This window comes from Boleophthalmus pectinirostris, unplaced genomic scaffold (assembly GCF_026225935.1).
Source record: "Boleophthalmus pectinirostris isolate CB_2022bp ecotype Guang Dong unplaced genomic scaffold, ASM2622593v1 HiC_scaffold_16, whole genome shotgun sequence".
NCBI lineage: Eukaryota > Metazoa > Chordata > Actinopteri > Gobiiformes > Gobiidae > Boleophthalmus > Boleophthalmus pectinirostris.
Window position 1 is genome coordinate 23,178,935 of NW_026571095.1, and position 70,894 is coordinate 23,249,828.

Below are 70,894 nucleotides of genomic sequence, written 5' to 3' on the forward strand. Positions count from 1 at the left end.
CATAGGACCTCATTTCCTAGTTAGTCAGAGTGTTGGAGACGTGTGGAGACACTTTTTAAAATATTCCATCCAGTCCTTGTATTTGCAGAGGTCGCTGGTGCTAGGCTAGTGCATGTCAATGGCCATAGTTAGCCTGCCAATAAAAACAGTCTTACCCACTCCACAAAACACCCGAGGCAAATCTATTATTACGCCAAACTGTCCATGTGAATGTGTTGATAGAATAATGTTTGAAATAAAACTAACCTTGCATCGCATGAATCGTTGCATGTTGAGGAACTGTTTTCTCATATATCAGTCCGCCCCTGCCAAGCTTTCTATCAGGAAGTACAACTTCCTGCTGCTCAGACATAAATCCTTCAAATGCAAGGTTGGTTTTACTTCTAAAATTATTCTATCAACACAGACATTCACATTGACAGTCTGGCATAATAACTGTTTTGCTTCGGGTGTTTTGTGGGGTGGGTAAGACTGTTTTTAGTGACAGGATAACTATGGCCATTGACATGCACTAGCCTAGCACCAGTGACCTCTGCAAATACAAGGACTGGATGGAATATTTAAAAAAGTGTCTTCACACATCTCCAACTCTCTAGCTCACTAGGAAATGAGGCCCTATGTCCAAAATTCCAAACTGTCCCTTTAAGATATACTTTCTTTTGTCCTCTGCATTTGACCCTTTTGACCCACTGACGTTGGGGAAACCTCCCAGGAGCAGTGCTGCACCCAGGTTGGCCAGGAGTACTCTGACTGGTGGATTTGATCTATGGTGCATGTTTCGGTTTAATGAGGTAAAGCAGAGTACCTGGAAACCCACCAGACATGTGGAGAAACATGCAAACTCTGCACAGAAAGACCCAGACAGCTTGGGAGTCGAACCCAGAACCTTCTTGCTATGACACGAGAGCGCAAGTCACCAGGTATATACATATTTGAACCAAAGGCAGTAAATGAGCAGCAATTAACTTTGTTTGCAATGTCCAGTGATTGTTTTGGCTTAATAGATGAAAGGGACAGAATTTTGGACATAGGACCTCATTTTCTAGTGAGCCAGAGTGTTGGAGAGGTGTGGAGACACTTTTTAAAATATTCCATCCAGTCCTTGTATTTGCAGAGGTCGCTGGTGCTAGGCTAGTGCATGTCAATGGCCATAGTTATCCTGCCACCAAAAACTGTAGCAGCAAGTTGTACTTTCCTAATAGAAAGCTTGGCAGCAGCGGACTGATGTATGAAAAAATAGTCCCTCAATATGTGATGATTTATGCGATGCAAGGTTAGTTTTATTTCAGACATTATTCTATCAACACAGACATTCACATCGACAGTGTGGTGTAATAATAGATTTTCTTCGGGTGTTTTGTGGAGTGGGTAAGACTGTTTTTAGTGGCAGGATAACTATGGCCATTGACACCATCCTTGCCCTAGCGACCTCTGCAAATACAAGGACTGGGTGGACTATTTAAAAAAGTGTCTCCACACGTCTCCAGCACTCTGAATAACTAGGAAATGAGGTCCTATGTCCAATATTCAGAACTGTCTTTTTAATTATAGTATTCTTACTTATACAGCAGCTTCAGTTGCAATATTGAACTTTCTTATCTTTTTTTAAAGGTACACTGTGTAACTTTTCTGCTGGAAGCAATGCTACTTGCTTGTCTCCATGGTGATGTTGTTCTTTGATTGGAATGTACCAGACTATGGAATTGCATTTATGAAGGCATTAAATGAAGACTTTACAGGGAACAAATGCTTGAATTCAGTGTCAAAAAGCTCACTGGACAGCTATTAGCAACATGGTACTCACAAATATACCATAAATTTGATCTATTATATATTAACTGCAGTTTTCCCCAAACACAAGAGAATAAATTGCTTACTTTCCGTGTAGTCTTCTGTATATTCAGCAGTGCATATAGGCTCTGTGCACGGCTGTTTTCCACTAAGCCTACATCTCACCACTTAGACCACATGTGAGAGCAGAGTGTCATTTGTTCACCGTCCTCTTGGTCAGGTGCAGCTCTTGGAGAGTTTGAAACAGTCTAGTGCGTGTTAGGAAAACTCTCCTGTAATAAAATAACATCTGAATGAATGGCTGGACACATTCACTAGTGTCTGGAGACCAACCTCCCACTCAGCTCTCCGCTATCTCCACTGGGACTGGAGCACATCAGGCCACGGCGATTCGACTGGCAGAAATACACGGCTGTTTTTGTGAAGAGGTGGATGAAATAGTACAATTTTGTGACTACTGTGCAGTGATATCATGCTACGAGGTTCTACACGTATGTCTATGGTTGAATGTTCAGCAGTTACCATGGGGACACCATGTAAACATTGCCAAATACGTTTTAGAATACTCATTGTATTGTGCTGAATAAGTAAAATTTGATTAATTAAATACCTTTTACTATTATACATGTATCATTTTGCTGCCTGACTTTGTACACTAATAAATGGATAATGGTTTATGTTTTACAGGCATCTAACTTAGACCAGATTTTCAAAATCAAAAACTGGAACACCCCTAGTTTGAGGTGAGGTTTTAATGAGTTGAGAGGAGAGACAGCAAGAGTAGGCCTTGATCATGTATCCCTTGTTGCTTGCCTGCAAAACTGGAATAAATTTTGGAAATGCAGCTCTGGTCAGGGACATTGATTTTGTTTTTTATTTCACTGCATAAACCACATATCCATAGTGCACAAAAGTGATTATTTGAGTTATGTTTAGTTCTGAGTTTGCTCACCGCTTTCATTTGTTACTTTTCTTTGACAAATAGTCACTACAGTTGCAAGTTACAATTGTTTTGAAATTCCCGTTCTTTAAATTAAGTATCTTTATGTAGAGTTGTCCACCTGCTTGTATCTCTTGGCCTTTGATGTTCCACAGTATGCCAATAATATTAGATAGCCACAGCAAAACTATTCTACATTTTAAAACAATGACAACCATCATGGGGTTTGGTGATTAAGTGCATTTTGTACTTGTGTCATTGGGCAAGACACTTCGCCGAGCCTGTAAATGAATATGGTGTGTGAATAATGCAAAGCAAGCATTCCTCGATCGTATCCATCAAGGTTGCCAACGTCATCTGTCACTTCACCACTAAGTTTTATCCCTTTAATCCCTCATAAGAGGACGTTGCGTAACTGAAACCAGACTGACGCATCCAAATAGATGTATTCTGTCATTTCTTTGAGCTGGATCCACATTTCACTGCTGTGTGCTGTGTGCTGGAGAGAACTTTACATTGAAAGGAGGCAGCAGACGGAGGTAGAGATGGTTGGAGTGTTTGCTCACGTTTCTCTGTGAAGACACCGCGACAGGATCTGAAACCGCCCTGTTATATCCACCACACAGCCTCACTGTGAAAGAGGGCTTTTCTATAGGGGAAAGGGAATTACCTGAAATTTCTCAAGCCCCTTTGGTAATCATTTATTTAAAAGGCCCATATTTTGTGATTTTGTGATCGATGTTATCATTTTCTTTCCCCATCAAAAACATGTGTTTTGAGTTGTGTTTTGTTTAATTTACACATGTTTAACACACAAACCCTGCATATCTAGGCTGAGTTCTTCTTCTCAAACTGAAAACACTCATGTCATGAGGTAATACGGGAAATGCTGCACTATGGTTTTTAAACTCCATGTCATGCGGATAATTTCAGTGCTGGAAATTCCAGTCTAAAGTGAACAAAAGTTAAAAGGTTGCTATTAACTGGAAAACTAACGTGTCATGATATCACAAGGTGGAACAGAGCATTTTGAGCTTTGGAAATGTAGACAGACTAATAATAAAGGATTATTCAAACATGTGCAAATGAAACAAACACAATTCCAGGTATTAAGACATGTATGTAACATATCTTAAAACTGTCAATTTTGCGTAATATTGAAGCTTTAATACAAATTCTATATCAAGACAATATATGGTGTAATATTGCCTGTGCTGCACTTACACCTTCTTGTCTACGTAGGGATAGATACATCTAGGAGGATGGAATATTTAATTCTGTCAACAGGTAGCGCGTTCTCACACTCCGAGTACCCCCTATAATATATACAATGTTATAACATTGTTCCCTCATGAAAAACTTGCCTCTCTCAGGCCCTATTCAAACACTCCTTATAGTTTGCAGTATGATCCTATCCAAATGAAAACAAAATCATACACTACAACTTCACAAACCTGGTGTGATGTGCAGTAGTTTCATAAGTCGGTTATAATGAGCTGTGAAGGGGGAGAAAATGAAACATATGAAACTTGTTTTTATGCCAAATTTAGCATTTTGAAACCAACAAAAGTTAACACGGTGATCTAAATTATATCCCCCTCTAAATCAGTTATATAATGATAGTCAGTTATTACAATGATATTTTCTTGTTTTAGTGATATTGACGTTCAGAATCCTCCAAAATATTCATAAGACAAAGAACATTTTAGTTTGACATACTATTATTTTAAAATCTGATACCCCCTCACCATAAACTGACTGGAGTATATTAAAAAAAGAGCAGGCTAATTAGTATTACAAGAGTACAAAGTATAACAATAATAAGACATTTATTATTGCAATGCAAATACAAAATCTTTACATTTAATGCACAATTTTTAGACAAATCTACACAATTCAACCATCTCATTCATATCTCCCATTCGCACACACATTCAATGTACATACTCCCCATTCTGAATACTCAAAGGCAAAAGTGGTAGAATTAATTGTACAATGTTACAACAAGCAAAGCAGCAAATTCAAGCCAAACACCAGAAGAGCCGAAATTATTAAAATGAAAGGAAATAAACAAACAATACAACAATGAACCAAGTCTGGATTGAATTAATGTCATTTTTTATGCAGCCAAAACTTGATTCTGTAGCAAAAATGTATAGCACCAAACGTAGCACCAAAAATCTCCTCTAGTAGTGGATAAAAGGTTTAACTCCTACAGAGGAAAAGAGAAATTATATTAAATGACTGGATAACATGAATATGAATCATTTTGTGTTTTCGGGCTCACCGTGCAATCCGGCAGTTTCGTGTCTGGGCGTAGGCCCCAGTGTACATGATCTCACACCTCACAATGTTGTTGGTGAAGTCGGACTCAAGGACATGGAAGTTTGGGTTGACAGTAATCTGGAAAATGTCATGAATGAGTCTTTCTGAACAGAACAAGTGGTCTTATGTGTAAATGAGTATAAATGAGAGAAAGTTACATGCACTTCTCACTGTGTTTTTACTGTTAAGTAGTTTTTGTAAGCGATCCAAAGTTATTCCTCACTTACTTTATGCATTCAGTGTTTTCTAAATATTCACTGTGATGAGTTTGTCTTTTCATAACTTTTAGAAACCAATTTGGAGTTAGTTGTAGACAGTATTTTGACATCAATAGCTGCTTATACAACATATCCGCACTGGGGTAAGAGACATTTTGCTCAAATACATGGGAAAATATGGGTACAGGACTTTTAATAGTGGGCATGACACATCAGACAATAGACACATTCATTTAGCCATCATCAATACTGTAAGCTAATATAGGTTTGAGTGATGAAGGATGTGTGTTTACCTTGAGCACATAATTTCCCGGAGGCACGTCGGTGATGTCGATCCACTGACAGTCAATGTTGGCAGCATAGATGTCATGGCACCCGGGGCTCAGGCCCTAAACACACAAACAGAGAAAGAGGGGCTCAGCTCCAGCGGAAACAGCGGCAGACTGTTGAACACTATTAAAGCCAGGATCACCAGACCAGACACATAACAAATAACTTCCTCTGGACAGGATGTGTTTCCTTACTGCTTTAAAGTCAGTTCGTGGGGTTAGTGATCAATGCTTTGTTAAGTAAAGAAAAATATTTTCATTTTGTGATATCAAGCCAAGAGAAATATTGCACAATATACTGTGTTTGCAGTAGTTTGAGTTGCCTACATAATCTATTGTGTATAATATTTGTCTGGGATTGACAGAAATGTAGAATGATTTTCAGTTGTTATATGCTGAATGATAACACTTTTAAACTCTCGACATAAATAAACATCACAAGTCAGACTTATAAAGAGAAGATAGACTTTGTTCAGCCTGTATAAAGAAGTGGGCTAAGAGAGAGTCAGAGGAGCTGGAAGCGCCTCCATGAACACTTTCTATTTGAAATGCAGTAACTAGTGGGTTAGCTATGTCCATTTAGATACAGTATATTGTTCAGCCAAGCCTTCTTTAGGTGTGTAAAATCCGCCCTCTTTACCTATCTATGTGACGTGTAGCTCCACCCTCTTTACCTGTGTGTGAATGGTGTAGCCCCAAGCTCTTTACCTGTGTATGTGACTTATAGCTCCACCCTCTTTACCTGTGTATGTGAGGTGCAGGCATATCTCCTCCTGAACCCGGGCTCACAGCTGGTGTCCTCCAAACAGAAGCTGGCCTTGTGCCCCTCTGCCACCTTCCTCCCCGTCACGGAGTCCAGCAGGTCGTAGTTACTGAAGGCCTCCATGCTGTGGTAGTGCCTTTGAGCAAGACAGAGATCGTCATGAGAGTGAATCATGTCAACATACAGACATTGCACTGCACTATAACATACATATACTTGTGCCTATTCATATCAAATTCTCCATTTATACATACTATTATACCAAGGATAAAATTATGTTATGTAATTTCATACATTACAAATTAGGCATACGCCAATCTTTAAAACTTCTCATTACACAACTTTACAAACTATACAGTATCTGGATTACCAAGAACCATCAGGATTAGACCAAAACTAAAAATCTGTATAACACTTGGTCTAAAACAAAAAATTGGTCTTAAAAGTGGCACTTTCTGTGGAGGGTTCATCACCTGCTTGTTTCAAATCCAGGTGCTCCCATTGCACAAAATACCTTCAAAAGCGTGCATGCTTACTATCAGTGGGGCTGTCTCTCCACAGATCTGAGCTAGAATTTGACCATACTGCAGAACATTCCAGGCAAAGCAATAAAATCTCTATGGGATATGAAGGTAGTGGAGATATGAAGGTAGTGGACCATCTACCAGACAAGTTACATAGTACACCTTTAACCAGTCACTAAACCAGGTGTAAACTGGGACAATTCCCAACTATTATGGAGAACGGAATGATACATGAAAATATTTGTCTAAATCAGGGGTCAGAATCAATTCTTATGTTAAGTGCACTTTGTAACTTTTCTGGTGGTTCTCAAGGGAGATGTTATTGCTTTGTCTGAAATGTTTCACAGTATGTCATTAAACCTTTCTATCTTCATGGGGACCAAACCAGTTCAAGTCACAGGCCAGATCTGTGGATAGGCAACCCCGCTCACAGTCAGAACCACTTTTTCTAGGTATTTTTGAGCAATAGCAGCACCTGTAAATGAATAAATGTAAGGTAGAGCTGTCATACAGTTATATATATCCATAGAAACAAGCAGGTGATGCACCCCCAACCAAAAAGTAATGCACTGCACGTTTAATACCAGCTCTTTTCGATGCTTTTCAAATACATGTTCTCTTTGCAGCTCCACAGACTCACTGGTGACAGTTGTGCCAGTCCCACTGAAAGCGCGGCTTCACGGGGAGGAAGTCTGCAGTGCCCTGGTTCCGGACCTTCTGAGGGAAACGCAGCAGGACCCTGAAGTCTATGTCCCGGACTGTGGAGCTATAGGCAGTTCTGAGGAGGAGCAGAGGAAAGTCAGAGCACAGAGAGAGGTTAAGGCTAAAAAAGCAATATCCAGGTAAGTTAAAATGACTTAACTTAAGAATATTTTACTTTATTTGAGTAGATTCAACTTGACATAAAATTATCTACCAATGGATTAAGTATATTTTCCTTAATTCAAGCAACATTAGATTTGGTTTCATATTCTAAGTGCAAAAAGTGAAGCAAGATGTATTTATGATATGATATATGATAAAACTTTCTTTATTGAGGTAATGTTAACTTCACTAGATTTTAGTTTTTGCAGTGGTGGGATCCTTGATCTTGTCAGCAACTCATGGTCAACACACATTTGTACATTTCTTATGAAAAGTGTCACAACCATATTGTCTTCTGCTCCCCATTCGAGTGTGAAAATCTCCTTCAACATAATCATTTTAAATAAAATCAGCCATACTGGTGATTTGATTTTGAAGCTGTATTACTTGCAGTTTACTACAGTGTCCCTTTGTTCTCAGATACAAAGCCAAACTAACCCACTGAGTTCATTGTTTGATGTTCTAACTTTGTGTTGGTTAAATCAACAGTTTGGTGAAGTCCTATGAGGAGCCTGCTGTTGTGATTTTGGGCTTTGCAGAAGTGAACTGAATTAAATTTAATTGAATGAGTATTAAAACAATTTCTTTGACTATAGGGTCAGAAGTTTGTATTGGACTTTCAAGACTTTAGATATTTCAATTTTTTTGTTAATGTTGTCAATAACTATTATCATCATAATAAAAGAAAGACAAATACTTGTAACACAAACATTTGACATTATGACTAGAGGACTGGAATTTGGAAAGAGTTGCAGAGTCTAAAAATATCTGTGAAAAATAGGTTTAGTTTGTTCCATTTTACCGAATGCTTTTGGAAAAACACCTCAGAACACTTGTGTGTTGGCAGGACATTTTGTTGGACAATCACTTCTCCATAACAATATTTGACATGCAAGACTTTCACCTGTCACTTTCAAAAATACAATATGTTGAATGACATTAAGGTTCCACAGTGATAAAAAAAAAAGTGGAAGGGGGTTTTCAATGCAAATAATAACAGTTTCTTCAATGTTAAGGTTGGAATCTTTAAAGTGTTAGAAATGTTTTACTATGTGTGAAAAGAGGTCTATACTTCTTTCTGCTCCTTTTCACTCACATTGATGTAGGAAACATAGTTATTTTGTATTCACCATTCATGAAAAAAATAAAAATGTTATCAGGTGGTCTTATTTATTCTAAAACAACTCAGAAATGTCTAATTTTTGTTCTTTTATGTTATTTAAAATAAAATAAAAGAACAACAAAACCAAAACCTATTAGTTCCAAATGATGTCTGTTTTAGTACTAATATCTGGGTATATTCTGTGACAACTCTACTCTGGGTGCCCTGAAGAGAATTCTGTGTTTCAGCAAGGTTTTCCATTCAGTACTTTTAAAATGACACATATAATAGATACAAATGAGGTCCTCTGTACTTTTTTAACAGCTTAATGCCATGAAAAAGACTGCGTGAGGACATGAGCCAAGAACATGTGTGCATTGGCAGGATGTTGGGTAATGCTTCTTAATAGAGTTTGACACCGTGATTATCAGCTCAAAATGGGACATGTTAATGGCGTTTGACTTGAAGCGTGAAACTAGAGGAAGTTGTTCTTATGTGCAGGTGTGTACTTAGTGAATTATGAATCACCACTGGCAGCTCGCTCACCTGGCCAGACAGTTCTCTTCAGCAGCACAGCGGAGAGCATACATCTGCATCCGCTGGACATACGTGCCAGCCTGAATAGCATACGGATCTGGTACCAAGTCGGGCAGGCCTATAGAAGAGAAGAGAGGAGAGGGGTGAGAAGAGAGGGAGACACAGAGAGACACAAGGAGAGAGATAAATGGAGGGTAACAGTGACAGGAAGATTAATAGAGAGACAGATGGGTGGCTTTCAATCCTGATGAGAGGGCTAATTAATTTGGGTTGTGGTTATTTTTTTTGGATAATTTCAATTTAAAGAGAAAAATACATTCTGCAATCAGTAATTTCTTGCATGTAGATAAATCCAGTACTTCACCCATTCATCACTAAAAAATAGAACTGGAAAATATTTTACATGGTCTACTTTTATGAATAGCCCACAAAATGGACAAGACCAACTTTAGACAGATTTTAATGATAAGAGCAAACGAACTTAAAAAAGGATACAGTAACATTCTCGTTACTGGTGCTTATCAACACACAGGTAAAATAACTCACCGTTCTGGAAGAGCCTGGTGCCATAGCCGGTCCCTGGAGGAGGGCGCTGAGGGCGCGCCGCTGGCCTCGCTCTGTTTGGATACATATTATAGAGGACTGAGTTCCTGTGGTTCTTAAAGGGGTTCCGAGGGTCGTCGTTAACCACGTCCACAGCGTTAGTGTGGGCATCGTTTGTAGTGTCCTCATTTATCGCTGTTAAAGGGACCGGGACCTCAGGGTCTCGCTCTAGTGATGGAACAGGTCCTGCGATGGACTGGTCCGTCTGTGCGCGCTCCCTAGAGACGAGAGCAAGCTCTGGAACCGTGCGTAAATGCTGGGTTTGCGCGCGAGCCAAAGACTCCGGTACCGTGCGTAACGGTTGATTCTGTGTCCGTGTCAGTGACTCCGGCACCGTGCGTAACGGCTGCTGTTGCGCACGAATGACAGGTTCTGGCACCGTGCGTAAAGATTGACTTTGGGCACGGGTTACTTGTTCGCTCCTGGTGTGCTGGGATGATGGGTCCACACTAGTCCTTGCTAATCCAGTTTCAGTCTCCGCGGCTGCAGAAGCGTTCGTGGTTGTGAACTGTGGAGTGCCCTGAAGTCCAGTTGTTCCTGCACGCACAGGGCGCTCCGTAAGTCTGGCCCCTGACGCACGAGCTGAGACCGGTGCGTACTGGAAAGGAGCTGCAAATTGTGCTGGTCTGTACAGTGAGGTTGGTCTGTGCAACCCGGGAAGTTGGTGGCCGTTGCTGCTCACGTAAAGCCGGGATGGGCCCCTGTATCGTCCTGGAGCCTGGTACTGTGAGCCCGTGCTCATTAAACTGTACACCTGGCCGTTATTCTCCCACTGGATCCTGTGTCTCCATGGGCCCCCGCGTTGAGCCTGCGCACTGGCGAGTGGAGCTAATGCCTGACAAAAGGAGAGAAATAAAAGTGTCCATTGTGCCATTGCAGTAAAACAGACTAGTCCTTGTGGTTCGAAGCAGAAGTCAGCTCACGACATGTATCACGGATTTGTCAACGCGGTTGAAACGCAGCCTCCCAGCTTCGTGTCTAATACACAACATATCAGTTCCCAGGAGGTCTGTCTGTAGAAGAGGAGGGCTGAAGGCTGCTCTGGTCAGTTTAACGAACTCTGTCCAGTCACTTACGCACTAAGTCAAACTTTTAAACAAGAACTTTTAACCCATCCCTCGCTGTGGCCGCGCCGGGTTTGTTCAGCAAACGTTACGCGCAGGTGTCAACTGAAAAGAGCCCATATGAAGACCAGTTTTGTGAAGAATGCACAATATTACGTATACAGAAGGTGGATTTTAAGCCTATTTATTTCAGCCTATATGTTACATAAAAAAAAAAAAAAAAGAGAGAGATACATAATTAAAACAAGATAGCATAAGGTAAAATATTATACCCTGTACTAATCTTCATTAATCCAAGAAAAACATTTCTCAACAATGTACATGAAACAGCAATATTCATTCCAAAGATTTGCAGGATTTGATAAATTAAATGGGGGCTGCCACCATCCTTTCAAATTTATTTTAGGTTGTTGCAGTTTGTCATCTTAACCACAAGAGGACACTGTGCCTTTATTTCTGCCTCGACCAGAGCGTCATGAAACCTTTGCCTGTATCTCCAGGCTATTGTAACCTCGTTAATGAAATTACTACCTAAAATACAACAATATTATATATATATTACACTCACATTTCTTTACCCACTGCACAAGTTTTTTCCAGATGTTTTCAATGTCAAAAGACAATTAATCGGGCTGCAGTTTGGTTTTAATTTGAGCCCACGTGTTAATGGGCGGTGATCGCGCTGTGGCCGAGCTACGTGATAGAATGAACGTGAGAACGTGCAGCAGATGTTTCCAGATTATTATTGTTCTTCCACTGTGTATTCCCTCCGCACCACACCGTGAACACATGGACAGGTGAGCAGTTATAAAAGGTACTGGAAATTCACTACAATTTAAAATAGCTACTGCATCAGATAAATCAAGTCGCTTGACCCTGATCCATAATTAATGGACCATGTAAAGATTTAAAAAGCGTAACCTGCTTTCTACGAGCTTAATGCTTTTCTACACCCTCACCATTAGGTGTCACCAAAATAACTCTCACGTAAAATTATTCATATATTCTGATGCTCTAAGGATGCTCCACTTGTATGCATAATAAAAAATCTTAACATGACACAATTTAATCTTCTTCTTATTAGGCCGGCCTACATGTAAATAATTATTACATTAAGAAATGCTGATGATGATTGCTATCCAGGATCCCGTATCAGAAAATGTCTTGTGGCCAAAGGAAAAGAACTTTGATAGCTCCTAGTGACACAAATAAACTCACATTAATAAAGAGGTGGTTTCCCTTTAACCTTTAACCTAAAACATGCACACTACCACATGCAAAGAGCAAATGTCCCTACATGGGAAGTCTTCAATACAAATTAAACACTGAGAGAAACTTTATATCTACAACCTCCTGATAATATATCATTTAATCTTTCCATTTTTAGGGGAAGTCTGGCTGTTTAAAGTAGGTCACCTCTCAGACACATTTCTGGATATCTTACAGGACAAGGCGGCGGTGTACATTTCCTTATCCAAATACGGCAGCAGCACATTTGGCCTGCTATTCTTATCCCTGTAGACCCGCCTCGCTCAAAGGTCCCATGGTCCACATTTATAAGAGCCCCGGATCTTGGAGACTGGTTTGGCACAAGACTTCAAGAGCAGGACTTTTAAGCTACTAAATGTAATCAGTAAGTATTGACGATAACATTGAACATTTATTGTGTGAAATAAAAACAAACCACAACATGTGTTAACACAAGTATAATGTTGTAAATTAGTTTTTTGAATTGTGAATGGAAATAAACTGAATGAGCTACAATTTGTGGTTGCTTTCATGGTACACTACAGCAGGAGAAACTTCAAGGAATCAACAAGGAGTTCCCCAGACTAATTCTTCTACGCTTTGAATAAACCTAGGTATCCAGGCTGTTCACTTCACACCTTTTGAGATTAAAAGAAGAAAAGATGATGGTCTTAAAATGGTTTTACTTCAACAAGAAACCGATGGAATATACACTTTGTCTTCCCTTGGGCCCCTATCTGAGGATATAAGATAGATCCAGATGGTTTACTGCAGAGCATGGGAAGACAATGCAGGTGAGATGTGCAAAATCATGACAAAATAATGCACTATGTGAATATGTTGTGGGATAAAGTGTGTGTGAGGTGCTGGTCTGTGCTTTTTCACTTGTCTGTCAATGTAACTGTGAGTTATGGAGCGGTGTGTGAATCATGACTTTGTGCTTATCAACCATCGCTAAATTACTCTCCATCCAACTCATGTTTCAGGTGCCTTCACGTTTTAGTTGGGCTACATGTGACTTACTTATAGTAGGCGTTGTGGTTAATATATGATTTTTGAAGTTGTGCCTGCAAGCATATCTCTTCAGAAATAACCTTTGAGATAAGTGTCCTGATACAGTATCAGCGGTCCTATGAATCATTGAAGCCATAAGCTGTTTGTACACATACAGTTACAATGCAGGTGACAGTAGTAAAAGTCTAAAATCTTATGAGTAGTGCAGTTAGTGTCACCCTGTAATTGACTTCTCTACAGAAATACAATTTACAATTATTATAAGCAATTGTTAGTTGTTATGGTAGAGTGTATAATTATTTTCATCTATATAAAAAGCAAATAGAAATAGATAATAAAAAAAAAATTCTTAAAAGGAAACATTTTCACATGTTTATATGTTCATATATTTTATAGTGTAATTTATGTGTCTCATAATAAAACATTAGAGAGTTTTTTATAGTATATATAGATATAGTATGTGTCATAAATGCAAACTTAAATGAAATTGGCTCAACAATATTTGCTGTATTTTAGTATTTGCAGTCTTGACTTGTCAGAGTAGAGCAGCTCTGCCCCATAAATACTGTTTAAGTCCTGGACACAACTGTTCCCCGCGCCCTGGCTCTCACGGGAGGCTTCTATCAAACATGTGACTACTGCGCTCAGATGTCCTATCGCCTGGACCAAATATGGCTGCCCCGGCTGCCCTTTTGGGGGTTTCCAGGGTGACGGTGACGTGTGAACCCCTCCTCTCATTCTCACCTTTCTATGTGCTGACATCTGCCACTGAGTCAGACCAGGCCAGCCCCCAGTCAAGTGGTTTGTGTTGCAATCAGTAATTGGCTGTGCAACTCTTTCAAAATATACTCCCTTGACACCCGGAGCACTTAGCCTAAATATAAACTGGACACGCCAGCGTCTCTGTGTCCCGAGCCAGCTGTTGGCATGTCAAACTTGGCATCACAAGACCACGAGGGCCCTTCACAGCGCCCCCTGCTCCATAGGCTCTGCCAGGTCTCGCGCTGCATATTTCCTCTCTGTGTATGTGAGGTGAGCAGGTGTGAAATCAAAGGTGACTTAGAGGTGCTTATGTACACTTAGTGAGTGTGGTTTTGTTAGACAGTCACATTCCAGTCTCCTGTCAAGGTTAGTGTGTTAACAGAATAGAATTCACCAGCTTTGACTTTTCACATGTCAATAAAAATAAAAATTAAGGTCCTTTCAGTGGCTGCCCACTAAAGCACTGCTGCTCTCCTATGCACAGCTCATATTTAGGAGTACATTTTGAAAGCCAGAGGAGCAAAATTTATATTTAAACAGCAGAAGTCCACTTTGCCCTTGAGCAATGCACAGGAGTATGGGGATGACCTTGTTGTGTTGAAACATGCATTTGGGATCTGGAAATGAAGTTTAACTAATCCATCTAATCCAGTCCATCTAAACTCATGAGTTGAGTTTATACTTTGTTTAGAAAATAAAATGCTCATTGAACATAATGAACTGGGTGGCATTTCTCCAGTCCCTCATATTGGTCCGGGAAATGATTCATTGTTATTCATTGTTAGGTTTATGATGGCACTAAACCTCCAGAGAACAATCATTCCCTGTATCTGTGCTCAGGGGACACATATTTAGAGTGGAATCATTTCCTACCATAACTCAGCACTACAAAGACTATAAGTGTTCTAGATAGGGACTAATGTATACTCATGTGGCAATGAATGGAATACGTACTGTTCCAATAATAATATTTGTACTTACACTTTAGCCTCATTTACAGCATGCTTAAGTATAGTCTGTGCTAATAACTATTTGCTATGATGAAACAATGATTGCCATTTAAAGGTATACAAAATATGCGTATTCCTATATACTGTAGGTATACTTTGTATACCTTTATATATATTTTTTAAAATTATTATTATAACTCTTTAAAGTGTTTTGGTTGTGTATGTGTACAAAGAACAGGAGGCAGTGGAGTAGTTTTAGCAGTTTCTTTAAATCTTGGGAAACATGTTCCCAGTGGGACTTTGTTTCAGATACACTCAGTTCAGAGTTAGAATAATTATTATAATAATAATAGTTATAATAATGTGATGTCACAAACTGAGCAGTCCAGAGGTGGCTTATCATTTAGAAAAAGTTACACATGTTTATACAAAACATAAAGCGTCTGCTATTATGCTGTTAATAAGTTACTTGATTAACTATTTACAAATCATTCAGGCAAGTACATCACCGATGTTACACATTCACACGAAATCTTATTTACAAGAATATACACAGGGCCGCTATCATCCCGTCCTGCTGCAGAGAGGAAACACACAATGTTAATTTTCATAAAGTGAAGACATAGGTCAAACTGAGCAGTGACCCTGAGCTTTACCTATAAGTTGTTCTGGATGGCATTTTGAATGCTTTCCAAAGCTGAGTTATAGATGTTATCCTTAGATGTCATGCCATCAAGGTACTCTGAGGAGAAAGACAAAAGAGTGTTACTACAGTTGGTGCAGTTGGTTTGTCTATATTTTGTGTCCATTATGTTGAATGTCAGATATGATTTAGCCATGACCATTAGTAGGTGGGGTAGATCCATCATGTCTGAATGTTCCAGCATGTAGTGAGTACCTATTCTGTCACAGTTGTCCTCCATCTCTTTCCTGTGCTTCAGATACATGGGCCAGACGTGGCCGTCGAACAGGCCGGGGGGGTCAGGGACTGTGTATGTCCTTGTACTGCAGAAACAAAATCCTCATGTTAGAGCAGAGCCCACACATCTAACTGTGCATTAACACTCAGTGTGTCAGATAGCTGTTACCTTCTCCTCCTTTTGCACTCCTCATAAGGAATGGAAATGTAGAAACATTTGTCATAGATGTCCAGGAGAGGCCTGTAAAATGGACAGAGTTGAACACTGTGCAGATGAGACAAATGGAGAGGGTGTAACATGATGCTTAATGACCCACTTGTAGTTGTAGATGAGGAAGCCCTCCACAATGAGCATGTGGATGCCTCTCTCTGGGTCCAGCTCCGCTTCGGGCGTAAGGCTGACTCCGTGGGAGCGGGCAAACTTGACCGGGTTTTCCTGCCAGCCTTTGACAGTGCTCACCATGGCCTCCATGTCCAGGGCAGTGATCACTGATTCAACAAGGAAAGAGCAAAAGATCCCAGAATGACTACACAGCACAGAACAGTTCTCACTGTGTTTTAACTCAGCTGTGTCATTTAGTGAATGACTGTAGCATTCACACATTACTTTAGCAAATTTAGGATTGATGGGTTACCAAATCAAAATGTGCATGAAAGAAAAAGTACTTTACTGCATGGTTTTCCTAAGCGAAATCCATTCTTACCATCCCACTGTCTAAAGCCGTCGTCCCCGACTTCTATTTGATTGGGTTTCTGAAATACCAGTCACAAACAAAAACATTGCGGCAACCTAGTAACCAGTCGGAGCTGATCCCTCCTGGACAGGACAAGTCAAGGACTTATCTCCACCAAAAGTCCGCGAGCAAAACGAATGACATCAGGAGATGTATCGAAAGGTTTATCGCACAAAAAAGTGGAAAGTGGATTTGGAATGAAGGAGAATTGTCACTGTGGCTTCTCTATTTGATGAATAAGGGTTTTAATTGACTTGAATGATTTTATTTTTATTGATGAGTGTTAAGATGGAGAAGTGGAAGGAACGTGGAACAGTTAGACCACAGTGGAGCCCAAACACTTGTTTTCTGGAGATATTTCGCTGAAAACTGACTTCACTTCTGACTTCAATTCGGACTTTGACTATATTCCCGGTGTTGGTCGCGAGGGTTTGTTTTGGGCATGAGGCGGGCTACACTGCACTAGTGCCAGTCCAGACCTAACTCTTCTGTGCTCTGAGGACTTGCTAACCTTGAGCCTTACGTTATCATGTCTGTGAGCACAGATGGTGTGGAGTTGAAATAGTAGTTAAGGTTAATATTCATGCAGAAATGCGGTTGCTGTAAAAACAACCCTGTTTGAAAAAGTCTGACTTTAAGTGGGGACGCTCAGCCCTTCGATTGGCTGTCCAGGAGACAATCAGCCAGATTTATTACTAGGCCACTGCGATGACAAGACATCCGCAGGTCAGACTGGTGTGTTATTTCTAAGTTAAAGGCTACCAAAAATATAACTAATCACTTATATTTAAACTACAGTTGGAGAAAAAAATAGCTAAGGTATAAATAACTACAGTGTCTATGGCGAACCCAAACTCAAGTTTGTCTTACCTTGAAAAAGTCATCTTGATGTATCACACAACAGTTGGGTAATGTTTTTAGCAGTCGATTAGTCAGAGTGGTCTTTCCACCGTTGGTCACACTGTAATGACAGCACATATATTACTTAATATGGATATTCAAACAGAGAGATACTGTATGAAAAGCCAAATACTTTACCCTCCAATGCCGATAATGATCTTCATTTTGAGTTAGTAGTTTTTGTGTTGGTCACCTCTGGAATCAAGTAAAAAAAAGGAGGAACCCAGCCAAATTCTCCCTAAAGGCTTTAAACAAATCCTTTCCCTCTGTCCTCTCTGCCACAATGTCCCCCCTTTTTACTACTTCATTGATAGAGGATCTGTGTGCTGGGTTTATAAAGCGTGCAGCCACAGCCCCGAGCCAGCTCTGCCAATCAGACTCCTGTCTCACAGCCAATCAGGTCCCTCTGCAGCCTGCGCTGCACCTATGGGACCAGAGGGGCTTGGACCAGCACATTTGCATGAGACTGGAGGCTAAAATTTCCACCTGCTATCAGAAGTCATTGAACACTATCCAAACAGTTAGTCCTTCCAACTGTAAACTATTTCACATGATTCAAACATTTAGTGGACAAAAGCCTGAACTCTAATTATTTTTTAGTTGGATTTATAAAAATATAAAACTTCTGAGTACAACTAAATACACTTGATTTTGTTTTCTTCAAATTGTTAACAGTTATTATCTGGTGGTAACATATCTCCAGAGAGATTTGCCTTTGAGAAGTCTGAGTTATAAGCGTTATAAGCCATATTCTCTACATGAATCACAAAAGACACAGTCACAGTCTTTACATAAGTATGTTGTATCAGTCAGAGGGACATTATTTAGCTTTTGAGAAAGGAAATTTCCAGTCTTAGACAGTTCTGGGTCGGCAAAAACTGGTATCACTATTTTTAGCTGCTGTTGTATGTGTAGTTGCTGCGTCACACATGCTTCTAATGCAACAGACTTGATGGCCACTCTCCATGTGACCACAGAACAAGTCTGTATGTGAGAGTGGAGCCAGGGCTTCTTATCACTGAAGTGAGTGTTTTCACGTCTTTTATGTGGAGCTCCTATCTCTGTTTGTATAAAGGTGTAATAAACTTTGACTCGGCTCCAACACATGGCCTGTGCTCTTATCAGGATGTGTAGAAGAGGGGCTGACATCATGGAATGACAATGTGCTTACTCTTTATATTAATAATACATTTGAATATATATTATAGGCCTCATTATGTGAGTAATGCCCAACTGTGTAAAACAGTAGTCTGTGCTGAATTTACACCATGTGATGATCCATGTGCAACCACAAGTGTGCGATAGCTCTGAGTGTCTTTGGCTGAATGGAGCTTGTCGCCTGTGTGATTGTATAGGCTCAGTTAGCATTAACACACAGATGTTGGTTTGCCCGTCATGAAGATTAGCAAGAAGTGACAGTAACAGTATGTTTAACAGAAGCACTCATTTCATGTTTTATTCATGTTTTACCAAAATGTCTAAATGAGAGGTTCATTATTTGCATAGTTTTTATAAGTATTATATTATAGTAAGTATAAGTATTATAACTATTCCAGTGTCCAGTGGTCCAAAAGGAGCAGCCTCCTGATCTGAGTACCGACTGGTGAACTATTCTTTGTTTTGGTGACCCTGAAATATCCAATCCAAACTGGTTCATAAATAAATGAGTGTGGATTACCAAGGTCTGTCATTTGTGTCTGGAGGCTATTCTAAGACATGTCAGCACATAATAATTGAACAGATTACATTTATTTCATACAAACATTGAATGGCACCTTTTTCATAAATAATACTTTCATTCATGATGCTTTCCTTAAATATAATTTTCATTTGATCTATAATGTACAGTATTTTCCTTATTGTTTGATAATAAGCAAACCATGATAGTGGCAAATGACAAAACTTGGCAGAGAAACTGGACAGACCACATAAACGAGCATGCCACCGGCGTATCCAATGGTGCAGAATGCATTTTGCATCAGTAACATCTATAGATGGTCTAAAAAATTCTTTTCATTGCACTGTATTTTTTTTAAAGATAAGATTAAAACAAAACAATACCAGAACATTTCAAATCCAACATTTGTGCAAACAGCGGTCTCAAAATATTTTACAATATGTACATTTCAAATACTAGGTCAGACCTCTAGTGTTTAGCTTCTTGTTTACCTAATTAAAGCCATGCTATGAGTAAACTGAAGATGACATGCGGCGAGCAGAAACTGTGAAATGAATTTAATACTTTGGTACAATTCAAATGTCACGATGAAAGTGAGCGTGTCATTAAAACCAATGCCTTAAAATGATTGTCCTGACTGTGCCACAGCTCAGGTCAGGAAATGTGACACGGCATAAGACGTTCAAGATGATGATGCTTGAGATCAGCCCTGAGGGTCATCAGCCCAGCACTCTGCAACGGAAACACACAGGAGTTTAGTCTAGCTCCATGACAACTGCACAACATCATAATAAAATGACAACAACAATAGCAACAATATCTGCCGATATTATTCACAGTTAGCACAGCCACTAAATCACTTTAGCTGTGTGTATCCTCATGCTCTTCTAATGTCATTAATCTGTCAAAACATATTAAGATCACCTTTCTGAATGTCCAGTCTGGACTCTTAAACAATGTTAACAGATTTAGTTCTAATCAGCAGCTATCTAATCTGAAATACAACGTGAAAGCATCTAAAAAAGTAGCGACCATAACCTCGAGTATAAAAACGCATTTTTCCGCATATTCTGTGTAGTGAAGTACATTGCTATTTGAACAGCACACACCTAATCCTTTACATTAACATTGAAGTCTGAGTTTTGTCCTTGTTCCAACATGACAGTGCATCTCAGGTTCATCCCCCGCTCTCCCACTGCTGGCATTTTGTCAGTCCATTCCTGAGATGTCAGCCTGTCGCGGGTGATAGCCTTGATATATGACGGGGGTAGGAGCAGTCCAAGTGCAGTGTGGCACATAGGGGCGCTTTAAAATAACTTGACTGGACTCTACAACCACTTGGTCCAACTGTGCGGGCATTTTCCCCTATATTTCAGAACAAACTGTGCAGTGTGGATCAATTTGCCAGACGTTAGTGGCTGACGGATTAAAAATAACCTGCACTGGTTCTGTGGGGAGAGGCCAGAGGAGAAGAGCAGCTGTGGTTTATGTAACACTGGGTAAGGAGGGAATCTGATTTTAAGTGTAGGAGAACATCTCCTGGCCTCCGACATGGAGAAATATAAGCTTAAACATGACTTGGCACAGGTCATAAGAATTCAGACATAATGAATAAGTGCGGATAGCAGTCATAACTACCATTAGAAGTTATGATCGCTATTGCTGGAATTGGATTAAAAGTCACATGGCACGCCACTGAAAACTTTAAATATTATTATATACTTTAGGAACTTTTTGTATGCCACAGTATGGGATTGTCACTTCAGCAGTCGCATCAGATGACAGAAAATTACAGACAAGCTTACGGCTAACTAACAAGGTTATAAGTGTGACAGAAAGTGTACAAGGTTAAGAAGCTAGGCTAGGCTAAACTAGCGTTATAGGTGACCGAGAGTTGGTGAGGCAAACACTGATAATTCTGTGTTATGATAGATTATTACTACATTATTTACACACTACATTATTTGAGTTTGTGATTAAACATATGCATTTTGCCTCTTGTTTGATGGATGAAGAACATAAACAAAGCTAGAAATCAGCTGTGAAATGTATTATTTAGATTAGCCTCACACTTACTGACAGTGCACAGACCTGACCTGTTCTTTGGCCTGGTCTCATCACCTGCCTGTCTCCATGGAGACACTGAGACAGATTTGTGTAATGGCATAAGTGAAGCATTCGAGGGATCGCAATATCATCTCCATGAAGACAAGCAAGTCACAGAAAGTGCACCTTTAACATATTTAAACATTTAGATTGCAATAGGTGGGATTCTAAAAGCTTGTGTTTTACATATACATCTTATACATTTGTATAAAAATGGCCCCTGGTGAATTAATAAAATGTGCCTAACACATGTTTCTCAAACTGTGGTACATGTACACTACGAAAGATCCTCTGCACTGCTAATCAGAGGTGGATAGAGTGGCAAAAATTGTATTCAAGTAAGAAAAGTAAAGTAAAGTTAAAAATAAAAATATTTGGGAAAAGTACTAATCAATAAGAGTAACATAACATCTAATTTAAAATGTAAAGTTAAACGGGGACAATACTTAAAATAATGCACAAAATCTGACAGACACCCACCTCTGGTTCTAATATTATTCATTTAGAGCAGGGGTGTGAAACTCAAATTCACAGAGGGTCAAAATTAAAAACTGGGACTAAGTCGTGGCCTAACTAAATATTTATTGAAAAATTTCATCAACATCTGCATGTTTTCTCTTCTTTCAGGATATGTAACGTTAAACCTTTTCTTATTAAAATAAATGTTTAATAATAGTTTTGCTTAAACACTGAATCCAGAACAAGCATAATGTAAAATAATAACAAACTTTTAAATAAATAATGTCTCTATATCCTATCTATAGCTGGCGGGCCAGCTCTAATACATATTTGATATAATTATATCGTGGGCCAAATTTGGCCCCTGGGCCTGAGTTTCACATGTCTGATTTAGAGTCTATTCATTTTTTGATCCTCCTGTTGTAGTCCCACCTGATTTAACCCCAATTTAGACCTGAAATTAGTCCAATTTGAGACCAGGTTTAGATCGGCTTGTACACGGAAAACCCAATCCTTTTGTATATACTGTAGTATATGGCGTTAAAAGAGAACCACTGCCCTAACATATAGAAATAAACTTCAATGAATATACAGTAATAATATAATACTACTTACTGAACATTTTCCTAAGCAGGCTGACCTAACCTACGTCATGTGAGTGTCTCTGGGTCAGTACATTTGAGCCTAAAGGTCTTGACCATCTCCATCACTGACCGACGGGTCAGTGATGGAGATGCCCTACATGTCCATCTTTCAGCCTACAGTTCAGTACAGTTTGTGCGTGTGAGTGGTGAGGAAATATTATCTTATATATGCACACTGACTTACACGGTGCTTGACATTACACATAAACATGATGGAGGAGTCTGTCGCCCCACATGGCCCTTACCTGAATGTCAGATGTCGCGGCTCACGTCAGCGATCATTGACTTGGGCCTGGAAGTCACACATTAAACACAAACTATCACAAAGTCCATATTAGGCTGTGCTTTCTGCAGCCCTCACATGATTTCACTTGAGATGCCAGAAGTGTGGGTCAGACTAATTAAAGCAACACTCAATCACTCTTCAGGTTCCTTGCAGAATTGGGGCTGTTGTTGCTAACTTGATTATTATATTAACACATTTACAACTGCCAAATGTCTAAAGATGAGTTAATATGGCTAGATATATTTACGTCTTGGCATCTTGGAAACAGATTTTATTACTTGAAAATATAATGTTAGGAATGTTGTAAGTAAGAAGATGAGCTTTAATTACATAACAGGCTTGTGAAAAATAGAGTAGCACTAAAATGTTTGCATTAAGTGATTAAACTGATAATAATTTCACCTTTCTTTAGCTGGTATTGGATTTGCCTGCTTATCCTGGTCAAGTCTGTAAGGGAATAAAAATAAGAAATAACATACATATTATAGATATGGATAATTTTTTAAATAAGTTATATATCAAACCTTAAAATAATTGATCTTGAAAGGACATGCTCACCTTTCCTTTTGTGCTCTGATCTTATCATCGTCGTACCTGGAACAGAAGTCTATTATGAGTCGTTATATAACTCATTAGTTAATAGAAAGTGTGTTGCCAAGATTAGTCTTCTTTAGTTTGGGTAACGTTACACACTGTACTGTAACTCTAGCAGGGTCTCACACACACTGAGAATGTGTCTCAACAGCGCTCCTTGGTGGCGACAATGACTTACTGCAGCACACAGTCGGGGATCTGCACATGCTCCATGGGGATGATCTGACTCAGCTCCTCCAGGGTCTGAACATAACGAATCTTATCCAGGAACTTCACACTGTTTGGGCAAAATAAACATGTGAAATTACTACAGGGTTCCCACAGTCATGGAAATTTAACATGTCTTTTTCCAGGCCAGGAAAAGTCAAATGAAAGTCATGACATTTCAGTATCTCTTTCATGTAACTGCAGCGTTCTGTTAAGTTATCATTAGGCTGTTATGATTATTTCCGAACATCTGCGCCTTTTGTTTAAAAGAGACAACAATAAATGCACTGACAGTATTTTGAATGTTAAAAACTATAAACCATAAGGTGAGTGGAAAGGGTTAACATTTCATATTTAGTCCAAAAAATATGCTCAATTCTGCACATGTAGGGTGCTGTAAAGTCATGGAAAATTCACTTTAGGTCATGAAAAAGTCACAGAAAAGTTTTGAAATTTTATCTGTGAAAAGGAACCCTGTTACTACTACTCTTACAGGATTTTATTTAAATATCTCTATAGTGTTAGGAAAAAGTACTGTCTGTCTATCTATCTAGAAGCCTTCAGTCACCATATTTCCTCCATTTTATTATTGTTTGTTTGTTTTTTAATCTTAATGTACAATAGAAATAATTCTTTTGACTTAGAGAAAAAAGAAAAACTACTTGCAGCCCTACGATTTACATATTACACAGTCCTATTTCTAATCAAGATGCATTTCTGATTGAATTAACAATGCACAATATGCTGAAGAGAACCAAATATTGCAATATTTATTTTAATGTGATTTGGGAATATATTAATGCATTATACTGCTAATGTAAAGACATATTAATTTTCCCCTTTTTTCTTAGATGCCACCACAGTTGTTTGCTCACCTGATAAAAGGTCTGGAGATGGCTATGACAGTCCTGATAAACCACGTCGGGTGAACGATGACAAGACACTTCAGATTCTTCCTTAGCCTGAAAATGTGTCAAATAAGGTATCACTTTGAGTTAGTTTTAATCCAATTGTGTTACTGTGTGTCTCTTACTTCCTGTCAATCATCTGGTAGCATCTCTTGAGCCAGCTGATCCCGGGCATCCTCCTACGCGGTGTCGCTCCGTTCAAGTAAATGATCATATAATCTTCTGCCACAAGTAACTCCAGGCTACTTACAACATATCTGAAAAACAAACATTCACTCTTTCAAGGCTGTGTTTGTATAGCATCACAGCATTTTAGATCCAGCTGCCGATAGTTTACATTGAGGAAGAGTACATGTTAGTAGGGATGTAACAATAAGCGAAATATCATGATATTGCATCGTCAAAAGTCTCACAATAATACCATGGGCTGTCACAATATATCGAGTCACAAGTTCCTTTGCTTAAATGCATTTTTAAAATGGTAACAATAGCTAATAACATCGGGAACTACATATCCCATGATTCATTTCAGTGCAGACAACATGAAGAAACATGTTTTTTACTTGAATTCTTGGGATTATGACAGTAATAACTCACAACAAAAACTTATCAGGGTATATTAAAATCTAAATAAAAAAAACATCCTATCTACAATTATATCAACCTCTCCAAAATATCACAATAAATATTGTACTGTGAGATGCATACCGTGATAATATCGTATCGAGAGATTTGGATATCATTACATTCCTACAGGTTAGAACTACTATTTTGGCATTATTCAAATAAAGTATGATTATTGTCAGATGAAAGTATGTTAAGTCACAAGTTTAGTATGGTAAATATCTCGACTGGATTCTTAAAATGTGGTCCAGATTCTTAAAAAATAAAGTCCAAGATGTGAATATTTCATTCAAAATCAGTAAATAAGCCATAATTAAATTGGCCCTTGTCCTCCATCTGAAAATATGAAATTCAATTGTAGAATATTGTGAACGCAAACCATACAATGTCAGAATTAAGCATACAGCAATATTTCACTTATATACTTTGCAGTGGCATCATGCTGTGAGTGTTCTGTTTTGGGGGATGTACAGCACTCACCATATAGGCAAATCCTGTCAAAAAAGTTTTTAAATAGTCTGAAAAAATACTAAATGGATTTAAATAAGGAGCCTGTGATCAATATGATTGCTAATGGTCCTGTTTAGGTTATCACATCAGCTGCCAAGTAGTAATCAACAGAATTATTTTCTAACAGGCACCCATGTTGTGTATAAAACCATTCACATACATCTAGCTGATCAGAAGTTGACATGTTGAGTGTAAAAAGAACACTGTCCCCAGGCAGGTCCATTAAACAGGCTGCTGGAGTGAGCTCATAATGAGGAGAAAGGCTCTTACAGGAAGAGGTTCTCCATGATGTATGTGTAGTCCTCACAGTTACTGTCAGGAAGATAACAGGCCGAGAACACGATGATGGCATTCAGGCCTTCACCGTAATAACCTGAGAGACAGACAGATGGAAGGACAGAGGACAGAGACAAGGGACAGAGTATGAAAATTTATTGAACTGATTTATAAAAGAGATTACAAAAGTCAGTCTATCAGTGGATTGTAGTAACCTTTGTATTTGAACAATCATTGTCCAACAGATTAAATCAAATTTGTAAGTTATTTCTGTAAGGTTATTTAGACTGTGGAACTCCATCAAATTCCCTTACAATTTTTTGCCCTTTAAGGTGGAGCTAAACACCTAAATTCTGCCCACAACCACATTTACAAATACAGCGGTTCAACTGGCTAGTGTCTGTGGACTAAGGAAGAGAGTAAGGAGGGAAGAGAGGTCTAGAGCTATAAGAAACAATGTGATTGGTCGAATAGGTGTCCACAATTCAAACTCCGCCCCTGTAGACAGGTGTTTGTATCAGAAACACCTGGCTGTGATCAGGGCAGTTCTGTGTGATGTCACGAACTACCGGAAATTGGAGAAGCCACTGAAGGCAGCACATATTGCAGATGTACCTAGTCTGCACTAAAGTAAACGAAAAATGACTAGGAACAGTAAATACTGCTATTGAAACACTATAGTTACGATACTACAGTTTAGTAGTAAAAAAGGGGGATTTAGTATTTACTTCCACTTTAAAACCATCATAACTGTATATCTGTCTATATTAAAAGTGTGATTAGTTCTATTCCCTTGTTGTGCAGGCGCTGTCCTCACCTCCGTGCGTGACCACTCGCAGGTACGGCCGTATCACCTGCATGTCGATCCTCTGCTCCTGGTCCCCGATCAGCACCGTGCGCCATAGTTTTCCGGAAGAGTCGCGCTCCTCCTCACTGTCTCCAGGCAGACGCTTTGCTGTGGCAACTGGAGTGTCGTCTGCAAACAACAGGGTTCAGAGCTTTAGATTTACAAGGTCGAACAAGTACATGACATAAAAATAGTTCGCATTGAAGAGAACATGGTGTGAAATACTATATAATTATGTGGCAATACCAACACAGAAGTACCAACATTAAGTACCAACAAATGTAGGAAAAACAACTTATAACTAACAACTAGGAGTGAGGTGGAAGGGGGATAGAACTATATATTGTTATTGTAATTTTTAGCACAATTTGTATATAGAGTGCATTGTTTTATGGTGCATTCTGTGTTTTGTATGTCTCAGGGACTATGTATGGAAAATAGCTGAGAGAGCTATAATCTGGTACAAAGCATCTCTTCAGTGTTTCTTTGAATAATGGTCCTATACATGGCCCTTGTAAAATAAACTAAATAAATGTAATAAATGGTGGTGTGGTGTTTTCATCTCATTAACTCTAAAAGCTGGGGTACCTGATTTTACAGACTATAAAAAAAAAGGATGTTGGTGTTTAAATCTACCTTGTTCTCAAGCCAACTGGCACATCACTAGTATTCCCATGCATGATTTCTTTGGCCTTTAGCACAACTTTCAATCAGGTCTCATTCCTAAGCATCATATAGTGGCTCATATGGCTCTTGTGAGTGATAAAATGCTTTATAATTAGATGATAAATAATGATTTTTGTCACAAAGTTCTGCTTAAACAACACACTGTCTGAGGAGGAATACAAATGCAGCTTTATTGTGTAACCAAGTAACCATGACTACAACACATATAAAGGGCTGCTGTACCTTCCCACTCCAGCTCATTGCCGTTGTTGATAAACTCCAGTGAGTCTGTCTCGTCAGGAGTCTCTATGTCATCCACGTTGATGTCCAAATCATCCGGAGTCTCCAGGAAGTCATCTGAGAGCACAGAGCCCTCACTGCGGTCCAAGGACAAGTTCATGTCAGGGGCCACCAGGGTGCGCCTTTTCCTCTGTGCCATCGTCTCCCCCACATTCAGAGTGGAGGGAGGATCTGCACAAACAGCACAGAAAAATAATCCATAAGTGAGTGACTGACAGGAGGAGGACCTAGTGTGGAGTGTGGTTTGTTAACTCACTGGTTCTGTTGTCTGTGAGGCCATCCCCATCTTCTGGTAGTGGCCTGGAAAAGATAAACAAACAAACAAACAAAAAAAATGTAAATGATTTTTGTAATTTGTGGGACATTAAATACAAAGGCAACAGTCGTGGTTTTCCAAGACACTAACTTTCATCTTTCATTATAACGTAATACAGATCATGAGAATAGAAGAAACTTAAAATATTGACATTTGATTATACAATGTTACAATCAAGACGGCTGCTGACAAGACTGAATGTATCTACAGCAATATAGCTGCGCCACTAGAACAGAAATGGCTGTTTGGGAAAATTCACACCTGTAATTACACAATCCCCCCTGACATTAGAATAAGGCCGTTAAATGCTTAGTGTGGGGGATAGACTCACAGTGAGACAGTAACACACACAGCTCTCATAGACACAGACGCAACCCTAAACGACACAACAAAGGCCAGAGCACTGTGGGTAATTACTGCTATTATTTCACCAGCAGCCGCTTAGGAAAGGTGTAAATAAAAGACAGGTTTAAGAGAGTGCCCTGAACAGACGCAATGTGGGATTAGAGCATTAAACAAGTTAGGGCACCAAACTCACTCCTACTGCACAGAAATGTTTATCGCTTTTTAAAATGCCATTATTATTGCACCTGTAGTTATTCCCTCATGAAAAAACCTGTTTAAATGACATTGACCTTGTACATTGCGTAGACTATTTCATCACAATATATCAAATCATAAGTTTCTTTGTTTAAATTCATTGTTATGGTGCAGCAATAGCTAAAAAAACAGAGGGAACTACATTGACCATGATCCTTTGCTCCGTTTTGGTGCAAACTACATGAAGAAATAGCGGTTTTAAGAACTTTAAAATCTTAGTTCTTTCAATTATGTCTTGTCAAGGCATATTCACAATTTTGTTAGCCTTCACAAAATATCGCAATAAATATCGTACCGTGAGATGTATATTGTGAAAACATTGTACCGTGAGATTTGAATATCGTTACTTCCTTACTTAAGAATACACTCAATACTCAATATCACTTCAGCAATTTATGATGTGATTTCACCATTAAATACTTGTTCTATATGATCTGTTAGGATACAGCTCAAAATCACTGTAAACCTATTCAGGAAAGGTTAGTTTCTTTCCTGTGAATGTGACTTTTTAAACACTGATAATTGCTTAAATGAGTATCTAGTTTTGGTACTAATTTTAGTAACAATTAGTATCCAATTCAATAATTTTGACAATCATATAGCGTAGACCATTGTTTCCCAAAGACTGGATCGTGAGAATTTTTTTGGGTCACGATCTGCATGTAGGTCTGTAATATACAGTTCTGACACTTGAGAGAGCTAGTGACTATTTTGTTCCAATATTACTGGCTCAATTGAATGTTGAAAAGAAAAACAAATGGGCTACATTTAATGTCCAAATAGGCGACATATGGATCCTTTTATTGCTGGTTCAATTACTGTTTTTCATTGTTTAAAACTTGAGTAATATTCATTTTTCAGAGAGACACGATCACTCGGCCAACAATAAAATATCCTCATTAATGTTCAATAACAGTCAAATCCACCTTTATGTTATGATTTACAAATAATGTCTATTGACTTGGGTTGCGAAGGTTTGTGATTTTTAAAATATGGGTCCCCAGAAAAAAAGTTTGGAAAACACTAGCATAGATGTCTAAAAATACAGTCAATTGTACAAATAATGCCCTGATGGACTTTGGGCTTGGTTCTACAAGAAGAGCTCCACATAGTGAAACCACAATCCACAACAAGTGCATTCTGGTTTCGTGGTTTCTTTCAACAGTCTGTAAACATGAGCAATGAAATCATTATTGTAATTAATTCTAGTAGCTAATGTAGAGTGTGGTTTGTGAAAGCTTCCTGCCCATATGACTTGACCATGCTGTGATTACAAGAGCCAGCTGCTATAATAGTCATTTACTATTGACCTTGTGTTCCAAAATCTGTTTTTTGAAATGTTTTTTCTCTATAGTATTTAGTACAGTGTGGTTGTTTCTCCTGATTAGATTTGAGCTTTCTGTTTTAACTGAGTGACCTCCAATTGACCCCAGCTTTCCATAATCAATTATATGGAATAGAACTGTTCCTTGTGTGCTGCTAATTAAGTAGTTTATTGATTTAGCTTTTGTAATGTAATGTAATGTAATTCTTAGAGGATGGATAATCTTTACTAAAATCACACTAAAATACTGTGCTATTTTAAGCCTCTACTTCAAATAATGTAATATCTATGTAAATGTAGCATTAAAAACAGATTTTGCACTCCCACTAAAAGAATTATCACACATCCTGAGTGTAGGAGGCTGTTTTTCTCTTCATGGACGTAATACAATGTTATCAGGAAGCAGCAGCAACATGGAGGACACCACACACCTGCCTCCCTCCAACAATATTCACATCACTGACTCTGCATCAGTCTGCACAAATGTGACAAAATGCACATCAAACTCAGCAGCTGCTCTCAACTGTGTATAGACAAGGGAGCTGTTTGGTGTGACGTCACAGGCACAAACATAGACTTACACAGACGGACACAGCAGAGACAGGGATTCACCATGATTATAAGGGACTATAAGGTACTAAAAACATAATATATTTCTCCTTTTCTCAATTTTATGATCTTAATGTTTACTGTAAAATAATGTATTCACCACCAGAATAGTGCACCTTTTAGTAGGGATGTAACAATAACCGAAATATTGATATCATTTCGTCAAAAGTCTCACAATAAGATCGTGGGCTGTCACAATATATCGAATTACAAGTTTCTTTGCTTAAATGCATGGTTTTATAGTAGCAACAGCTTTTAAACATCGGGAACTACATATCCCATGATTCATTTCAGTGCAGACAACATAAAGAAATATGTTTTTTACTTTAATTCTTGGGATTATGACGAAAATGATTCACTCCAAAACCTTGTCAAGGCATTTTAAAAGCAAAAAAGAGTCCTATCTACAATTATCTTCTATCTCTACAAAATATTGCAATAAATATCATACAGTGAGATGCATATCGTGATAATATCATACTGAGAAATTTGGATATCGTTGCATCCCTACATTTTAGAGTTGTCAAAAGTACCAAAAATCCAAAACTAGTATTGATTAGTATCACTGACACCTTTAACATATTTAAACAATGGCATTGCAATATGTGAATTTCTAATTGTTAGTGAAATAGTAGAAGTAGTAAAGTGTTTAACCCCCTAACTTCAAATGTACATATGTAGAGCAAATGTAATGTGCTTAAATATAATAAATTCAATGTTTTATACAATTTTTCTGCAAAGTCTTAGGGTAAACTTTAACTTCTTGGGTTCTTTTTAAAGACAATACAGTAAAGTGTATTTACCTTGTTGACAAGTTTTGGCTGCTAGCTGCAAGCCATCTTCAGCCAAAACATGTCAACAAGGTAAATACACTTTACTGTATTGTCTTTAAAAGAGAACCCAAGAAGTTAATGTACATAAGAAGACAAAATGAACATCTTTGGCTTAAGTATTGGGGTAGTATAGAATCGAAGAGCCAAAATGCCTTTATAGTTTAAGAGACTAGAGGCTGACATCTTTTGCTTTATTTCTTTATTTTCTAATTCAGATGTGCAAGCAGGTGCAAAAGATCGTTTTTCCTATTGCATTGCATTACACTGTAGTTTGCCATGAAGTATTGGAAAGGTAAATTCCCAAATATGGAATACATTTCTGTTGTTGTCTGGAGCGAAGACCACGCTATATTACAACAAAACTCTGCAGTTGAGCAATATTAATTTGACTTGCCCCAATCTGTATGAAATATTATTGGATCTATTGCAGGGGTCTCCAACCTGTAGCCCAGGAGCTACCAGTTGCTCTCCTGCCCTTTCCAAGTAGCTCACCAAGGGATTTGTGCTGAATGGCTCAAATTTGATGACTATGACCAGACATCCCTATTTACCCGGGAGAGTCGCAGTTTTGACCTCATTTTGGTGTATCCATAACCATTGGTTTGTCCCAGTTTTATACAAGAAATGTCCCAGGTGTCCCTATGTTTGACCAATTTGATCCCTGCCAACAGTAAAGAGAGGCATACATTGTCATTTGTTGAGGTAAAATACAGAAAAGCTGCTTAAAAATCACCAAAACACAAAGAAAATGTGACCATACTGACTCATATGTTAGTCATGAATAGTCTCTGCATTCACAATTTTATTAATACCAACCATCAAAAAATGGGGATGTCCCAGTTTTTTATTTTGATTATTATTATTTTATGGGCTTTCCTATGCTCCATTTATTGTGGCTGTCAAAATAAGTAGGCATTTTCTTTTTGTAAAGGTAGCTCACCAGAAGAAAAAAGCTGGATGTTGTGATGTAATCTGAAACCCAGCAATAAGTCCACAGTAATGCACAGCTGTTCTCTTACCTGGGGAAGTCTTCATCCTGCCACTCGTCCTTCACTTCCATACTGTCCATGCGGAGAGTGGCTTCTGCTGTTCCCATCCTCTATGATCGAGGACGGGACGCAGCTCACTGTGAGGGGAAGAAAACTACTGTTTTAGCATCAAGCTAATGTGAACATACATACATACATAATATCCTAGGTGTCGAATGAGATATTGCTATTACATAAAGAAATACTACAGTTCCGAGATGGCAACAAAATACAGTCAAACTAAATGTGTTGACTTAACTTATGACAAATAATGTCAGTCATTTTAAATAACTCACTTCAACAATGCTCTGTCTATTTGCACATATAGTTTGTATTGTTCTGTCCATATGATGTTTTGTATTTATATTTATACTTAGTCAATGCTTATTTATTATTTCAAACCTTCTTTTATGTATGCCTTATTATTAAAGTTTAAATCTTACACTGTATTACTAAAGCACATTACGTTACACACACTACATTTTGTTCACTGACAAAAGCAATACATGTTTTTTTCAGATTAGGGTTGCCATGAGTGTTGAAAATCAGATATTAATCGAACCTTAGTATTCATTTGTATCAATACTAAAAAAGTCACATTCACAGAACGGAAATAAACCTTTCCTGAAAACCTTTAGAATTATCTTGAGCTGTATTGGATAAAGTATAAGAGCACATACTGTAAACAAATATACGCCCATGGACAACTTTGGGACATACTTGGACGACTGAGGGATTATACAGATTTAAGGCCACATTATATATAAGAAGGTACTATTATTTAATGTTGAAAATCACATTCTGTTGTTTAAATAAAGAGCATTTTTAATATAATCCGTGCTATCGCAAGTGGCTTTGAGTATCGAGTCTATTTCTTTGAGTTTGAAATTTTAATATAATTTAGTTTCATATCATTTCTGATTCTGAAGCAAATATAAGTATAGAATCATAACATGTTACTGATGAAGAAAATGCTTTACCTTTTATTTTTAGCAATTAGTGTACCACAATCTGCAGAAATGTATTCAAAACATATGCACTGTCCATTTAATTACGCAACTTTCATTCTTGCATGTAATTCTGCCTTGGGTTGTTCAGTTGTTGTGTCCTAGTACATCTGAAAAAAAAAAATAAAATAAAAAATACTCTGACCTTACACCTTCATATTAGGGATGAACTAAAATTAGCCTTCGCACACTTCCCCTCTGGATGCATAATGAATCAGAGCTTGTTGTCATGTCAGGCTCATGAGTTAGTGAGTCACATGGCGTTAGAAACACTCTTTTCAATACTAGAGTTCAGATGAGCAGACGTCCATTTGTCCACTGGCATGGCACTGATGCGCTACAGCTAAACAAACTGTGGTCTATAAAAAAAAGACAAAGAAAATAGGCTAAAAGGCATAGTCCCCAAGGCTGCTGCAGGTCTCTGTAGTGGTGTCATTGGATTCACATTGATGATGGAGCCGAGCTGGTGTTTTCAATGACGCAATATGTTAATATAGATTTTCTGTTTGTTTAGATTCAAAACTATGAGAGTATTGACTTTTTTATATTTTCAGCATACAGTTAGCATATTATATGAACTACTGACTATGATATATTGTAATAGGTTGTAAATTAGTGTCAAAATATGTAGTCTTTAAACATGTAACTTTTTTCTTGGGGGGCCCATTATCTGCTTGTCTCTATTTCCTTGTCTGGATTATTCAGATTACCATTTCCTTTGTTCAAAAACACCCAGAACAACATGCATTCTTAGTGTGAGTAAGGTCGCCAGGCCACAGATCTGAACTGAACTGAACTGGATGACACCACCTGATTGAGACAGATAACATCTACAAAAAACATTAAAAAAAAGGTTTTGGGTTAAAATTGTATTTTGTATGCATAGAATGTAATTTATTTTGCTATATATACATATTTGTCAATATACATAAGCAACCACATAATTTTTTTAAATATGTCAAGAACAGGGCTGGGTTAATATAAGTTTTTCTTCTTCCCACTCCTTTTCGAGTAATGTGCTTTTCTGTGGTTTACAATGTATATGTAGTAGGGATGTAATGATATTCAAATCTCCCGGTACGATATTATCACGATATGCATCTCGGTGTTGTTTGCACTGAAATGAATCATGGGATATGTAGTTCCTTATGTTTATAAGATGTTGTTATTATAAACCCATGCATTTAAGCAAAGGCACTTGTAATTCGATATATTGTGACAGCCCACGATATTATTGTGAGACTTTTGATGATACAATATCACGATAATTTGTTTATTGTTACATCCCTAATATGTAGTCTACATGATCATTGTTTCTCTTTTGGCACAAACTTGAAATAAAATGAATTAATCAATCAATCTCATAGCAGCCAGTCCACCAGATAATTTACGCAGTGCACATTTAATTAAAACAGTGCTTTTTAATTAACAGTAAATAGTGAAAATGCTAGAATATTGTCTTACTTTTGAAAAAAGGTAAATGAAAAACACAAAAGCAAGATGAATGAATGGGAATCCACTGCCTTTTTTGATGTAATAGATGGTGGGAATTCCTTGATTGCCACTTCAATAAAACTCCACCAAAAACACACTGTCTTTGTTGCGACTTTAGATGTGTTCTCAAAATAATCCTGAGACACACTGCTTTGACAGTGGATTCAAAGGATAAAGTAAAAGAAGGGAGTGCGTAGAGAGAGGGGGATTCACATGTAAACAGCAGCCCTGTGCGTGTGGGCTCAGCTGCTCATAAAGGGAGCTGGTGATTGACCGATACAAAGTAATGTTACGCCAGTCACACGTGTTTGGGAGGATTGGAGTCCAGATGGCAAAATAGTCCCATTTTTGCCCTGATCACAATCTCAGGAGAGCTGACTGCTACGGGACAATGTAATAAACAGTGCACCACAGAGTAGCCAGAAAGGTTATAGTACAGGCACATTGATTTGATAATGTTGTTAGTTTGATGTGTGCAATTCAGGCTGCACTCAAAATAATCTGATTTACAGATAAGCAGCAACAGAGGTAAAGAAAGGACAAAGCGAAATACCACAATTTATGAAGTATGTAATTTTGTTAAACTAGACATTTTGACTGGATAATGACTGATTTGATTTTCACTTGTAAATATCTAAAGACTATTATTTCCTACAGTTAAAGTTAATCCATGGTATAATGCTGTTTCCTTAACTCATACCTGGAGTTGTGTTTAGTTTCATTCACACTCTGCTCCTGTTTGTGATGTCATTAAGTGGTAATGAAGGAAATGTTTCACTGCATTTTTAAACTCAATACACCTTCACCACGATCACTTTGATAATTTCAGCCCTGAATTTGCCAAACATTGAAGTTACAGCTGTTGTTTTAGCATCACTGCCTCACTCCTCGGTGTGCCAGCGAATATTAGTGTGCCAGGAAATATCAGAGACTTTTAATTGACAATCTCAACTGTGCAAAAGTACAGTTGTTAACCTTAAAACTACAACTTAACAACATCACAGGGTGGAGCATTTTGAGCTTTGGAGATGCAGAAAGTCAAACATGGATTATTCAAACATGTGTGAACAAAACAAAACACAATTCCAGGCATGCTTTTGAGGAGATAACGACATTATAACATGGCTTAAAGCTCACATGAGTCTGTTTTGCGTAACATAGAATCTTTAAATGATGATTGTGTAAGTCCATAGAAATTTGTTCCCATGAATACAATGCTACTGTGTTATAAATTAGTTCTGGTTAGTTAACCTCAGAGCCTTTATGCTTGGACATGAAATTGTTTGTACTGTAACTTGATATTCTTGTTTTCTCCACCACACACTTAAAAGTAAACTACAACAAAATCACTATACAAAACTGTATTTCAGTTAAAGACATGCTTGTTTTCATGAAAGGACACTGTTAAAAGCTATGTACTCACATAAAGCGTTATATCAGGAGGACTATCCCGTCGGTTTGCTTGATTTTCCCTTTGATTCTTGAGACTCTGTTCCTCCTCCTCAAAGCAGACCAGCGCTCCTGTCTGTTTACATTCACAGGTGGGAGCCGAGCACGATCAGGACCAGAGCTTCCTGTTTGCAGATTTTCCTAACAGAGGAGGGCAGAGAGCAGTGGGAGAAAGCAGAAGGAGAGACATTTTGGGTCACCATTAACAACAGTCTTGTAATTATTGTGATTTTAGCAGATAATCCTTTGCTTCTTTTCTGCTCCCTCTCATTACACTGATATGTCACGGACCACGGCAGACCCCCTCCCCTTTCTAATGCAATAATCCTGCTGCGATGATGATGTCACCATATGGGAGCTGTGTTCATGTGTGTTATGTAATGGTGCTGCCTACCTTATTCGTGAAACAGTTGCGGCAGAAGATGCAGAAATATCCAAGCTGGTGCTGTCAGGTCCTGCCTCGTTCACTTGATTTTGATCTGTGATGTTGTGATCCTCTGGTTGGACAACATGGTCGGTTCTCCTTCAGTACTGTTCCCTGGCAACAGCAGCATCTTCCCGCCTCTTGCTCTCTTGAGTATTTTCTCACCAGTTTTCCACAGCGCGCACACTCAGACCAAAGCCCCTCCTCCACTAGCTGCTCTTCACATGCTCTGCTGTAGCTGCACAGAGCTCTGGGCGATACCATGCCAAACCATTCTCCTCCTGCTGCAAATGGCTGCGAGCTGAGTATAAAGACTGGATTTTGGGTGTGTTTAACGTTCCCTATTAATCACACTGTGTATTGAATAGAGTTGGAATTAGGCTTGCCCTCGTTCTTCCAGGTTTATCTATGCTTTTATTTTCACACCTACAGAACAGGTAATGCTAGGACAATAGGAATTAAACTGTGGTTAGAAAATCTAAATCAATTGCTACATGGAATATGACTTACATAAATAATAGAGTGACCTAAATTTCAGTAGATATGGACAATTAAATGCAACCTATACTAGTATATCAAATGCACCACACTCACGTGCCTTTTAATAAAACATCAAGCAGCTATGTTTAGGAATTCTTCCACATGCAGTAAAGTGCATGTAGAATTAGGTCAAAGAGACGCTGTGTTCTGCCAATTCAACACAAGATGGTGCTAGACAGTAACAAAAGCAGAAACAACAAGGGAACTGTATTCGTTTTGTTGTTGCTGCGTCAACAATAAACAGGTTATTGCAGTTTATTCATTGCTGAATTCAAGTTTGGTAGCAAGTGGATTTGGTCCTTTTAAAACAGAAAATAACATTTCCTTGCATGACTGTATTTAGTGAACACTTGGCTTTTGGGATTGTCAAGATTTACTAGTGCAACACATCTCAATCTACATTAAAGCTTTGAACTCTCATACATCCAGTGGTTAAAACATGTCATATTTTTGTAGATTGAAAACATATATATTACTCAGCTGGCGTTTGCAGTTCATGTCTGGACAGATGCTGAACGACCCCTACACCAATACAGTCCCCCAGTACATTTGTAGCAGTCCTCAGCCGATCTCTGCAAACACAAACAAAATCAACATTTCATAGGGGTGTGAAGCTAACTGTGAGCACTGTTCTGTATGAGGCTTTGTTAGGCTTTAATCTGAATCTAGTTTTTATAGTAACACAATCTTATCAGACAGAACTGATGTAGCTAGGACAGGTGAGATTTTTGTGCTGTTAAACAAGTGTCTCTCAAATAACATTACAGTCACAAGTTAGCTAAACTCTCACAAGCTAAACTCTCACCTTTCTGTTGAACATCAGACACCAAAACCTTACCATGAATGCTCATATTGATCACAGGCTCCTTTTTTGTAGCAGTGTTGGCTAATGTGTGCATTGTGTCATCATGGAAATGACTGAACATTTTGCCACAGATATAAACGTTGTTTGCTGTACATACATTTACCTTTCAACTACCGTATTTTTCGAACTACAAGTTACACTTTTTTCCTGCGGCTTATACTCCGGTGCAACTTATATATCAAAATATTCACACCGACAGCCACGAGAGGGCGCTGTAGGCTTGTGTGCCAGTGTCTGCTACTCCTATTATTTCTATGCCACTGACACTATGTCCTCTACTGTGCATGTCTCCAGCAGAAAAAGCTTATGTCCTGCTGCAAGTATTAAAATATGCAGTCGAAAACGGTAATCGAGCAGTAGAAAAAAAGCTTGGAGTGAGTGAGAAACTTGTGAGGGACTGGAGAAATGCGGGGATGGAGAACACAGCTTCATGGAAACCAGCAACTTTCCTGGAAGTCATTGGATGGATCGACAAAGCCTGGACTTCAGTGACAACTGAAACCATCCTGTTGAGAGTCAGAAAGGCTGGAATAATTCTAACTGGAACTGATGCTGAGTCTGACGACAGCTACACAGAAGAGGAAGCGCTGCTCCTTTTACCTTCGGAGGTCATGAAGTTGCTCAGAAGTGACACAGAGAATGAAGAATACAATGGATTTAGTGATTTGGAGTGAGCTGGAGAGGCTGGTAAACTTGTTTTGTTGTTTGTGCTATAGTTATCTGAAGAACTCTTAATATGTGATGTTAACAGCTTGGTGTTTTCTGTTCTATTGTTACTACTATAACTTGCCTTTCAAGATAAAATGCTGCTTCCTGGTCTCTGATTTTATAAAATTAATTTCCCTCAAAAAGTGCGACTTATACTCCGAAGCGACTTATAGTCCGTATAGTATACGGTACTTACAAAAGCCAATCCACGAGCATGAGGAGAGATATGCCTTCTGCAGGTAGTCCAACTGATGTTAGGACAATCAGCATGGAGACCATCCCGGCCTGTGGGATCCCAGCAGCACCAGTGCTGGCAGCTGTGACTATGAAACTGAACAAGAGATACAGTGAAATTATGCAATGTAATGTAGACATATTCATGTAAAATATAAAAAAAACATACCTGAGGATTATAATCTGACCAATGCTGAAGTCAATGTTATTCACTTGTGCGATGAATAAAGCAGCTACAGCCTCATAAAGTGCAGCACCGTCCATGTTCATTGTTGCTCCAACTGGCAGCATGAAGCGAGTTACTTGTTTGTCCATTTTGTGATTGTCCTCCATACAGTAAAAGGTAACAGGGAGGGTCGCAGAGCTAAAGTAGTACAGTATTATATTAAAAGTTATTTGTAAAAGTGTGATTTCGTAGTACAAACCTGGATGATGTGCCAAAAGCAGTGGTCAGAGCCTGGATTAGACCAATCATAAATCTGAAGGGATTTTTCCTGATGATAATGAAATATATGAGAGGAAGGGTGACAAAGCTGTGAATGAACAGGCCAACAATCACAGACACGGTGTACATGGCAACTCCACGGCTTATATGTGCTAAATTGTCTATCTTTAAAATCTGACCCGCCAACAAGAAGAGGATTCCCACTGGGCTATACCTGTAGAAAGAAAACACAGTCACAGTCACTGGCAAACTTTTCTCTATTTAACAGACATGTTTAACATTTGTTAATACCAAATCACAATGTTGATTAGTTTCATAATGGCCAAATTCAGACAGGTGAAAAAGTCTCTAAGTGGCTGTCCTTTGCTTCCCATACCACCAAGGACAAGACCAAATGCAGTGCAGAAAACCAGCAACCCCAATACGTTTAGCCCGTCTGAAGACCCTGGGACTGCTATAGTCTCATCTGGAACAGAACAAATACAGAGTCGTTCTGCAACTATTTCTGCAACAACATGTACAACAACAAGTATACAGAAACAGAAAGAAAGGTAAAAAAAAAAAAAAAGTCACTTTTATTTACATATAACACAGATGTTCATTAATATGTATGGTCTCTTTTCTAAATAAATAAAATAAATCAAAACTATTGAAGTTTGCTTCATAATATACAGTAGAAATGAAACAAAGCATAACTGTAATTTCCATTATAAATAGCACCTTGTCAAATTATTGGAAACAGATAAATCTTAGACTATAAAGGATGTATAATGCATAATAAATTTTAAAACTCACTTATCATTCTACCTTCAGTCATATTGAGTACAACCTTGTTCTCATTTGAGACATATTCAGTTTTGTACTAGAAGAAACATAGACAAACAGGATTAATCATCATTTAACTTTGCCAGAATATGCCAACATATAATTTTCTATGACATATTATTTCATATATACCTTTTGAAAACAAGCCTCCACAAGATTTGAAGGAAACATGTTTCTGAAGGTTTAAGCAGAAAGATTGAAAAACTAAATGAATGTGTGATGTGTATATATATTATATAAACTTTTTTGTGCACCTGAGTAAATCTAGAAAGGAGTCCACTGTTTGAGCATCAGAGTTTTGAGTTGTGGACATCTCTGACTTTTTGGACAGTTTTCCAGGTTGGATAATAGCGGCCAGGGCAATGCCAGTAAACGCTGCAGTTACTGTAGTTACCACATAATAGACAAGAGCTCGAAGTCCAATTTTGCTGTACACTTTCTTTTCCAAAGAAGACATCCCTAACAAGTAAAACAGTGAGACCTAACACATTTTCATTCAACCAAAAATGTGACTCTAACCTGCAATTAAACTAGATAGAACCAGTGGAAGCACCATCTGCTGTAGCACTCTCATGAGCACCTCTCCAGGAAAACTGACGTAGAGAATTTCCTGGGCTCCCATGTCAAATGTCCGCAGCCAAAACCCGAGGGAAACTCCTTAAGCAAAAAATTTTAAAGACCTCATAAAAAATGATGGGGAAAAAAAGAAGGAAAACTTAACACAATACAAATCCAAATATCGGAAGTTAGTAGTTACCTACAATTACAGCAGTCAATGTGAGAACAACAAAAGCATTACGTCTAAAGAAAACCCGCAAATTAAAACAATTCCTTTTCCTTTTATTTCCATCTTCTTTTGAGTTTAAAATGTTAAAAAATATCAACCCAGATGGTAAAGTTCCATGTTGTCTGGTCATTTTAGAGTATTATATTTAGAGTATTTGTGTATGCGTGCTGTAATGTTTTTGGAGCTTGCTTTATAGTACATAGTCTAGTCACTGACAGATTAAACATTTACTGAATATTGATTTAAAAATAACACAAACAGGGTTAAATGTCGTCGCACTTTGTCAAAGAGCCACAAAGGGTTTACGTCATGGAAGAAACGGTGGCCTTAAAATACTTTCTCTCTAATCGGTACATCTGATTAGGAAGTGTATTCCTCTGACCCGTAGGTGTCAGGACACAAAGGTAAGCGAAAAGCCCCTTTAAACACTGAATGAAACAGATTATTCTCAAAAATCCACTAAACCAGTCATACAATACCCTATAAGTTATTACCATAACATTCTCTCATGTTACTCAACTCAACATTCTATAATCAGACATGTCAAACTCAGACCCGGGGGCCAAATTTGACCCACGATATAATTATATTTGGCCCGTGACATCATGTCAAAAATGTATTAGAGCTGGCCCGCTGTATACATATAGGCTATAGAGACATTATTTGTTTAAAATTTAGTTATTATTTTACATTATGCTTGTTCTAGATTCAATGTTTAAGCAAAACTATTATTAAACATTTATTTTAATAACAAAAGGTTTAATATTATATATTTCGAAAGAGGAGAAAACATACAGATATTGTTGAAATTTTTCAATAAATATTTAGTTTGGCCCACAACATAGTCCCAGTCTTAAATTTTGGCCCTGTGAGAATTTGAGCTTGACACCCCTGATGAATCACGTGTGTTTGTCTGTAGGTGTGTGTGTGTGTGTGTGTGTAGTGTAGTGTGTGTGTGTGGACATTTGTTAAAAAACGGAATTCAAGCAAGTAGCAATCCTCATGACAATTACAGATAGAAGCTCACATTTGTTAGCTCTCCACCCCCTTCCAAACAGCTCGCCAAAGGATTTTTGAATGATAGATATTGTGCTGAATGACTCAAATTTGATGAACTTCCATTGTAAATTTATCATTTTGGTGCCTAACTTTGTGTACTAATTAATTGGATAAAGATTTAAGTTTTATAGGTATCTAACTGTTCCCCATCTAAGGCTTTCCTATGCTCAATTTCTTTCTAAAATTAGTAGCTCTTTGGCATTTTCTTTTTTAAAGGTAGCTCACTGGCACTGGAGACCCTTTTATTAGAGTATAGAGCATAACCAGCTAATAGAGCTGATCTACAGACAGTAAACAGTATCAGCATTAGCTCAGACCAATCCTGTTGCACCTAATGAGCGAGACAGATACATTGTGTGCAAGCTGCCAATTATGAGGTAAGCTCTTTAGCGGTTTTACATCACTGATTGTTATTGATACAGTTTAATCATTTGCACATACAGAAGCCAAGGTTTCATTTTGGTAAGGATGTACAGTAGGTGACTAGCTCTTCCCATTCACCTTTCAGAAGACACTTTCCCCCTGACTTTGCTCTTTATGATCTGAGTGAAGTTATGGCTTTCCTTATGAGTAAGGACGTGGGGACAAAGTAAAGCTGTTTTACTGGAGGAGGTGGAGGGGACCATGGTGGGACAGGATGAGCCGGGAGATACACTGCTGAACCTAAAGGAGTTCAAAGAGCACAAGAAGAGTAAGTACGTCTGTTATGTCTTATGTTTCAGTAGAGCTGCAATAAAGTGCATTATTATGAATGTAAATATAATGCAAATATTTCTCAGTTATGTAAATATACTTCTGAAATGGGGACTGAGATGATATAGCATATAGAGTAACTGTTAGGAGTGTAACAATATTTAAGTCTCACGATACGATATCGTCACGGTATGAACCTCACGGTACGATATTTATTGCGATATTGTAGGAAAGCTCACGATATGGTGGGGAGGCCCACGATTAGGGATGTAACAATATCCAAATCTCTGATCAATATCTCTGATATTTATGCAATATTTTCTGAATACACATCTCACGGTACAGTATTTATTGTGATATTTTGTGGAGTCTAACAAACTGTTAATCTGCTACTTTTTCATCTTAAAATGCCTTGACAAGACTTAATCCAAAGAACTGACTTAAAAGTGCTTAGAACTGTTTCTTCTTGTAGTCTGCACTGAAATGGAGCAAAGGACCATGGTCTATGTAGTTCCCTCTGTCTTTTTTAGCTACTGCTGCACCATAACTTTTAATTTAAGCAAAGAGACTTGCAATTTGATATATTATGATGGTCCACGATATTATTGTGAGAACTTTGATGATACAATATCACGATATTTTGATTATTGTTACATCCCTAGTAACTAAAATATAACTGACATAAAATTTGCAAAAAGATTGACAAACTATGGGTTTTTACTATTCAAAATTCTTTAGTCTTAAACTATTAATTGTCAGCAACAATTCCCATTTTAATCACCCATCAGAAAGCCATGGATATACAACTACACAGTAAAAATGACAGTTTAATTTATCTTATTTCACACTGATCTCATACATTACAAAACATTGGATCATATGTTATTTTTTCTAAGCCCTAAAATCCCCAAATGAAAGTTGCTCTGTCCAAAAAGTGTGTAGTTGAAAAACTGTTCCAAAAAGAGCATCTGAATTATCTATATATGAAAATGTTTGCCTTAGCATTAGCTTTTACCTGATCCTTCGAAGCGCTCTAGAGCCTGTGATTACGTGTTACGCTCATGAGCCTACGATGTCGGCTAGAGGTTTAAAGGGTAGGCCTGGGTGAGGGTTCAGTTCCCTGTGGCTCAAATTAGCAGAGAAGATTAGACTCTGTGAGTAATAACTGCTCAGGCTTTGTTTTAAACACTCAGTGTTAAACATATTTAAACCCAGACCACCTTAAAACAATAATGATTTAATCACATGGCAGTTTGGAGTAAGCAGTTTAGAATATAATGAAACAATGAGGAAATGATCTGAGACTCTGAAAAAGACAAAATGTTTTAGTAATATCTGTACTGTATGTGGACATTTTAGGCATTTCAAGTTTGGAAGAGTCTGTGTTTGGCAACAGGATTTCAGTATTATTTACAGTGCATAGTAAAATATAAATATAAAAGAATTGACAGCATAATTTGTGCTTTACAAAATTAGACTTAGACAAACTTTAGTGATCCATGAGGGAAATTATTTGGACACAATAGCTCACTCATCACAGTATAATATAGTAACAAAGAGAAAAAAAAAAGTAATAATACATTTTAAATAAGTAGCACAAAGACAAAAAATAAATAAATAATAATAAAATAAAAGACTTTGTTTACTATACATGAATATACAGTATGTTTAATATTGTTCAGTACAGTCAGTATGGACTGGACAAAAGGCACGTCTGTAGAATGAGCTTGTGTACTTCTGTCAAGACAGGGTTAATCTTTCTAAACGAGGACAGGGGAGTGACTACTAAACATATGTTGTTACGACCCAGCTCGTTTGGGGTGAGGGAAGTAACAAAAATAAAACCAAGATGTAAAATGGAATAAATTAAATAATGTTTAATTAACAGGAATGTAAAGGCAAATTAACAAAAGACTAAAATATACAGAAAACAACCTAACTAAGAAACAAAACTACAGACAACGGGTTTTGTGCCACAAAAGGGGTCACGCAGGCTTACACAATAACGAGTGGTAAAATTAAGGGACACACACGAAACTAAACACAAGTTCCCCAAATTAAACCACATAAACCCACAAACAGAATCGAGTGACCAAATCAAAAAATGCACAAAACAGAACTAAAGTAAACACACAAACAAACACTAAATGGCATAATGGCCACCAAGGCCAGCAGCCCGGAACAGGTGCTGGCAATCTAATCAAAAAAGGGGAGGTGACTGCAGGTGAGATGGGTGTCGACATGCCCCACCAATCACAATCTAGGGCTCCCACAGCAGGAATCGAGGTGTGTCAGCTGAATAATTTAGAACACGCACAAAACAAATCACAATCTTCTGTGACGCTGTTTAAATCCAGACTCAAAACATTTCTGTTTAACTGTGCATATAACTGAAAGGTTTTCATTCCGCACTCCTCTCTCCAATTTATGTCTCTCTTTTTTAATTTTAATCTTCATGATTATTTATGTTTTGATTTGTTTTTATTATGATTTTAATGTATTTCTTATTCTGTTAAGCACTTTGAATTACTTTGTGTACGAATTGTGCTATACAAATAAACTTGCCTTGCCTTGCCTTGCCTTGCCTAAGGCCTGGAGCCGTAACAATGTGAACAACACACTAAACATGCAGACAGGAGAGACATCCTAAACTAGAGAGGCCAGTCACATAAATTTGATTAGTGATTAGTAACAATATTAATATTATAGTGTAATGTAAGTGAACTAATAGTATGACAAAAGGTTTTAAAAGCATACGTAGTTTACACTGGTTTAAAAAAGGTAGCACAATCAGAACTAAACCTGGGTTGCCAGTGCTTAAAGGATACATGTTTTTCAAGTTTTACAAGTTTTTCTCTTTTTCAGTATAAGGACAGGCCTCATATGAAAACTCAAAACCTCCAGAATTCCGATTAAGGATTTCCTGCTGTGCTAGAGTTTAGGTATTGAAAATTTGATCAGAGTCTTTTATGTTCAAATCAACTGGATTTCAGCAAGAGAGATTTGTGAGGCTTACTCTGCCTTCTGATCAGCTAATTGTCTTATGAACTAAAATCCCAGTTGAAACCATCAACAACTCGGGTAACATGTCCAATGTTTTTGTGATTAAGAATAGACTGACATTACGCTTATAATAAGAGCAATATTTGATTTCACCATGTTTATCTTATATCTGAGGACACAAAGAGGTGATGTTTGTGAAATCTGAAATAAAAATGCTACACACCTTGGATTTAAAGAAGGCATTATGTTTTTAGTATTAAACTGTGACACTGTATTAATGTAAAATGATTCTCCTTCGAGTGTTTTTTATTATTGTAACATGGCTGTGACAATTCTGAACTCTATATAATAACTGACATAATAATAAAGCCCTGTTGAGGAAAGCTAAAGCTGTCTGCTTATGTTTACTTTACTATACATTATCATTCTGTTAGGACACAGTTGTTAGTACTTCAGAGTGTCAGAGTTTTATTTTATTCTTAGTACAATCAATTTGTTGTTCGCCTGTATCCATGGTTCTGAAATAATAATTTTGATATTTTTAGGAAAAAATATTCTGTTGCATTTTTAAAACTCAATAAAAGTAAACCTGATCAGAATTTGAGCTCAGAGGAAAGAACATGTCATTTTTGTCAAAGCTGTATCTCCCACGGTTTAATGGGTCTTGTAAGATTACAGATGTACACACAATGTGCACTAAATTATGATTGCATTATTATTTAGAATTATTGTATTAATAATTGTTTTTACATTACAGAGTGCAATGGACACAGCCAGAGTTAAGATGACTGGAGATTATATCGAGCTGCCTGAAGACCTGACCAAAACAGTGGAAGAGGAAGAAGAGGAAGCCAGTGATTCTTTGTAAACAAACAAACAAAGCCCTACAGAACATGCATGGAGAAACTTAGATCCAAATTAAATGTATTCATCATGCACTGTATTTGTTAAATTGGTTTGTAAACTAACAGTTGTACTGACTTGAAAGGCAAAGTAAGATTAAACAATTCAGAGAAACCCCTAATCTGGATGAGTGGAAAAGAAGTGCAAGCTGCCATGACTGTGTCAAATTCAAAACCAATGCCACCGCACACTTCATTTCCAGATTTATGTTTAAATACTTATAACTAAAGTAATCTAACTAATAAATTAACTTTTTACATACCATCTAGTAATAAAATCATAATTAATTGTTGAGTAAGATATATGTAATTTTGCTTATAGCAAAACAGATCCAAAAATGTTTAAAACAAACACCAGTAACAGTTTGAAATGTTAAAATTGTATAAATAGCAAACATGCATGTAACATATTAATGTTAACCCACTACAATAATAAAAAGACACAGCTACCCTCCCTTTTCCATGATTTTGTTGTCATCTGCTGTCACCCATCCCCCACCCCTATAGTAAGCTGACACAGCGCCTTTAAACATTAGCAGCTTTCTGACTAATAGGATCTCCCAGACTTAAATCGTCATCTGATAAAACTAAGGAGCTTGATTGCCATGTTGCACCCTCTTAACCAATTTGCACTCAATTAGGATAATGTGGAAACTAGCAAAGAGGGACAGCTTTAATGTATTAATGTGATAAAATGATTATCAATTTCCCAAGTTAAAGACTTAGATGACATTATATGTATTTCAAGAATATTAGCCGATCTGGACTATTCAGTGATAGACACATGATTAAACAATTAGTAGTAGTAGAAATAGTGCCATAGTCTGCAAGGACTAAGCATATTTTTGACAACTACAACAGACTGATGTTTCAGTGGTGGGTGATGAAGTTGCAGCACTACTCACTGAAACTCACTCGCCTCAGTATGACTTTTACACAATGCTCAAATCGTCTTCTCACTCTCAGCTCCATTTCTACTGAGTACCAATTCTATTCTGTCAATAAAGCCTACACAGATTTGTTATGCAATACATCAAAATTGTCTGATTTATTTGTTTGGCTGAAATTTGGATTTAAAAAAGTCATGAGAAGTGGGCCAAGGAGTATCAGGTCATATACCCTCAGCACGTGCATCATTCACCGTATGGCAATTAACCTACATCCAGATTAAGCCTAGTCTTGGGTATACTTAAAGTTGCTTATTTCATGACCTTAAGGCCCACTAGCGGCCATCTTTCTTGGAAACCAGATTTGACAACTGTGAAAAGGTGTTGAATTAAAGCCACTTAACTCACAGGCATCCTGCTCTCTCTCAGCAGTGGAGTCAGCCAAGTCTGGCCAGATGGTTTTAACATGTTAGCTTTGCTTTATCTGTTCAGACGTTAAGAGTTCTAAGAATGTCCATGCAGCACTGAGACTGTAAAACAAACAGTAATTATTACTATCTTCTTAGCCTTCTTAACCCAAGTACCTGCCATAGAACAAATGATGAGAGAATTTTATTACCATTATTTTTATTATATATATATATATATATATATATATATATATATATATATATATATATATATATATATAGTAGGAAGTAATAAATAAGATGAGAGTTGTGAGGTCAGAGGAAATCTCTAATGAGGTCTTAAGTCTCATTAAAGATAGCATTGATCTCTGCAGCTTCCTCAGCTTTATGCCAGCTGGCAGAGATATCCACAGATATAATGTCAGTTAGCAGTAGCTAGTACTAGTTATACAAACTATTACTGTATGTGTTTGAGGTTTCAGTCAACAGAATAATATAGAGACATTTTGGATAAGGAAAAACACAACAACAAAGAGTAATTCAAAAACAAAAAGTATAGTATAATAAATGTAAATACATGTATTTCATGAACATTTATATTGAGATACTGAGATAATTGTTGCTGTGATTATTATTATTGTAGCCTCATTTGTGTTTAGTATTAGTACAATAAGGTTTCATGAATGCAAGCTTTTACAGTGTGTAGTTCATGTTAAAAATGCATCCTTGTGTCTTTTATATTGTCTGTAATGAAGGGATTAGTGAAAACTCTCAGTACAAGCCATTATCTTTCAAACAATAGCATTTTGAAAGAAAGTTTTGTCAAGGCATCATTAGCAATGGCCTCCCTCTGTGGTCTGAAAGCAGGGCACATTTGGAGCAATTACTTGACCAGAAAACAACTGTCAGTCATTCTTAAAGGGAAAGAATTCCAATGAATAAAGTTCTTAAAGGCATGGTCTTACTACCATTGCAGTACAGGCTTTGGTGTCCGCTGTAGTTAGGAGGAGTTTTGTCAGGAAAGACACTGCGCATTACACATGCTTGCTGAACAGGACTGAACAGTAGCTTCACTTCTTTGCAAGGGATTTCAAGGACTTAGCAATGAGCAACAAGTAGGTGCAGTGGATATACTCAAGTGTCATTTGTCTGCCAATGGACTCTGGAGGCGAGATGTGTGCGGCGAACACTGTCACAGGCCCTGGAAAGATGGTGAGGCTTTTCAACACAATAACAGATATAACAGATTTAGGTAACAGGGTTGTATGTAGGATATATGTAGGGTATGAGTGTGTGTGTGTGTGTGTGTGTATATATATATATATATATATATATATATATATATATATATATATATATATATATATATATATATATATATATATATATATATATATATATATATATATATATATATATATATATATATTTGGTTAGATTGTTGTAAATTTGATGCTTTATTCTATATAATATAGAACACGTAAAAACAGGCTTTATACAGAGAGGATGAATTTCTTATAATATGTAATGATTTTTTTCCCCTGGTCTTTTTTACAGACAAACATGTAATTTGTTGAGTGTGTTCCAGTCCTCCAAGGATATGTGCCAATGTGCTTCATTTAAAGAAGCATAGTTGAAACAGAATAACGGCCAACTTTGCTTGTTTCACGTGGGAAGTGCTGTGGGCTTTTCCCCAAACTTCTCGAATGCATTTATCAATGGATAGCCTGGGAATTGTGGATGACGATTGCTTGGACAGCTATGACATGGCAAAGGGTGCCAGCTCAAGTGCTGCAGGAAGAGTTCACAGCATTGATGTCATTTTGGGATTCACTAAGGACCAGGACCCTTTGCTCCATGCTGTTGGGGAAGATGGCAGTCAGAAAACCAGTGTGGAAAATCCACAGCATGAGCAAAACAATGTGGGCAAACAGGGAGCACAAGACCCCTACGGACACCTCCCAGAGATGGCCAACGGTGGACAGCACCCGTCCTACCATGGTGAGTCTGTCTATGAAAAGGAAACATCACAAGCGCTTCACTGCAGACTCTTTTCTCTTGTAATTATAAATTACCATAATTAAATTACCTGTTGATCATATTTCCTTGTGAGCTTGTTATTAGGTCTACCAAACTTGCTCCATATTCATTTCCAAGAAGTCACAATCTGGACTATGACTTGGTTTGTAGAAGCCATGTAAAGTCTGCTAGATTAGACGAGTGAGGTAGGGACAAGGAGCTTTAACTGGGAGCATCTGTTACTAGGGGATTACTCCAGGAGAAGAATTCAGTGAAAGACACAATGTACAGTGGACAAGTGGTCGAAACCCCTGGTGTTCACAAGTATAAAGCAGTCATTAAGCTGTGTTTATCTGGGGAAGTGAGGTTAGGGTTTCACTCTTGATCAGACTGTAACTCAACCTGCTCTGAGTTACTCTGCATAATGAAGAGTCACGCAACTAGAGCATATGCAGTTATCAATAATCACTGGAAAACAAATACCAAAACACCAGAACATCTCTAACACAGTATGTAACTAGTGATATATTTTACAGTTCCATTACAAAAGCAATTACATCTCAGAAGAAATAAATCATTTCTTTTTTTGCTAATAAATGCCTGGCAAATGTGCACCCACAGGGCCTCCAGCTATTGAATTGTACATTTGTTATCAAAATCAAATAGTTATTTCATACAAAAAAGTGTTTCTAAACATATATTTTTTAGAACATATGTCCTAATAAATCTCACTATTTGTAAATAAGACGATGTGCAGGATTTTTCTCTATGTTCTTGGGCTGCTCTCTCTCGCACCTGTTTCAAGAACTAGATATGCAAAGTTCTCAAACATTTATTTATTTTTTAATCAACACAGGAGGAAACCTTAGACTGATGATGAGCTTTTGCAAAAGGTTTTTCTTATTTTGTAGTACTATAAAGATAAGCACATCCAACACAGTGCCCACTAAAAAGAAAAACAAACCACTCCAAACACAAAGGCATCCAGCCAGACATTTTCTTCTGCTTCTTCTGGGCAAGGTCGTAGAGGCAGATCTCTGAGCAGGGAACTACATCCTTCCCTCACCCCAGACACATAATCCCTCCAGTGTGTCCTGGGTCTTCCCTGAGGTCTTCTGGGACATGCCCAGAACACCTACAATTACTTTGAGCTCATAAAACCATTCAAATTCCTCCTGTGTGCCCCTCAATACATAAGTGATTCTTTACGAGTGAAGGCAGGTCACATACACAGACTCACAGACAACAGGCCATAGTAATTTAAAAATGACTATGGCCTGTGATTATATATATACATATATGTATATATGTATGTATGTATATATATATATATATATATATATATATATATATATATATATATATATATATATATATATATATATATATATATATATATATATATACATACACACATACACACACACATATACACATATATACACACACACACACACACACACACATATATATACATATATATATATATATATATATATTATATATATTATATATATATATATATATATATATATATATATATATATATATATATATATATCCATCTGAGTGGGACTTTCTTGTCAAATATATTGTAAATTAGGAGTTTCTTCAGAACAGGACTGCTCCATCTCTATCCTCTATAATTACAAATAACTTGTAAATAATTAACATGGTGTTTTGTTTTGTTTTTTCTAGAAACTGATATGTTTCATCAGGACAAATGTGATGCTGAAATGACTAGCCTGAACAAGGACAGGGACACAGGTGAAGACTCTCCGGACCCGTCTAAGGAGGAGCACCACTCCAAAAAAAAGCACAGAAGAAACCGTACCACTTTCACCACATATCAGCTCCATGAGCTGGAGCGAGCCTTTGAGAAGTCCCACTATCCCGATGTCTACAGCCGTGAGGAGCTGGCAATGAAGGTCAATCTGCCAGAGGTTCGAGTTCAGGTATGCACCACATGCTCTTTATTCAGTTAGGATGACATAATACAAGTAAAAATACCATTGGTAGCATTTTACTCAGTTATAAGAGTTTGGATTTCATTGTCATGTTTTTATTTTATGATGGACAGGTATGGTTTCAAAATCGAAGAGCCAAATGGAGGCGTCAAGAGAAGATGGACACCAGCACAATGAAACTCCATGACTCTCCCATGCTCTCGTTCAACCGTCCACCTATGCCTCCTACTGTAGGCCCAGTGCCCAGCCCTTTGCCACTGGACCCCTGGCTCACCTCACCCATCTCAAGTGCCACACCTATGCACAGTATACCAGGCTTCATGGGGTCACCTCAAAGCCTGCAACCAGCCTACCCCAACCACAACTTTCTAAACACAGCTCCCGGCATGGTTCAGAGCATGCAGCCAATGGGCCCACCTGCATACCAGTGCCCCCCAAACTTCAATGACAAATACCCGATGGACGATGACAGGAGCTCCAGCATTGCAGCCCTCAGAATGAAGGCCAAAGAACACATTCAGTCTATGGACAAAACCTGGCAACACATGTGACACACTGAGCACGCTGCTGTGCCCGGATTTACAATTTGCTTTCATCCAATAAAACTCCTACATAACTATTTGCGGCAGGGTGTAACTTTGCTTCAGCAACCTTTGTTGAAAGTAAAATTTTGTACATTTGGGCTGTATACTCTTTATATAATTCAAAAAATGTACAGACAATACACAGCTAATCCAGCCGCCACTGGGAATTATTGTTTGAACAAGTGAATATCAAAAGTTACATACTTTAAAGTGCTCATGACAGGTTTCACTATTTTACTAAAACACCGTTAACACAATTCTATTCAAGGTTTTGTGAAGTAATTAACATTTTAATACAACTCTATTTTGAAACAAATATGAACTGTGGAATACACTGCTCTGAACGGGGAGCTATCGGAAGTCACAGTGCTGTCTGCCTGAGGCTAATTTGAGCAGACAAGCACACTTCTTAACACCTAATTAATGCTTTTAAAGCGATTAACCCTGGTTCCTTAGCCACAAACAGAATGCCCTCAAAAGCCCTGAATCCCCCTGAAGAACTAGCAACAAAATCTGTCATTTTTAAAATATAACAAAAATGTAACCACTTGACAAATTTGAAGCCTGTATTTTGCACTGAAATAAAGCCACACACTGGTTTGTTGATCTGTCATCACTATCAAAACAAAACTAAAATACCAGGGTGCTACAAATAATTGAAGGCCTTTGCAAATAAAAACAACCTTTTTATATATATTTTTTTTTTCTAAATTTGTTATGATCCCTATTACTATCTAATTAAAAAGCCAAAGATAAAAAAAAAAATATAATAACCATTAAAAATTATGGACATGTGTTACATGTCTTAATTGTTGTTAATATTTTAACATTTAAATTTTTCTAGACATATTTCATAGAATTGAAGAGTGTATCTATAACTTTTTTTGACAAAGCAATAAAGTTGTACCACTTTAAAGCATTGTTTCTTCTGCTGATCCTTTCATGGTGCAAACATGACTTAGTGCTGTTAATGAGCAGCTCTTTACAAAAGGCTGTATAAGCTGTGACCGGACACACTGGCCTCATGGAGCTGCGTGTGTTTTTGGGCCAATGGAAAGATGCCAGGCTGTTAGGCAGATGAGACTCCACTCCATCAGGTCTAAGCAGGTCTGAGCGGCAGTGTGAGGGCTATGAGGGCTGTGAGGGGTGTGAGTGGGACACAAGGACAGAGCTCGAATGGAACCCCAAAGCTCAACAGCCTGAGTTTATTTTAGGAGAAAGTGGTATTGTTTTGTTTATCCTTTCTTTCTTCAACTGTTAGATACTGAAGGAAAAATAAGCAAAATAACAACACTCACTCTTGAAGATACATCAGGATGTTGAATTGAAAAATAAACTGACCATAAAAATATGTTAGCCATAATTAATTATTTTGGTTACATTAATGTACTTTTATTTGTACTTTTTCAGAATCATCCCTCACATTGAAGACAATGGATAGCATAATTGACTACAGATGCATTCAGCATTAGTAGTGAATTAGACACATTATGTTGTTTTGCTTGGTCAAGCGTGATCCTCATTGGGGCCCAGGCTCTAGTTAACAGGCTGACTAGTGGGATGTGGTCCTTGGTGCAAATAATAAGGTAAAGGAGCGGAAATAATTGGATTTGATAAAGAACACGTTTCTATGGGATACCAATTTGCCCTTGACATAATTGAGGGTCAGGTCTCTAACTGGCTGCTGTTGCAATTATTTCTGTATAGCGCCTTTTCAAGTCCATCCTATTAAAGAAAAAAAAAAACACTTACAGAGAAAAGAAAATCTAATACATATATCTGTTGTGGACCTTCTAATAATAGTATATTTTGAGTTTAATTTTGCTAGCAATATTTCTACACCCAGAAGTAAAGTAGAAAAGTAAAAAAAAGTAGACACTGACCACATGCTTAAAATAGATCATATTTATTAAAATCAACTGAAGTTTTGAAAAACTATATATATATATATATATATATATATATATATATATATATATATATATATATATATATATATATATATATATATATATATATATATATATATATATATATATGTTTATTTGATATCACAGAGTAATGCAACTCCCCCGCAGTATCCAGTGGTCCGGTGACTGGACCGTGGGCAACAACACCACAGCAGTGATGTAATTCAAGTTTCAAGTGACAGGTCAAAGATTTTGAGAAACTGTCCGAGTGAGGCCAGGTACATGACATTGACCATGCTCATCTCAGTGATAAGGAAGCAGAGAATGCTCCCGCGAGAAGCCACTGGTCGATATTCAGCTTGAGCTAAATTGATCTTCATCTCTGCATCTGCTGCCACACTGAGCTTTGTGCTAATTTCAGCTGCAGTTTGCTTTGTGGTGCTTAGCATACCAATCGTGGAGTCATCATCAACCAAAGAACCTTAAATAATAGAGTTGAATAGTCAGGAATAATAAATATAATAAGAGAGATTGAATAAGAGATAAGATTTTACCTTTAGTGCTACTGAGTTTGTACAGCAAATTGTCTTCTAACTCTTGCATCTTTCTCTTGTTTGCAGTTACATCTTCAATCAGCTCTAACCTCTCTGCTTCTAATTCCTATCATTAAACAAATAAAAATAATAATTAGCAATATGAAACATGTCAAGTATAGTATATATTTTTACAGCAAACTCACATGTTTCTCTTGGAGAATGACGCGACCAAGGAGCTGGTTTTCCAGACCTTTCATATTGACAGTGAAATCAATGATAGAAGTCTTTGAGCTCACTTCTGGTCTGCATGATGGATTTGGCAGTTTGGTCGTAATATAAAGCCGAAATCCTTCCAGAACATTAATTTCTTTGTCTCCTACTTTAACCTGTAAATGACAGTGAGAAATATTGACAACATTTTTATAAATGTCACAGAGGTACCCTAAAAGTAGCTAAACTTGAAGATTACAATCTGTATCATATACCTTGTAACTTGTACCAGATTTTATGAAGTTTTTCTCAAGAACATTGTCAAAGGCAGGGTCAAGCTCCTCTTTTACATCTTCAATAAGCATGGGGCATCCCAAGGACAAACAGTCCTCCAAACGGCTCCGGAAATATTTGTGATTAAGTGATGTCACCTAAAAACAGCATAATAATTATAGACCATGAAGTCTGGAGCTGCTATAATAAAGCTACTAGGAAATCGACAAGAAAAGGGAGCCATACTTGAAGTGAATTGGCCAGTTCCTTTTTCTTAATCCAGGCTTTTCCTTGTGTCTGAGGATCTATCAGCAGGGGGTATCTTGTTGCCTTTGTAACAATGATGCCATTTTGCACTGATAAATCATCTCTTGGGAGGCCCTGGAGATTCCACTCACTTACCTTGAGCAGATTTAAAAAGTTATAACAGATGTATTAGCCCAAGCACTATGAAAAGGTGGTTCAACAAATAACAATAGGATTATGATCTTACGGTAGGAGGGTCAACCAAGGCAGTAATAAGGTTAAGTTTTTCTGTGAAAGGGATTTTATTCTTCTTGAGCTCAGCCTCCCAGATTTCTTTTATTAACATGTCTCGGAAACTTTGGTTAAACGGTCCACAGTATGAGAGAAAACCTGTGAGCTGAAGCACATCACCCAGAAGTCTGCAAAGAAATAAATATGTAAAATAAAGGTAATTCAGAAATCTCAGAAAATAATGAATAGCGGTTCACATTATACCTGTTGGTCTGTGATTTAAACTCTTTGCTCTGTTCTATCCATCGAATCTTCTCTCCACTCAAACTATCAATAAGAGCAGATGCAGCCTGCATTTTATTCTTGCACGTTTCTGCATCATCCCGTAAATCCTAAAATACAGACAATTTAGAATGTAATTCAAATATATAAAAGTAACTCTCCTGTACAAACCTGTTTCTCCTTCATAGCAGCGTCACATTTGGCTTTCACAACATCAAATTCTGCCTGCTTCTCTGCTAGCTGAGCTTCGGCTGAGTTTAACTCATTCATAGCCAGTCTATGCCGGCTTTCCTGTACAGCTAGGTTTGCCTAAAAACAAATGATATGACACCACTCAGAGACCTTCTACATAATTGAATAATTGAATGATGGTAAAGGAAACCATACACCACAGCAATTTTTTTGTCCAGGCAAGACCTGCTACATTACCACAAACTTTCTTTGCGTTCTCCATTGTATAGTCCTCCATGTCAAAATATGGCTGAAGCAGCTCCACAGTTTCTTCATTAATTTTGTCTTTCTGAAACTGTTGGAGATTTTGCATGAATCCAGCTCCACTTATCAGCTGAAACAAAGTTTGGGCTAACTGAATTCACATTGTCTTTTGATGGTTAGATTACTCTTAATAAAAGTAAACATTTTTACTTTTAGTGCTTCTGACCACGATGGCTTGAGACAATGCCATGCTGGATCAATAGATACTGTGTCCACTTTCTTTTGAAATAAAAGCAGACAGCAGTCCATAATCCTCATAATCAGATGTGGGGGTTTAGCCAGCCTTTTCACAGTAGCTATGTCGGCCATTTTAATGGTCTGAAAATTATACATATAAACATTAGTGCATAAAATTATTAAAAATGTGGCTTGTGAAATATAATTTTACATTCAGTGCAGCTTTGGCCTCCTCTAATGCAGGTTTTGCAGCCTCAAGTTTCTCCTCAGCAATGGCCTTCTCCTTACCAATTTCTTCAACAATTTTCTGAGCTCGAGCTTTGACAATTTGGACCTCATTTTTTATGACAGTAGCAGCCTGTGCACTAATGTCACTGCTGCAAAAACCTGAAGAAAAGTCATACAGTCATATTCACTCATCATATTTACATACATTTACATACATATCAAAGCATTACATTCAATTCACACTAGAGCCCGACCGATATGGATTTTGCTGTGGCCGATATGAAACCAATATAATGGAAGTTGGAGCTGAAGATAGCCGATATAATCACCGATATATTTAGTGATGTAAAAATTCACTGTAAATGTTGAATTGTTTAAAAAACTTAGGTTTGGCTCTGGTGGATTTTAAATTGGGTTTATTTAGGCAACATTTATTGTTATTCTGCCTCTTTACATCATATTTACAGACAGTAGGTTGACTTAATGGCATTTTTGCATCACATTCTAGACACTAGTGATGGGTATTCCAGTTCTTTTTAGAGAACCGGCTCTTTTGGCTCGGCTCACTAAAAGCTGCTGGTTCTTCTGGCTCCCAAGTGGCTCTTCAGATTGTTTTGTTGCAAGCAGGACTAAAGCACGTCTAAAGCAGGACTGAATCAGGACTGAACCAGGTCTAAACCAGGACTGAAAAAGGACTAAACCGGGACTTATTTATTTTATGCTAAACTACAGTCAAATATGCTCGTTTTTTAAATTTTTTTAATCGTACGTACACGCAAATTTCTCAAAGTTTCGTTTTTAGCCGCTGCCGCTGTCATATCACGAATCTGCACGCGGCGTGAAGAGAAAAAAAAGTGAGAGAAAGAGAAAACACGGCTCCCAATAAGGATCAGGCTCCCGTCGTTCCCTTCAAAGAGCCGGTTCTAAGAGTCATTTCGTTCGCGACGGACCCATAACTAGTAAAGAAACTAGCGCTATTAGCCTTTAGCCGTAAATACGTGCGCGCCGCGGTAATTAATTATATGCGCAGATGTCATAATTCACACCTCTATTCACAGCTCATTTACATATCAGCGCAGGTCCAATAGCAAATATAGGGCCAATATAGTCACTTTAGAACAGACCAATAGAAAACAGTCTGTTTATGTGCAGCAGCTAACCCATGACAAAGCCAACAAATGACAAAAACTAGCTTCAGAGTCGACATATTTCCAACACTCACCGCTCATACAGGCTCCTTCTCACATCACAAATCTGCACGAATAAATGTCCTTTTAATCCAGACTCAAACCGATTGTCCGTAAAAAGAATATAATCTCAGTGTTTGGATCTGTGTCTGCAGGTGTAAACAAACACACGTGAGTGACGTGACTCTGTGGTGTGTTCAGGGACAGTACGAACACACACACAGACAAATGACTCCGTAGATAAATACTGATGTGGAGCCACATATTAGGACATTTATCTGTCTGTAAATTGGATTAAATGAACAGAATGTAGAGAGTCTAAGATTTATAACGAGGTATAACATGCCCAGGTGAAATATCGGCCCCTATCAGCAAGCATATCGGCCGATAGCCGATATGCCTAAAGTTGTCCATATCCGCCGATAATATCGGCCAACCGATATATCGGTCGAGCTCTAATTCACACACTGCACAAAACACAAAATATTAACTGTACCTTATCCGCTTTAACTGATGCTATTATGAGCTCTTTTTCTTTCACTACTAGTTCTTTTGAAAGTTTAGCAACAGTCACTAGCCTCCATAAGTTTAGCCAATCCTATAATTACAAACCTTATTTAGAAAGAGTAAATTATACCTCATACAATTAAGAAGGAATCATTTCCTGTCCTTACCAACATTCATGCGTTCTACCAAAGTGTTGATGTAGTTATGCTTTTCACTGTACAAAGATTTGTACCCATTTATAAAACTGAGATAAGATTTGAGTGTGACATGAGTTCTTCTTCTGAACCTGTGAAACATTGTAATATAAAATCAAAGTAAATACTGATTGATCTTACTGACTTATGAAGCTGATTAAAATAGGTCTGTATTTATTTATTTATTTGAGACAGGGACAGCGCACAATTTTCACATTAACCTTGACAGGAGAGATGCATTGTACATCAGGTTGTAGCATCAGTGCTAATTTCCACCTGTAGTCCCTGGACAGGTTCATTGATTGATTGTATTTAACTGACCTTGACTATCAACTGTTCTGGAGACCTGTAGCATGTTTTGGGTTGACGGGGGAAACCGGAGCACCCGGAGGAAACCCATCCAGACACGGGGAGAAACATGCAAACTCCACACAGAAAGGCCCTGGGCGACTTGGGGATCGAACCCAGAACCTTCTTGCTGTGAGGCAAGTGTGTAGTTTTACCTTTCAAAGTAGCTTTCACGTGTCACTAATACTTTGGCATGATATGTGCCCATGGTGGACATCACAGCAGACTTCACTTCAAGGGTACAAACCAGGTCAAATCGTGACAAAAAATAGTTGGACACAGAAACAAGAGCTTCAGTGGGCCAAGGAGTGAACCAGTCCATCGTGCAGCCCGAAATCAGTCCTGGAAATTTCAAAGCTCTTGAGAAAAACTTCTGACCAACCTCTGACAAACAGAAAACACAGTTATCATTAGTGTGATAGTCAAAGTACTGGGCGGACAAAGTGGTAGTACTGTAACCTACTGGTGAGAAACATAAAACCACATGCAGATTCTTTTTGGAACGGGAAATAAAGTAGTCATAGAGGTTATCAAAGGTGTGTGGAATACGGGGAAACTCCTTTTTCATCACTGGAATCAAGTTCTGAGTAATTTCTGTTATTTCGTCTTTAGCAAAAAGGTTGGATACCTGCAAGTACAGTACATGATAACAAAAAATACACTGTAATGGCTGACAACAGACTACAGAAGTACATTAGTGCAAAACAACTTTGACTTGATATTAGATACAGAATCTGTGCTCTCACCTCTCCAGAAGAAAGAACATTGTTGAGATACTCAAGGAAGGCCTCATCTTTGATTTCATTGTCTGTGAAGATGAATGTGATGCCTTTGTCCTCAGCCCCAGCTGTTTTGTATAATACTTTTAGATCTTCCATGAAATTATTTATGTTATATGATCTGAAAAGATAATTATATCATAGTGGATATCATTGTTATTTCTGTGTATATATAATTTGCATATTGATATTTCAAACCTTGTGAGTGTGATTTGCAAGATTTTGTATCCTGCAATGAATGAAGCAAGACGAGTCAAACTCTGCTTTTCGGATCCTCCAGCACCCACAAGCAATGCATTGATATTAGCAGTTCGAATGATTCATGATATCTGAAAAAACAGCATTTAATTTAATTTAAAAGTAAATAAAAGACAGTATACTGAATAATAAAATGTTTGTTTTTTGAAGGATTCAAATATTTGTCTTAATTTATTTATTTAATTGTCTGACCTTGACAAGATGTGTCATGGCATCTCTAAAGAAAACCAAATCCAGGATTGTGCCTCTTACAGTATCATTGTGCTGGTTCTGCTACATTATCAGCTTCTCTGACAGAAACTCAAAGGATGGGACCTGGGAACCACAGTTTAGTCAGACAAAATTCAAACATTTACTTAATACCAACAGTAGAAGAGGACACACTACCTGTTCATAGATTTTTGGTGCGTGCAGAGAAGCATCATCCTCTTCTTCTCCCGTGGGTTCTCGGGCATCTCGGAGAAAATCAACAAAATACGGATCGGGATGCAACTGTGAAACCAGGTTGGAGTATACATGCTCTTGGATCACACGAGTAATAGCCTTCGCAAACCACTCTCTGTCTTCAGCACATATAAACCTACAGCAAAGCAATTACTTTCTGTATCCTCTCCTTCCCTTCTAAACAGATCAATGTTGCAACACCCTACTTGTCTGCAATGACTCGTGTGCATTCATTTTTGAAAAGGGCTAAAAGTGTAGAAATAGTACCACACTCATCTGCCTTAATGTTAAGCATTCCTTGCCAGATTCTGGACAGGTCCCTCAAATTAAAGACATAGTGAAATTTGGATGGGGTGGGAAGCATTTTTACCTATAAATTAAAAGTGATATAATGCATGACAAATATTTAGAAAATTAGCATTGTCTACAACCCATTTACCCTGGTCCACTGCCACAAGATTCTACTGGCAGACACAAGGCTTGTAACCATGTTAGTTATTTCTGTCTTGAATTTCCTAGTTGTATGGAAATATCCACAACCAATCACACCTGCACACCAAGAGATCATAAACCTTTACCCCAAATGGAGTTACATAAAAGTTTTCTGAGAGCATACGTGCATATGTTACAAAGATCTTATCAATGGAGGCGTTAGATGGAAGAGTGCAGTTTAAAACAGTAAACTCTCTCTTGAGCGTTTGTGGGATGTCATTTCTCCCACCACCAGGATGAATCATCGCTGCCAGTATCTGCACATCCTCAATCGTCATAAAGATCCCGGGCTTGTCCAGATTATACATGCCACCCATTTCCATCATCTGGCGGACTATCTCATCTGCAGTGATCTGAAACAGCAACTCATCAGAGTAAAAAACAGCACTTTTTATGAGACAGGCAAATTACACCAAATACCCACCTGGTCTCCCTATTAATTCACAACCGGCATGTTTATATCGTCAATAAAGACAGTCATTCTACGCCCCCCAGGTGGTCCGTAAGTGCTTCCGACGCGCTTTTCAATGTAGCTCTCCATGGTTCTCTTTGCAAATAAAATGTAATGGGTAATATTATTGAAAACAGATATTTATAATGGAGTGACCAGTGGCAGCAAAAACATTACCTGAAACATCAGTGGCTCTGTAGCTGAAGAGAAGTTCAGAGACTTGGATAGGTCAGTCTCAGGATCATACTTTTTTGTAAAGCTTTTAATCATGACTGTCTTGGCAGTTCCTTGTTCTCCTATCAACAACATAGCCTCCAAGGACCAGAAATTTCACTTCCTAAATTAATCACAATTAAACACACTAAATTTGTTGACATTAATTTGTGTTATTCATCCTGACTTTTTGTTGTTTAGCAATAGTTTCCAACAAAAAAGATGTTCTTGTGTTGTCCACATTTGGCACAAGAATGGAGGAATAATCTGGTATTAGATCAGTAGGATAGGAGTACTCTCCTACATGTTCACCATTCACCTAAAACACACACAATAAATGCAGTACTTCACAATATTTTGCTGTGAGGTATTAGGATGAGCAACTGGCATACTGTTGGTCTGGACCATATACTCAAAAATGGTCTCTCCTGGTTTTGTCGTGGGTACATCAATTTTACTTTCATGTGCACGAAGGTATGCTTTTAACTTGTCTCTGTCCTCTAAATCCAGAACAGCGCCGAGACTCCACATTAAGCAGAAAACAAAGAGGCGTTCCATGTGGAGGCTACCCATTAGGCCCCCGGTCTCTTTGGTTGGAATAAGGCCCTCCAGCAGGTTTACAGACTTAGGATAGAGAGTGACAAAATATGTGCTGAGTTGAATGTTTGTCTTCATTATATAAATTTGAACTTCCAAATATGAATACCTGCATTACGTAGTTACACTCCAGCAGCCCCATTTTTGGCTTAAGATTCTGCTTCATGAATAAGTAAGCATCTTCAAATATTCTGTCATATAAAGCCAAAATACTGTCTGCCTCTTTTGCATTACGCTTGTGAGTCCATCCCTAAAATATAATACAAGCTTTTAGTTGGTTTGGACAGGGATATTGCATATTACTTTTATTATGTGTAGAATTATGAGATATCTACCTGTAGAATGGGTCTCCAACTCAGTGCTGATCAACTCATAAATACCATACCCACTCAGGAGACAGTGGCAGGGGAGGCAATGTCCATGTTGTGCACTTCAAACACCAGTTTACAGGACGGAGACATAGTGATACGGTCACCATTAGCCAAAGTCAGTGTTTTGTTGTCATCAAGCACAGAGTTAAGGTTCTCAATCCAAATAGCATCCACTGGACCATTCAATACAATCCATATGAATTCCCCTGTAATTTAGAGTTGTGCATTGTTTTACAGCTACAGTTTTACAGCATACAAAGCATTCCCTCCATGTACATATAATGCTTTAAACACCTTTCTTGGCTTTCAGTGTCCTTTGCCAAAGAGTAGAGAAGATCCCATCTGTCCAGTCGTTGGTGGCTGCATCCAGGCGTCCGAACATCTGGGGAGCAGTTATGGCTTTGGGGTTCAGGCGCATTTCTTTGAGTGGGGTTCCACACTCAGTCATGGACTTCATTAGAGTGTGGATGACTGTAGTTTTGCCAGCACCACTTGGGCCCAGTGTCATCAGTCCATATCGGACACGTGAAGTTTCATAAAGCTGTAAATAATACAAACAGTAAACACATGCAGAAGTAAGGGTAAAAATATGTCTGTAATGTAAACACACCGCATTTGTATTTGAAATATATTTTAGGACTTTTTGTTTGTGTATATAAATGCCAAAAACAGGAGTTCCTTATTACCATTATATACACTGATTATATACACTGATTGATGATTAGCAAGTGATGCATTGTGAAGAAACAGGCACAGATAAAGGTTAATACCGCCTTAAGGGGCCCCAAGAGAGATCAATGCGGAGGGTAAGGATTTATGGTACCTGGACCAGCTTGAGGTTCCACGGGGGGTGGTTGACAAGCCCAGCAAGCTTAACTTGATTGGCTACAGCAGCTTGCAGTTCAACATATGTGCTCCCATCCAGTTGAATGCCAGGAAACAAATCATTAATAATACTGCGAAATAGAGGCTCATCTTCATCCACCTGAAACATAATAATGGCAAAATGTTGTGTATATACTGAGAAAACAGACACTAAAATGTCCAGCACACACCAGTTTGGAGAGATTCATGTCACGCAATAATCTCATCACAATGCTGTACTCTGTGTCATCAGGCCTGGCTCGTTTAGAAGCACCAAGAGTTCGCAAAACTAACAAAATGTTCCTCAGGCCAAAATCATAATGTACCTAACACATTATGGCATTTTAGGCAAACATCAGTAACAGCAATAGCAATATGCCAATGGTTCCCAACCATTTTGTCTTGAGTACCCTCTAAACATTGTCTTTTAAAAAAATAATCATAAATCATAGTAGTATGTTTGCTACTATATTTTCTTGTTTTGATAATACAGAATACAGAATTAACCCCCAAAATATTCATGAGGATGTACTATTAGGGATAGCTTATATTAAAATACTGAACCCATTCCAAGTACCCCTTGGCAAGTGATTGGGTAAGTATTTGGGAAGCACTATGTTAAGTACCTGTTTTGTCAGTTGCTCTTCACAGAGTTTATAAAGGACAAAGAACTTCTGGGCCAAGATAACATTTTCATTGAATCTACAACTGGCCAGTTTGACTCGCATGATGATCTAACAGAAACAATCTTTAAGCGCTTTGTTAATTCTTAAAGTGATCATGTTGTGTATGAACAAACCTGTTGATCAGGAACCATCACGGACATTGTTCTGAACTGTACTTTCAAGTTTTCAGGCAGCTCCTGGCGACCAGCATATTCCGGATTCTAATGAGCATATAGTTTATAAGTTTAATCTTATTAGTGTGGCCCTACAGTTATACCTTTCACATGTGTAATATTATACCATTGTGATAAATAGGCCAAACTCTGGATTTAGATCCACACAGTCTCCATCACTGAAGATGAAAGTGTTTTTGAAGTTTTTTGCGTGCTTGCAAGACGATGTAAATCTGTTGAGCTGCCACAGACAGCACAGGCAAATCTATTCTGATGAACTCATCAAAGCAGCCCCATGAACCAGACTGGGCAAGGCCTGAACCACAACATAAGAAAGATGAGATGAACACTGTATATAACAGGCCTACACTGTAAACATACAGTGTACTAGTATTAGACTGACACCTTTATAAATCCTGCCCAGGCCTCGGAAGTCCATCTGGTCAGAGCAGTTAAACACCACCACATACTTGCCCAGGCAGCGGCCCATGTCTTTGGTAGTCTCTGTCTTACCAGTTCCAAGCTGGCCCTGCAGGGGCTCCTCCCATGCTCATATCGAGCGCCTGAGCCAAGGTTATGTAACACCTATGAGCCAGAAAGCATGTTTATATTAAATACTATAAGGATAAATAGATTTTTACTTTGCTTTACTTCCTACCTGCAGTTAGTGGCATGACTAAACGGTCAGTACATCCAAGAAACTCATTCTGATAAGTGAAGTCCACATTTGTGATGGAAACTATTACTTTGTCCAAATGCTCTTTGTAGTAGAATCGGCTTTGCTTTAGCCATTCAAAGTCTTTGACAGTTCTTATACGTTTTTTAACCTTTAATGAGGTGAAAAGTGATTATGTTACTAAAACGTGTCATGTGACAACATAAAATATTAATTATAAAATTCTTACAAGGTCATTAAAAATGTCACTCTGATGCACATGAATAGTGACAAGCGTCTCAAACTTGACTCTGTCAAACTTAGATAAGTCATAAGTAGTTTGTTTTATGAGTATACTCAGCAGATTTAAGAATTTCTTTTTAGCTGCTGGCATGATCTCCTTGTCAAACTCAGCCTTGTGCAATGCATCTTCTGCATCACGTGTCCAAAGCATCTGAATACCAAGTAGGCCGACCTACAAAACCATGCAGTCTAATGAGCTTTTAAAAGACACAGCTGTGCAGGATGTGAAAAAAAAAATGTGTATGTAAATTTTGTGTATTCAAACCTGAGCTTGAAACTTGATAAGAAAAGGTAGAAGATCAAAGTCCTCATTGTTGGTCTCCAGGTCTGACGCTTTGATAACAGAATGCATTGAGACCTGCTGTTGTTGCAGAAGGTCACCTAACCACAATTCAACTGCTCCCTGGGCCAGAACAGGCTTATTCAACTATAACCACACACATTTCAAATTATTCAAAAATGATGACATGTGGCGCTATTGAATACATTGCATAGCTTGATTAAAATCTCACACAGTGACAGTGACAAATGTATTATTTTTGATAAAACTGCAGTTGTAATATAACTTACTGAAAGTTTCTCTCCCTCCTGTGATATGCATGTCAAAATGTTGTCATATTCTTGTGCATGAAATTCTACTTCATTGACATTGTCAAACACTCCCAGCAAGTGTGACTACAAATAATCATGTAGCAATTAGGTTCATAATCTTACTATAACATTATGCCAAAAGTGCAAAGTACAAACCTGGATTGTGTGTGAATCACTGGCTTGCCCCCCTCCTTGAACCGTCACCTTATCGTGGTGGAGGGGTTTGAGTGCCCGAATGATCCCGGGAGCTATGTTGTCGGGGGCTTCATGCCCCTGGTAGGGTCACCCAAGGCAAACAGGTCCGGGGGGACGGGTCAGACGAAGAACGGTTCAGAAGCCCCTATGATGAGTGTACCAGCAAGGTCAGTTACGTCGCCCGGATTGGCGTCACCGGGGCCTCACCCTGGAGCCAGGCCTGGGGTGGGTGCTCGCCAGCGAGCGCCTGGTGGCCGAGCCTCCCCCCACGGGGCTCGGCCGGGCTCAGCCCGAAGGAGCGACGTGGGGCCGTCCTCACGTGGGCCCACCACCCGCGGGAGGATCCATATGGGGCCGGTGCAGAGAGATCTGGGCAGCAGTCGACGGCGGGGGCCTCGGCGACCAGATCTCCGGACATGGAGACTAGCTCTGGGGACATGGAATGTCACCTCGCTGGGGGGGAAGGAGCCTGAGCTTGTGCGGGAGGTTGAGCGTTACCGACTAGATATAGTCGGCCTCACCTCCACGCACAGTTTGGGCTCTGGAACCCAACTCCTTGAGAGGGGCTGGACTCTCCATTTCTCTGGCGTTGGCCGCGGGGAGCGGCGGCGGGCTGGTGTGGGCATGCTCATTGCCCCACAGCTCAGTCGCTGTGTGTTGGAGTTCACCCCGGTGAACGAGAGGGTCGCGTCCCTGCGCCTTCGGGTCGGGGACAGGTCTCTCACTGTGGTGTCGGCCTACGGGCCGAACAGCAGTGCAGAGTACCCGGCCTTCTTGGAGTCCTTGGGAGGGGTACTAGACAGTGCACCGACCGGGGACTCCGTTGTTCTCCTGGGGGACTTCAACGCCCACGTGGGCAACGACAGTGACACTTGGAGAGGGGTGATTGGGAGGAACGGCCTCCCTGATCTGAACCCGAGCGGTGTTTTGTTATTGGACTTCTGTGCTAGTCACAGTTTGTCCATAACGAACACCATGTTCGAGCACAAGGGTGCCCATCAGTGCACGTGGCACCAGGACACCCTAGGCCGGAGGTCGATGATCGACTTTGTCGTCGTGTCATCTGATCTCCGGCCGCGTGTCTTGGACACTCGGGTGAAGAGAGGGGCTGAGCTGTCAACTGATCACCACCTGGTCGTGAGTTGGGTTCGCTGGCGGAGGAGGAAGCCGGAAAGACCTGGCAGGCCCAAGCGTGTAGTGAGGGTCTGTTGGGAACGTCTGGCGGAGCCCTCTGTCAGAGGGACCTTCAACTCGCACCTCCGGGAGGACTTCTCCCGGATTCCGGGGGAGGCCGGAGATATGGAGTCCGAGTGGGCTTCATTCTCGGCCCTCTATTGTCAATGCAGCTGCTCGGAGCTGTGGGCGTAAGGTCTGTGGTGCCTGTCGCGGCGGCAATCCCCGAACCCGGTGGTGGACACCGGAAGTAAGGGATGCTGTCAAGCTGAAGGAAGGAGTCCTATCGGGCCTTGCTGGCTCGGGGGACTCCTGAGGCAGCTGACGGGTACCGGCGGGCCAAGCGTGCTGCAGCCCGTGTGGTCGCGGAGGCAAAAACTCGGAGCTGGGAGGAGTTCGGGGAGGCCATGGAGAAGGACTATCGGACGGCCTCAAAGAGATTCTGGCAAACCGTCCGGCGCCTCAGGAGGGGAAAGCAGTTCTTCACCAACACTGTTTACAGTGCGGGGGGAGAGCTGCTTGACCTCGACTGGGGACGTTGTCCGGCGGTGGAAGGAATACTTTGAGGATCTCCTCAATCCCACCGTCACGTCCTCCTCCGAGGAGGCCGAGGCTGGGGACTCGGAGGCGGACTCATCCATCACCCTGGCCGAAGTCACTGAGGTGGTTGGCAAGCTCCTTGGTGGCAAGGCTCCGGGGTTGGATGAGATCCGCCCTGAGTACCTGAAGTCTCTGGATGTTGTGGGGCTGTCTTGGCTGACACGCCTCTTCAACATCGCGTGGCGGTCGGGGACAGTACCTCTGGACTGGCAAACCGGGGTGGTGGTCCCTCTGTATAAGAAGGGGGACCGGAGGGTGTGTTCCAACTATAGGGGGATCACACTCCTCAGCCTTCCCGGTAAGGTCTATGCCAGGGTACTGGAGAGGAGAATTCCGGCCGATAGTCGAACCTCGGATTCAGGAGGAGCAGTGTGGTTTTCGTCCTGGCCGTGGAACACTGGACCAGCTCTACACTCTCCATCGGGTGCTCGAGGGTTCATGGGAGTTTGCCCAACCAGTCCACATGTGTTTTGTGGATCTGGAGAAGGCATTCGACCGTGTCCCTCGTGGTGTCCTGTGGGGGGTGCTCTGGGAGTATGGGGTCCGGGGCCCTTTGCTAAGGGCTGTCCGGTCCCTGTATGACCGGAGCAGGAGCTGTGTTCGCATTGCCGGCAGTAAGTCAGACCTGTTCCCGGTGCATGTTGGACTCCGCCAGGGCTGCCCTTTGTCACCGGTTCTGTTCATTGTGTTTATGGACAGAATTTCTAGGCGCAGTCAGGGGCCGGAGGGGGTCCGGTTTGGGGACCACAGGATTTCATCTCTGCTGTTTTGCGGACGATGTTGTTCCTGTTGGCTTCATCGAGCCAGGACCTGCAATGTGCACTGGGGCGGTTTGCAGCCGAGTGTGAAGCGGCTGGGATGAAGATCAGCTCTTCCAAGTCCGAGGCCATGGTTCTCGACCGGAAAAAGGTGGCTTGCCCTCTCCGGGTGGGTGGGGAGTCTTTGCCTCAAGTGGAGGAGTTCAAGTATCTCGGGGTCTTGTTCACGAGTGAGGGAAGGACGGAACGTGAGATTGACAGGCGGATCGGTGCAGCTTCGGCAGTGATGCGGTCGCTGTATCGGACCGTTGTGGTGAAGAGGGAGCTGAGTCGAAAGGCGAAGCTCTCGATTTACCGGTCAGTCTTCGTTCCTACTCTCACCTATGGTCATGAGCTCTGGGTAGTGACCGAAAGGACGAGATCGCGGATACAAGCGCTCGAAATGAGTTTCCTCCGCAGGGTGGCTGGGCGCTCCCTTAGAGATAGGGTGAGGAGCTCAGTCACACGGGAGGAGCTCGGAGTAGAGCCGCTGCTCCTCCACGTCGAGAAGAGCCAGTTGAGATGGCTCGGGCATCTGTTCCGGATGCCTCCTGGGCGCCTCCCTCGGGAGGTGTTCCGGGCATGTCCCACCGGGAGGAGGAGGCCCGGGGAAGACCCAGGACACGCTGGAGGGACTATGTCTCTCGGCTGGCCTGGGAACGCCTCGGGGTCCCCCCGGAGGAGCTGGAGGACGTGTCTGGGGTGAAGGAAGTCTGGGAGTCCCTGCTTAGGCTGCTGCCCCCGCGACCCGGCCCCGGATAAGCGGACGAAAATGGATGGATGGATGGCACTGGCTTGCCCTAGAATCTCCAGAAGTGCTGGATCAGATACAAAGAAGAAGCATGGGAAGAGAAGCCTCTTTTTCTCAAGATAACTGTTGGTAAGGATAGTAATTATCAAACAACAAAACCACAACTTTCTCCTATCACAAAGGCAGACAATACCCGGCAAGAGACTTTTGACTAAATTCCAGCTGCTTTTGTAGAGCTGGTAGAAGGTCGACTAAAGTAGGATCTCCAACACAGCACTCCACCACGTTCGGGACAGTCTGAGCATGCTCCATGAGTTTAATCCAGGTCTTGTCGATACTCTGAAACCGTCTGGCTTTTTAACATTTGGTAAAGGTTTAAGTGATCTTATCATTGATAGTTATTTTTTGCATCTCTTCCATTATCTAAATAAAACTTTTTTGCACCTGTGGCAGGTCTTTGACAATATCTCCACCAACAAACACAGCCTCCAAATAAATCAACAAATTTTGCACAATCATCCACTGTTCAATGACCTCAGATGAAGTAGAAAGTTTAAAAAAACAGTCCTGGATCTCAGTTTTGTAGTATGCACTGTACCTGAAATTCACACAGCAATGTCCAAAGCATTAAAAACATGTTCCGATCAAGTTAAAGCCAGTCAAAGATTTGAAAGTCTGAAGGATTACTGCTATCACCTATTACTCATGAGAGAGCTGAGCAGCATTAGACTGTCCTCCAGTGTGGTGAGGATCTCTCCAGCCTCGGCTCCTTTCAGCATCAGTTCTCCTCTGTCTTTGAACGTCATTAGACTCAGAGTTTGGCTCATCCAAATATCTTTCACTTGGGATAACTTGGCTTCAATGTCCTTTTCTTTTACTGAGGATATGCAAATGTCCTAACGACATAAACAATATGTATCAATTAAACATAATTTAATTACTGTATTCACATTTAGCTTATGTCTGGGGGTTTCAAACCTCAATATCATCCTTG

The 70,894-nt window shown here is 39.1% G+C and overlaps 5 protein-coding genes, 1 long non-coding RNA gene and 1 pseudogene across 10 annotated transcripts; 2 read left to right on the top strand and 5 right to left on the bottom strand.

Moving 5' to 3' along the window:
- Positions 1-4,652: 4,652 nt before the first annotated feature.
- On the bottom strand, positions 4,653-11,080 carry LOC110164111 (protein-lysine 6-oxidase-like). Its single transcript, XM_020929139.2, has 7 exons — positions 9,940-11,080; positions 9,403-9,511; positions 7,531-7,668; positions 6,346-6,502; positions 5,568-5,663; positions 5,019-5,134; positions 4,653-4,943 (listed from the first exon to the last, which is right to left on the bottom strand). Exons 1-7 carry the CDS (start codon positions 10,868-10,870, stop codon positions 4,937-4,939), a joined length of 1,554 nt encoding a protein of 517 aa, XP_020784798.1. The 5' UTR covers positions 10,871-11,080; the 3' UTR covers positions 4,653-4,936.
- A 669-nt stretch (positions 11,081-11,749) lies between these two features.
- LOC129408316 (uncharacterized) lies at positions 11,750-26,792 on the top strand. Its single transcript, XR_008631879.1, has 5 exons — positions 11,750-11,857; positions 12,507-12,693; positions 12,923-13,102; positions 24,413-24,543; positions 26,684-26,792. It is a non-coding gene; the product is annotated as an uncharacterized LOC129408316 (long non-coding RNA).
- LOC110164139 (nicotinamide riboside kinase 2-like) lies at positions 15,291-17,879 on the bottom strand. 2 transcript variants are annotated; one of them, XM_020929164.2, is made up of 8 exons: positions 17,726-17,879; positions 17,558-17,648; positions 16,658-16,706; positions 16,271-16,442; positions 16,123-16,194; positions 15,933-16,039; positions 15,691-15,776; positions 15,291-15,611 (listed from the first exon to the last, which is right to left on the bottom strand). In XM_020929164.2, exons 1-7 carry the CDS (start codon positions 17,749-17,751, stop codon positions 15,691-15,693), a joined length of 603 nt encoding a protein of 200 aa, XP_020784823.1. In that variant the 5' UTR covers positions 17,752-17,879; the 3' UTR covers positions 15,291-15,611. The 2 variants fall into 2 exon arrangements, with proteins under 2 accessions (XP_020784823.1, XP_055007594.1); XM_055151619.1 differs by lacking the exon at positions 16,658-16,706 and having other exon boundaries at positions 17,726-17,760.
- LOC110164187 (caytaxin-like) lies at positions 19,269-36,454 on the bottom strand. 4 transcript variants are annotated; one of them, XM_055151617.1, is made up of 14 exons: positions 36,327-36,386; positions 33,555-34,239; positions 32,394-32,500; positions 27,949-27,992; positions 27,636-27,863; positions 26,697-26,855; positions 25,874-25,976; positions 24,595-24,726; positions 24,437-24,523; positions 23,533-23,631; positions 23,319-23,354; positions 23,163-23,207; positions 22,720-22,766; positions 19,269-19,997 (listed from the first exon to the last, which is right to left on the bottom strand). In XM_055151617.1, exons 3-13 carry the CDS (start codon positions 32,468-32,470, stop codon positions 22,727-22,729), a joined length of 1,050 nt encoding a protein of 349 aa, XP_055007592.1. In that variant the 5' UTR covers positions 32,471-32,500; positions 33,555-34,239; positions 36,327-36,386; the 3' UTR covers positions 19,269-19,997; positions 22,720-22,726. The 4 variants fall into 4 exon arrangements, with proteins under 4 accessions (XP_055007592.1, XP_055007591.1, XP_055007593.1 ...); XM_055151616.1 differs by lacking the exon at positions 33,555-34,239 and having other exon boundaries at positions 36,327-36,454; XM_055151618.1 differs by lacking the exon at positions 36,327-36,386 and having other exon boundaries at positions 33,555-34,280.
- Positions 36,455-37,759: 1,305 nt separating this feature from the next.
- Positions 37,760-41,352, bottom strand: LOC129408315 (excitatory amino acid transporter 1-like). Its single transcript, XM_055151614.1, has 10 exons — positions 41,151-41,352; positions 40,913-41,050; positions 40,648-40,852; positions 40,526-40,568; positions 40,364-40,430; positions 39,860-40,034; positions 39,549-39,782; positions 39,293-39,487; positions 39,086-39,220; positions 37,760-37,888 (listed from the first exon to the last, which is right to left on the bottom strand). The coding sequence occupies exons 1-10, from the start codon at positions 41,308-41,310 to the stop codon at positions 37,789-37,791; spliced, it is 1,452 nt and encodes a 483-aa protein (XP_055007589.1). The 5' UTR covers positions 41,311-41,352; the 3' UTR covers positions 37,760-37,788.
- Positions 41,353-49,840: 8,488 nt separating this feature from the next.
- LOC110164175 (retinal homeobox protein Rx2-like) lies at positions 49,841-52,671 on the top strand. Its single transcript, XM_020929212.1, has 3 exons — positions 49,841-50,135; positions 51,852-52,108; positions 52,234-52,671. Exons 1-3 carry the CDS (start codon positions 49,841-49,843, stop codon positions 52,669-52,671), a joined length of 990 nt encoding a protein of 329 aa, XP_020784871.1.
- Positions 52,672-54,782: 2,111 nt separating this feature from the next.
- Positions 54,783-70,894, bottom strand: part of LOC110164112 (dynein axonemal heavy chain 8-like) — a 21,920-nt pseudogene continuing 5,808 nt past the window's right edge.

What these genes read in the sequence shown, in the direction of transcription:
- LOC110164187 (XM_055151616.1), bottom strand. Translation starts at nt 32,470, where the DNA reads ATGGGAACAGCAGAAGCCACTCTCCGCATGGACAGTATGGAAGTGAAG. An exon ending in CAATGAGCTGGAGTGGGAAG is followed by an intron (nt 26,856 to 27,635) that starts GTACAGCAGCCC and finishes TGTTGTTTGCAG; the next exon opens with ACGACACTCCAGTTGCCACA. An exon ending in CCAATACCAGCTAAAGAAAG is followed by an intron (nt 22,767 to 23,162) that starts GTGAAATTATTA and finishes TGTGACTTCCAG; the next exon opens with GCCCAAGTCAATGATCGCTG.
- LOC110164139 (XM_020929164.2), bottom strand. Translation starts at nt 17,751, where the DNA reads ATGAAGATCATTATCGGCATTGGAGG. An exon ending in ATCAAGATGACTTTTTCAAG is followed by an intron (nt 16,707 to 17,557) that starts GTAAGACAAACT and finishes CTGGTATTTCAG; the next exon opens with AAACCCAATCAAATAGAAGT. An exon ending in GGACAACTGTGACAGAATAG is followed by an intron (nt 15,777 to 15,932) that starts GTACTCACTACA and finishes CTTTCTCCTCAG; the next exon opens with AGTACCTTGATGGCATGACA.
- LOC110164175 (XM_020929212.1), top strand. Translation starts at nt 49,841, where the DNA reads ATGCATTTATCAATGGATAGCCTGGGAATTGTGGATGACGATTGCTTG. An exon ending in ACAGCACCCGTCCTACCATG is followed by an intron (nt 50,136 to 51,851) that starts GTGAGTCTGTCT and finishes TGTTTTTTCTAG; the next exon opens with AAACTGATATGTTTCATCAG. An exon ending in TGCCAGAGGTTCGAGTTCAG is followed by an intron (nt 52,109 to 52,233) that starts GTATGCACCACA and finishes TATGATGGACAG; the next exon opens with GTATGGTTTCAAAATCGAAG.
- LOC110164111 (XM_020929139.2), bottom strand. Translation starts at nt 10,870, where the DNA reads ATGGCACAATGGACACTTTTATTTCTCTCCTTTTGTCAGGCATTAGCT. An exon ending in CCTGCACCTCACATACACAG is followed by an intron (nt 5,664 to 6,345) that starts GTAAAGAGGGTG and finishes TTGTGTGTTTAG; the next exon opens with GGCCTGAGCCCCGGGTGCCA. An exon ending in CGGGAAATTATGTGCTCAAG is followed by an intron (nt 5,135 to 5,567) that starts GTAAACACACAT and finishes GACATTTTCCAG; the next exon opens with ATTACTGTCAACCCAAACTT.
- LOC129408315 (XM_055151614.1), bottom strand. Translation starts at nt 41,310, where the DNA reads ATGACCAGACAACATGGAACTTTACCATCTGGGTTGATATTTTTTAAC. An exon ending in TCTATCTAGTTTAATTGCAG is followed by an intron (nt 40,853 to 40,912) that starts GTTAGAGTCACA and finishes TTTACTTGTTAG; the next exon opens with GGATGTCTTCTTTGGAAAAG. An exon ending in ATGCTCGTGGATTGGCTTTT is followed by an intron (nt 37,889 to 39,085) that starts GTAAGTACCGTA and finishes TTGTGTTTGCAG; the next exon opens with AGATCGGCTGAGGACTGCTA.